Source organism: Panthera uncia, chromosome B4, assembly GCF_023721935.1.
Source record: "Panthera uncia isolate 11264 chromosome B4, Puncia_PCG_1.0, whole genome shotgun sequence".
Lineage (NCBI taxonomy): Eukaryota > Metazoa > Chordata > Mammalia > Carnivora > Felidae > Panthera > Panthera uncia.
This window is the reverse complement of record NC_064809.1, coordinates 90,765,517-90,824,730: the sequence shown is the minus strand read 5'-3', so window position 1 is coordinate 90,824,730 and position 59,214 is coordinate 90,765,517. Positions and strand designations below refer to the sequence as shown.

The following is a 59,214-nucleotide window of genomic DNA, read 5'->3' as shown; positions in this document are numbered from 1 at the left end:
TACTTTTATATATTATACTTTTATATATTATACTTTTATATATTATATTATATTATATTATATTATAAGGTACAGGCTTCCAGTTATGGAATGAACAAATCATGGAGATAAAAGGTACAGCGTAGGGAATATAGTCAATGGTATTGTAACAGCATTGTATGGTGACAGATGGTAGCCAGACTTGTGGTGAGCATAGCGTAACATGTAGATTTGTCGAATTGTTGTTGTGCATCTGAAGCTAATGTAACATTGCACGTCAACTATACTTCAATAAAAAAATAAAGTGATTGTAGCAAATTATACCCCTTCACGTGGCTTACGAGAGTTCCATTTGCTCTAAATGCTTGCCAACAATTGGTAGTCATTCTGGTGGGTGTGTGGTTTTAATTTTGCCTTTCCCTATGCCTCATGAAGTCTTACCCCTTTTAGATGCATATTCTCTTTTGAAAAACATCTGTTCAAGATTTTGTCTTTTTCTTTGTCCCCCCCTCTAGGGTTGTTCTTATTTATTTGCAAGAACTCTTTACATATTCTGGAATTCAGATATGTTACAAATATTTTTTCTGGAATTGTTTTTAACAACTCACACTTGTGGTGGTTCTACTACAAATGTCAGTAGATGTTTATGAAAAGACCCTAAATTAAGAGATATTTCAAAGAAAAAAAAAAAGGACTTAGGACAGCTTGACCATAGTGGATGAAGGAGAAGGGATACTCATGCTAAAATCTGAATTCAAGAACAATGGTGCATTAATTCATTCAACAGACTTGGCCTGTGCAAGGTAAACATCTAGTGAAGTTACTGAACCTCTGTTTCCCAACTCTTGGCTACCTTATGACTATCTCCATTCCTTTCTCCTGGTTGTTTCATATTTCGGATAATAATAATTATTATCAATAACAAATGTTTTCTGAACAAAGTCCAAGCACTTCATACAGATTGTCAAAACTATATGTAGTAGGTGCTATTATTACTCTCTTTTTACAGAACACTTAGGTAATTTAGCTAAGGCTATCCAGTTAGTAAGAGGTAGAGCCAGATTCAAATCTAAGCAGACCGACTAGAGAGACTATACTCTCAATGGTTGCCTTCCTGCTATACGAAGGTGACCTTATGTCAACCATGGGACTTTTGTTGGTTAATTCATATCAAATGTCAGTCTTATTAAATGTATGGCCCAAAGCCATCTTCAGCAATGAACTTGAGGAAACCAGACTGCAGAGAATGGAAAAAGAAAGAGATAGATAGTAAAAACAGTGGCCATTGAATCACAAAACCTGACCTCAAATTCTGGCTTTCCCATGATGACTCTGTGGCTTTGGGTAGGTCACAAACAAATCTTACTCTCCCAGTTGTAAAGGGGGTAAAACTGCTTGTCTTTCCTACATTAGGGTGTCTAGCAGGTGGCTGCAAAGATGAGAAAACAGAAAAGTACTGAGAGTTATTTTCCCAATAAATGTTCATTTGTCCCCTCATCTAAGAGAACAATTATTAAGTGCCCTGCTGGATGCCAGGCACTATTCTAGAAGCTTAATGCATTGAAAAGTCAAAATATAATTATTGCAACAATAATCAGGTCACCTTTGCTTGTAATTCACTCGATCATCTGATTACAATTTATTGAGGAGCTGATCTTATGGTGAAGGAATGAATGACTAAATGAGTGAATAAAGCATATTGCCCCTTTCTCTCTCATCCAGCACCAACCTGGCACCCTGTGAATAGCTCTTTGTTGCAGTTTTATTTCCTGGCAAACATCACCCAGGCATTTCCTCTTATTCTCCTGCGTTTAAGCCGTGTATTCTAACAAATGATCCCACTTATCTATGGCTTTATCATTTATTGTAACTCCTCCCTTTGTCAGCCGATTAAGTGTACCAAGCACAATTTCTATCCAGCTCTTATATTTAATTCCCTCCTTACTCATTCAAGTATCTGTCGATCTTTAATTTTTCTAAAATCAGGTTAATTAACTAACATGAGTACAACTTAAAATGCAGTTCTCTAATCAGTATTTAGGTACATTCAATGTTTTCTCTCAAAAGTAAGCCCACTTCAGATTAATCCTAAGGCTGCTACAACACAATTACTATGTCACCTATTACTGTATTTCTTTGAAGTATTAAACATGAGTCTAAGAACGTCTGTGTGGTAAAATATCGAAACAACAACAAAATAGATATTTATTAAATAGAATGAAATATTATCAGCCTAGTTGATTTGTTTGTATGAATTTGGAAGTGATAGCAAAAGTATACCTCTTTTTTGTTAGGCTTTTTTTTTTTTTTAATGTTTTTTATTTATTTATTTTTGAGAGAGCACAAGCAGAGGAGGGGCAGAGAGAGAGAGGGAGACAGAATCCCAAGCAGGCTCCAGGCTCTGAGCTGTCAGCACAGGGCCCGATGCGGGACTTGAACCCACAAACCGTGAGATCATAACCTGAGCCAAAGTTGAATGCTTAACCAACTGAGCTACCCAGGTGCCCCCAAAATATACCTCTTTAAAAACACATTGTATTTTAGACTTAACATCGATTCAGGGTGACATCTTTTCCAACTAAACTAAATTAGTGATACTTCACTCCATTAATAGCACGTACTAAGCTTTTGAATTAGGATAATGACAAAGAAAAAGGAAAAAGAATATTTTCTCACGATGATGTTTATGAGATTTTAAAACCAAATCTCCTCAGAATTGGAACTGTCTTACTCTCCCCAGCTATGGTTATATGTATTTTAAAACTTTCAACAGGGTGGTGAGAATGTAGGAAATATCTAGTTTATTTGGCCCACAATTTTCCTTCGGAGACTAAGAGAGTCTAGTAAATCTGTACCAAGATACAGTGGTGACTAAGAATTTTAATTTTTAATTTTTTAAATTTTTTATTATTTTTTTGAGAGAGAGAGCGTGAGTGGGGAAATGGCAGAGAAAGAGGGAGACAGAGGATCCGAAGGAGACTCTGTCTGATAGAAGTGGGCTCAACACTGGGCTCGAACTCATGAACTGTGAGATTACGAACAGAGCCAAAGTCAGACACTTAACCAAGTGAGTCACCGAGGTGCTCCCTGAATAAAAATTTTTAAAATTTGTGTTTAAAAATAGTACTCAACCTGTGGAAATGATTGTGAGAAGCATTAATAATTCTAAAATTGATTAGAGAATTGGAATAAGAGATTCACTGATAACAGTTAACTATGAATATCAACATCTGGTGTTACAAGTAAGTGTGAGTTACGATTTTCTAAACTTATTTACTAGTCAAAATAATAAGTAAGCAACTGGGAGAGACCTATAGATTTTAAAAATATTTGACAGTAGAGGAGTCTGGGTGGCTAGTCGGTTGGGCGTCCGACTCTTGATTTCGGCTCAGGTCGTGATCTCACAGTTCATGGATTCGAGCCCTGCATTGGGCTCTGCACTGACAGTGCGGAGCCTGCTTGGGATTGTGTCTCTCTCTCTCTCCGTCTCTCCCCCGCTTGCTCCCTATCTCTCTCTCAAAATAAATAAAAATAAACTTTAAGAAAATGAATTAAAAAAAAACAACATCAATCACAGTAGAGGATAGACATTAGGGAGCTGATGCCGAATTGTTTATATGTGCTGGATTAGTGAGGCGTTTGAATAAATGTTGCTTCCTTCTATCATTTAAATTGATTTCAGTCCTTGGTCCTACTAGAGAGGAAAATATACTCACTTATGTCATGACACATTCCTGGGGGTATAGTCTTCCCCTTTAAGATGAATTCACAAGATTTCATCCTTAGGAAGAAGAGAAAGGTGGCTATGGTTGAAAAGTGCCCTTGGGCTGGGTGTTCACAGGGTGCGGTAGGCAGGGAAGAAAGTTGGCCTAAGTACTGGCAGGGTCAGCTCTGAGCATAATGCGGAAGTAAAATATCTCTAGCTTTGTTGCTGGCTATCTCTAACTCTCCTCTCTGCTGACCGTGAAAAAAAGCAAACGTTCTTCATTTTCCCAGGAGATGAATATCCCAATAATCCAACTTGGTACTCATTCACACCAAGGGGAAAATGATTAATAACACTTTAATATCTTACTTCACCTATAAAGTGACTAGGAGTTAAAAATAATACACAAGGCCTCAATGAAAAAAATGTTGACACACTGTCAAAGGATATGAAGGAAGATCTTAAGTAGTAGAGAACAGGTAAACGCTCTTGGATGGAATGAGTTCATCTTATAAAGTTGCCAATTCTCCTCAAATTAAGTGATAGCCCAACCAAAGTTTCTTCTGAGTCTCCACCCCTCCGGAACTGGACAAATTTATTATAAGATTTATGTAAAAAATATATGAAAGCCCATGAATAACAACATCAGTCTTGAAAAAGAGCAAAGAGAGCAGAATTTCCTTTCCATATATAAAGATATTCCTCAGTAATAAAAATATTATGGAACTGGCTCAAGAATAAATAAATAAATAAGTAAACCAACCAACCAACCAACCAACCAATGGAACAAAACAGAGAGCTCAGAGCTAGCTATTTGTATATGGGAAATACGCACATAATAAAGGACTCGCCATTTAGTGAACTGTGTTAGGATAACTGACTCGCTATGTGGAGGAAAGTAAACTGGATTCTCTACTTTCCATCATCTACAAAAAGCCATTAAAGACCTGATTGTAAAAGGTAAAACCATAAATAGAAGAAAAGACAGAAGAATATCTCTGTGACCTAGAGGTGGAGAGAGACTTTTCAAACAAAGCATTGGAAAGTGCAAACTGTGTAACAAAAAATAATGTCTTAGATTCATCCAAATCAAATTTCTATTCAAAGAAAACCAAACTAATGAAGTTAGTAGAATGCAAGTTGAGAGGAGAGTTTGTTATGCCTACAAGCAAAGGAGACAATGTATGAAATATACAGGGAACGCCCAGAAATCAACAACAAAACCCCAAAGCCCACTAGAACAATGGGCAACAGATGTAAACAATCAATTCAGAGAGGGGGGAAACTCAAGAAGCTCCAAGTGTGTGAAAAAAGAATTACAACAATAATGAGATAGCGTTTTAAACTTCCAAAAGTTGGCAAAATCAAATCTGGATTCAAAATCGAAGAAAACCGAAGAAAACAAACCTTAGTGCTGTCTTTCTGGAGAGCAGTTTGGCAGTATCTAGAAAAAGGCGATGAACTTATCTTTAAGACCAGGTAGACCTACTCCTGGGTAACTATCCCGAAGATGTTCTCAAAAATATACCATTACGTGACTTGGATGAGGTTGCTTAGTGCTGCAGTGTCTGTAGAGTGCAATTGGAGATGGTTTAGGTGCCCACTGAGGGGGGGAAAATAAGTAAAGCATGGATATACACTGCTGAGTGGCATGTTAGAAAAAGGGTCTGCACATAGCAACACGGATAGATTGCAAGACCACAGTGCTGAGTGAAAGATTAAGAAAGAGAACCATTCCTATAAAATAAAAATACCTACGCATGCTCAACAACACTTGACGTTTTACAAGGATTCAGAAATGTGTATAAATACATTAGCCCAATGGCCTATGGCAGGTGTGGAGGTGGTGATGTTGTGTGGTGCGGAAGGAAGGAGGATTAGGAGGGTGAGATCTCTCTCTGTCTGTCTCCGTGTCTCTCTTTCTCACACACACACAGTGGGACAGAGAGAGAGAGAGAGAGAAACTTGCAGGGAACAATGATCCTGTGTGTTACACTGAGGAGTATGACGAATACACGACTTTTTACCAGACACCTGAAGTTCTATTTCTCCTGGAGAGATGTATACTTTATTTTTTTTTAACGTTTTTATTTATTTTTGAGACAGAGAGAGAGCATGAACGGGGGAGGGGCAGAGAGAGAGGGAGACACAGAATCCGAAGCAGGCTCCAGCCTCTGAGCCGTCAGCCCAGAGCCCAACGCGGGGCTCGAACTCAGGGACCGCGAGATCGTGACCTGAGCTGAAGTCGGACGCTTAACCGACTGAGCCACCCAGGCGCCCCAGAGAGATGTATACTTTAAAAGAACGCATTGTGTTGGGGTGCCTGGTTGGCTCAGTTGGTCAAGCATCTGGCTCTTGGTTTTGGCTCAGGTCATGATCTCACAGTTCATGAGTTCTAGCCCTGCACCGGGTTCTGCATTGACAGTGTGGAGCTTGCTTGCGATTCTCTCTCTCTTCCTCTCTCTCTCCCCCCCCACCCCCACCTTGCTCATGCTATGTTTCTCTCAAAATAAATAAATAAACTTAAAAAGAAAAAGAATGCATTGTGGATTTCTGAGCATCAGTCAATGAATTGAGAAATAGTTTCATCATGCAGTGAATATTTATGTGCCAGGCACTATTCTGGGTGCTAGGGAGAGTAGAGTGAGTGAGACAGAGAAGGCTACCTTCTGGTTAGGGATTCTGGTTAGCCCTTTCTGGCATTAGAGCAGGAAAACTGTTGCATAAATCAAAGATGAACAATGGGTATGTCTGTCTGGGTCTGGGAAGCCAGGGTTGCTGTTTATCTAGGGTGACTGCTGGAAGACGCTTGAAAATTCACAAGGGAATAGCTGAAGAGAAGGCCTTTCATGATCTGAAGTTATTTAGCACCCATTTGTCTCCAGTTGTTTTTTTACAGGAGCAGTTTTATACTGTATCCACAACCTCTCCTAATAACAAGGGTTTTTGAGACTTCTTGTTCAGAAATCCTAGAGCAGATTTTCACGTTAGCGGGTTTTGGTCAAGTTCACTGAAGCCTAAGATCTTGGCTCCATTAGCACTTTAATATTTATTTATTTATTTATTTGGAGAGCGAAAGTGGGGGAGGGGCAGAGAGCGGGGGACAGAGGATCTGAAGCGGGTTTTGTGGGCTTTGGGCTGACAGCAGGGAACCTGATGTGGGACTTGAACTCACAAACCACGAGATCATGACCTGAGCTGAAGCCGGGAGCTCAACCCACTGAGCCACCCAGGTGCCCCAATGCTATCTTTTTGATGTTTGTCCCTCAGGACTAGATAGTGAATAATACGGATGTTGCTGCTGTTAAAGACTGGTTTGCCATTTTCTGGCACTCTGTTTTTGTTTCACAGCTATTTATTCCCTATTCAGGGGTAACAATGAAGCTGGCAAGTAGTACTGCACCAACCCCAACTTTAGAAGTACTGTAAAGGCAGCTCCAAATTACCTCCATGAGTGTTCCCAAAGATATTTAGTGGATTATTTAAATTCACAGATCAACGTCTTTTTTTGTTGATTTCTTTTTATGTGTCTGGAGCTGTTTTAAGTATTGGAGATACGAAGATAAAAAAGACTGAGACTCTTCTCTGGGAAGCATATAATTCGATAATGTCAAAATTTATTTTCCCAGAGATCCTGGGTGGCTTAGTCACTTAAATGTCTGACTCTTGGGTTTGGCTCAGGTCATGATCTCATGGTTCGTGGGTTCAAACCCCACATTGGGCTCTACGCTGACAGCATGGAGCCTGCTTGGGATTCTCTCTTTCTCCCTCTCTCTCTCTGCTCATCCCAAGCTCTCTCTCTTTCTCTCAAAATAAATAAACTTAAAAAAACCTTATTTCCCATGGGAACAAAATTATGTATGCTGGTCAGATTCCCAGGCAAGCCAACAAAAGACTATTTAATCCATAATATAGAATAAATCTAGTGCTAACATAATTATACAGAATTTTGGACAAAAATGGCCATATCTCATACAATAAGAAATTGGATGAAAAAGAGTTTCCTCATCTTGGACTCATAAACAACCTCAAACAAACATTTGGAATGGGTCTAGTTTCATGCACTCTCCTGAATCATCCCTTTTGCATCTTTCTCCTAAGGCACACTCCCAAATGCTCAGTGTCCTTATGCTGTTTTAATCCTTCCTGTGGCTCCTCATCTGGGTCGTGCCATTCTACCAATGCTCAAGGTTCAATTACTCGCTTTCCTTCTTCCAGTTCTTCAACATTCCTGATCTTAACTAGTTGGGAGGAGAAAAATCTGAACAAACTAATTTGCACGTTCTTTCCCCTAGCACATGCTCCCCATTCCCACCCTTTGGGAGGGGTTCCAGTTGAGTTTTTAGGTGTTATTTAGAATTCATTGTATTTTTAGGGGTGCCTGGGTGGCTCAGTTGGTTAAGCTTCCTACTCTTGATTTTGGCTTAGGTGATGATCTCACTGTGAGTTTGAGCCCCAAGTCGGGCTCTGCACTGTAGGTGCGGAGCCTCTTTGGGATTCTGTCTCTCTTCTCTTTGCTCCTCCTCTGCTTGTGCTCTGTCTCTCAAAATAATTAAATACACTTAAAAAACTTAAATAAACTTAAAAAAAGAATTCAATGTGTTTTTAATAATTCAAAGTCAACATATAACCACTATATTGCCAGGTTCTCTTCCTTAGACATCCATACACATAATAAAAACTGTTATAAGATTTTTGGAGGGGTGCCTGGGTGGCTCAATGGGTGAGCATCCTACTTCGGCTCAGGTCATGATCTCATGGTTTGTGGGTTCGAGCCCTGCTTCGGGCTCTGTGCTGGTGGCTCAGAGCCTGAAGCCTGCTTCAGATTCTGTGTCTCCCTCTCTCTCTGCCCTCCCCCTCTAATGCTTTTACTCTCAAAAATAAATACATTAAAAAATAAATATTTTTGGAAATATTATTTTGAGACTTGTGTGTTATTTAGAATGAGAACAGGTAAAATTTTAAGATAAACTACAATAACCACTGTATTCTTAAAATATTTGCATGTTAAGAAAAATGGCAATTAGATTGTTTAGCATTAAGGTTTCCAAATTTAAACTGATACTGATTATAATTCAATAAAAAATTGTTTTAAGTAATCTCTACATCCACCATGGGGCTTGAACTCATGACCTCAAGATCAAGAGTCACATGCTCCACTGACTGAGCCAGCCAGGCCCCCTCAATAAAAAATTTTACGATATATTTGCAGTCACCATAATTGTTAATATTTAAAAGTCACAGAATGGGAGGAAAACAATGCTTAGATTAGCCAACACTATTATTTTAAAATTTTAAGTCTTCCTCAGGATTCAGCATATTGAAAAAAGGAGATAAAATTAATTTTAAAAATGTGATTACCTCCAAGCTATCATTATTCTTTATTTTAAAGCAGAGGATATAGGACATGGGTCCTTTATTTCTTATCACCTGTAATGAGATAAGAATCTATGAAGCTGGTAGGAAAATGAGTCCACAACCAAAATGTTTACTCAGCTACTACGGAAGATCAAAAACTAGTATGCTGAATCCGGAATCTGCGAAGACAAAGCAATTGTTTTCTTTGAAAAATAAGTGGGGTTTAGAAAATTTCTGGGATTTATCTGTAAAAACACCTTCTGGGCCCTAATAGTGACGTTTTAGGGAAACACTCACATTTCGGGGTGGGAAAAATAGGAGGTAGCGTTTTGTGGGCTCCTCTGGTGGTTAGGTAGTTCTCAGAAGACAGTACTGGAAATTAGATAATTGCTGATGTCATCTTTTTCACAAAAAAACGTGTTCTGGGGGCTATAAAAGCAGCAGCTTTTCCCTTTCCATCACAAGCAGAATCGTTGAAACAGGTAAGTGTTTCAGCAAACTTGGTTTGATATGATAACTTCTTGATACCTCATTGCTTTCCCTTGTAATCTTGCTTCTTGTTCTCTCCATACCAGGTTCTCCTTTTCTAGTCGCCATTTGTTCAAGTTAGAGGTGTCTGCGATGGCCGCCCTGCAGAAACCTGGGAGCTCTTCCCTTATGGGAACTCTGGCCGCTAGCTGCCTCCTTCTCGTTGCCCTGTGGACGCAGGGAGGATTGGCTGTGCCCATCAGTTCACACTGCAGGCTTGACGGGTCCAACTTCCAGCAGCCCTATATCACCAACCGCACCTTCATGTTGGCTAAGGAGGTACTCATCTCAAACTCTCTCTCTCTCTTTCACATCTATCTACTTGGAACCTGAGAGTTCCAAAAATTGTCTCCAGGACACTACTAAAATCTTTAGGAACCCATCATCTATCCTCACTGGTAGACCAGAAATTATTTTTTATGTCTCGTTAGAGAATTTTTGGAGATTGGGCTTTACCAGAAGACCTTCCACTTTGGCCTTGAGGATATGTATATTGAGCTTTACTCCAAAAAATCCATTTATTAGCCCACCTGACTTTTGTTTTTCCCTTTACTCCTCTGTGCATTATTTTAAACTCATGCACACATCTGAATTCTTTCTTTAGTCTTCCTGGGGCTGCTCTGGGGAACGTGGATAGAATGCATCTCTACTCACAGACTTTTCTCCTATCTCCCTGACGTCCAGGCACTTTGTCTTTTCTTCTCTTCCAGGCTAGTTTGGCAGATAACAACACAGATGTTCGTCTCATTGGGGAGAAACTGTTCTACGAAGTCAATGTAAGTCATAGTCATGATGAGCAAGGCAATGTGTCATCCATGGTTATTTGGATGGTGGTGATGATGGTTTGGATCTTCTGGATGCCCCCTCCCATGACCCCTGCTGTTCCACTTTTGCCTGCAGATGGGAGAGCGCTGCTATCTGATGAAGCAGGTGCTGAACTTTACCCTTGAAGAAGTGCTGCTCCCCCAATCTGATAGGTTCCAGCCCTATATGCAGGAGGTGGTGCCCTTCCTGGCCAGGCTCAGCAACAAACTAAGCCAATGTGTGAGTTCTTCTCCTACCCTAACTCCACCCACTCCTAGCCCCCCCCCCCCCCCCCCCTTCTTCCCTTTAGAGCCTTTCCACGCCAACCCTCACTGCCCCTACCCAGGCTGGCAGCAAGAGGTGCCTCAGCAACACCATTACAGGAGTGATTTGGAGTCAGAGTGGTTTTTTTTGCTTTAATTGAGTCACATTTTGAATTTATGGTGATGAAGGGTATCTGAAAGACAAGAGCACAGAAGGCTCCTCTGTTCCTGGGAAAAAGCAACTTAAGTTATGTGAGAAGAGAAAGGTGTTGGGAGCTGTAGGAAAAAATGCCTAGATGTGGAAACGGTTCCTCTGAGTAGAGATGGAAGGGATGGGAAAGAGAAAGGGTAATGGAAAGATTTAACATTCGGTGCTGGGTGGACAAACACGGTTGCCCTTTGGATGCTGCAAGAAGTGACCGAGTCAGAGGTGTATGACCTTGATGGCTCTGAATATTTAAAATTTTGAAAAAAGATTGGGGTGGACTGGGTGGAGCGACGGGACTCAGTATTTATTAAAGAGGGCCTACTGTTCACCCAAGACATACTTTATGTCCGTTTCTTGTTCTGAGCGTGCATTTTTTGTGAGGGAGAGTTAGGGTTTTATTCTTCACAGAATTTGCATAAACCACTCCACTCTTTCCACACACTTAAACCTCAGTAGGATTTCCCAAAGGTGAAGAGAGGTCCCATGTAAGGGAAATGACTGGATTTTGGTGTCCAAGGGAATTCAAGAGCTGTGCAAATCTAGGTCACTGGTGAAATCTGGGTCATTGTGGGCAAAATTGCTAAGAACTTTAATTCCAGGTGCATTGTAACGCACCTCGGTTAGGGACACTCAAGTTCATAAAGCTAAAATAAGTGTTTCGGTTTTCATTTTGTAGCATATTGACAGTGATGACCAGCATATCCAGAGAAATGTGCAAAACCTGAAGGACACAGTGAAAAAGGTACTACTAATAACTATTAATGCTAAATTATTAAAGAGGAGAGACACGTGTCACTTTCTTTTTCTTCCCTTTGTTTCTTTTTTCCTCCTATGGATAATTTTTTACTTGATTCGCCTACCACTGGGTTGATCATCTAGGTGCATATACATGGATGTGTCTGTATATTTATAAATAAGCTTCCCAATTTTGCAAATCCTAGAATCCTAGAACCGGCTGGGAAATTAGGTCTTCTAATCTCATCACCCCATGTTCTGGGCATGGCCAGTAGCAAAGCCAGGGCTACTAGGCAGATCTCCTGAATACTCTATGCAACACTATTTCCAGCAGCAATTTGTGTTGGTTTTAGTTTTATTAATTCTTCAGGAAATTTGAGATTCCTACTAGCGTGTAATCTGAACAGGCACCTGTTCAAAAAACAGAAAAGCACCTGGGGGAAAATTTATTTGAGGTGATTTTTGAAGCCATTGATTTGATGGTTTAAAACTTGGAGAGAGAAGCCCAGAACAATCATAATAAAAGAGCTGGGCTTATATAGGGGATGAATCTCTGGAATGATTCATGCTTATATTTAATCATCATTGTACAATACCCAACAGCTGTAGATTTTAATTTAAAAGCAAGAGTGAGCCACCCCTAATTTCTTTTATACAGTTTCAAATAGAATGAAATGTTAGTAATGGCTTTCATATAGTGAATGAAAGTCTGAACTGGGAATAATCTTTTCTTCCTCTCTCTTTTCCCCTTCCTTTCTGGTCTCCTCCTTCCCTCAACAAATTCCCAGTGAGCATTTATCTTATGTAGGCTACTGTATATTCGAACAGTGAATGATACTGTCACGTGGCCTATTTGGGGAAAAGAACAATAGTAGAAAGCTGAGACTAGCAGTTGTGACTCATCCAAAAACCAGTGGAATGATTACTAGCAGCGAAAGTGATGCTTTTGCAGACAGGCACAGTTACACCTCAGAAGCACGAAAGCTCTAGCCGATGGAATTTTCACTAACAGGTGTAACCTAAATTTTCTTTTCCTTCCCACCTTGATGTTTCTTAAAAAAAGGATTTCTTCCTGATCATGATTTCACGAATGTGTCTGTTTCTTCCTTGGATAGTGGAAGGCTTTGTAACCTTTCATTGTGAAGATCAATTCTCTTGTCATATATCGGTTACCTCGATGTGGAGGGCTGGATATTAGCATGCCATTGCAAAAAATTGCTTTGCACTTCTGGTCTGAAAAATTCCTGACGTCAGTTTACTTTGTTGGCTTTAGAAAAATGCAGGGTGGGAGAGAAACATCTGACGGTGATCCATGTGGGGAAACAAATTTTAAAGCATTTTTTAAATGCATTTTTTAAAACAAATTTTAATCCATTTTGGGAGAATCAACTCTTGCAATGGTGTGCCACCTAGAAGAGCGGTTATGGTATTTTTGTTTTAACCCTGTAGCTCCAGAGAGCATAGGCAAGAAAGAAGCTCATTACCCAGAGGAAGCTCAACGCCAGAGATAACTGTTCAACACTGGCTGAAATGGGAGGGCGGTCTTGGAGGTGTTATGTCCCTGCCACTGCAGGTACAAGCAGAGAGCAGGCTGTGGTAGAATGGATGATAGACAGTAGGGCAAGCTAACTTCAAACATTCTTTATAGTCTTGGCAGTCTTTGAGATATAAGAAATATCGCTTGGCATTATGTCAAAGGAAGTATGGAAAGGTGGAATGATGGAAGACAAGAGGAAGTGAAAGGAGAACAAAGCAGAGAGGACAATGATGGCTTACGGTTTTCCTTGAAATACTCTAGAGCAAATTTAATAGATTAGATGAATTTTAGAGGAGAATGCTTTGAACTTGAATCCGAGTTCTCTCTCTTAAGGAGTTTGAAAGCCTCATTTACAGCCTACCCGGAAGGAGGAGGAGAGAAGTGGTGTTATAATGTGTATCTGACTTTCTACTAATTAAAGCAACTGGATGGGACTTACTTGGTATTTTCCCTACAAAAGTGAAAACCTGTTGTTGTTTTCCCCCTTTGTTAAGGAGGTGAGAACAGAAGAAGCTCACGTGTATTGGTAAATGTATAGTTTTGGTACAAAAGTGTGTGAGCTGAGCTGTTATAATTAGGTGGTCATAGACTGTAGTGAGGCTATGAGGGAGGGCAGAGCATAGTGGGGGCATTCGGTCCTGCAGATGTCTGCACGGCTCCCATCTGCTTGCTCTGGTTAGGAAGTGGCTTTAAACAGCTTCATTAGTGTAGATACAACTGAGATTTGATGCCCGTTGGTGCCTTTAAAGTTCAGTTAGCCATAATTTTAAGCTCTATGGCAAATCATGTTATATTCTGCTAAAAGGGTATTGCTATTAGTCTTTTACAAAAGGCAAAAACTTGGTTTTTGTCTCCAGCAACCCAACCATCTTTTTCTAATTTGTTCCTCTTTAAAAAGTATGGTATGAATGCTCAAATACTCATGTGTTCTTATTTTTACAGCTTGGAGAGAATGGAGAGATCAAAGTAATTGGAGAACTGGATTTGCTGTTTATGGCCCTGAGAAATGCCTGTAATTGAACAGAGCAAAGCTGGAAAATGGATGACTAACCCTTCTTGCCCCTTAGAAATAACAAGATCCCTTAAAGCTTTCTTTTACCAAAAGGAAAATGGGAAGCCAAACTTTTTAATCATGGGTGGATTCTAAGTAAACCGCTGCTTAGCTTAAAATAGAGAACAATGTCACCTGTGTCCACAGGATCAGAAGGTAGACCTTCCATGCTTAATGAGAATTATTGATAAAATTTTATTGTGGTTGGTGTTTTATACCCAGAAACTTATTTTTTTTAAAACAATTGTCTACTCCCATAAAAAATATTACTTCCCATTCCTTTAGGGAAAAAAAAAATCCCTAAATAACTTCATTTCCAGAATCAATATTTATATTTATGAATTTATTTATTGTTGTAAGTACACATTTTATTTATGTCATTTTAATAATATAGATTTATTTATAGAAATATTACATGATATTGCTACTTAAGTAAAAAGCTAATATTTATGACAATAATTATGGAGCTATGTTTATTTGACCTTAATAAACACTTTGATATCCTAAATCTTGTGGCTTTGTGATTTGTTTCCCTTTAATATCATCATCATCATGTAAACATTCTCATTTGTTAAATGGGCCAAGAACCTCATATACTTTTTCTCGAATCTAAGCCAGTTAGGTAGCTGTTAGTATTATCTCTATTTTAAGGATGAGAAAATTGAATCAGAGACATGTTAAAAAAACATTGGGTAACTTTAGTTGACCTGTATTGAGCTAGGTCTATGGGATTTCTGGGCTTTCTTTTATATTGCCTATGTAGATTTATTATGCTGATTCAGCATGTAATTCTGAAAGGAAAACAGTAAGACACAGAAAAGGATCCATTGGCATCATTACCAGTTTGTGGATAAAAGAATGGGGTGATGTTGCTTGCAGAGAAATACACGTAGCCCCCGGTGCTATGGAGGAACTAGACTGAATCTATTAAGGAAGGCATTCTCCAGTTTTCTTGTAAGTCAGGAAACAAAGTAAAGGGGAAGTGGACTGAGTTCAGGGACTCTCCCGAATTTGTGCAATGGTTCAAAAAAGAGAAAAGAAGTAGAGCTAGTTGGATGAGCTCTATCTAGAAGAATGGACAAATGACACCAGCGTTGAGGAATATACAGTTCTTTCCACCGAAGGTGAAAGCCAGTGGTCAGGAGAGGTCAGTGTGTCAGTGGTCGACTGTTTACAGTATTTCCTCCTCTGAAAAGTCAAGAATCCCAGGTTTATTGTATAGGTCACTCACCAATCATTTGCCAAATTCTTGCAGGGTTAGGTCAAACCTGGTGGTGACTGGTGAGCACATATGTAAATTGTAAGTTCACTCACAGGTTAATTGAAGTTAATATTTTTGGGTGTGGGCTGCAAATACTAAGAGGTACCCCAGCTAAGCTTTTTAATACAATTATAGTTATTTCTGGGATAAGCTGGAGTTTTGGACTTTTTCCTCTCTCCTTCCAAATGAATCTCAGGGTAATAATTTGAGCAAAATTTGGGATTTTACATATTTTTTTTGAGAGAGAGACAGAGACAGAGAGAGACAGAGACAGAGAGAGAGAGAGAATGAATGGGGGGGAAGGGCAGAGAGAGGGGGACAGAGGATCTGAAGTAGGCTCTGTGATGACACAGAGAGCCCGATGTGGAGCTCAAACTCACGAGCCATGAGATCATGACCTGAGCCAAAGTTGGACACTTAACCAACTCAGCCACCCAGGAGCCCGTGATTTTACTTACTTTTGACCAATCTTCTAGGAATTAAACCATAAATGGAAGAATACCCTTAGAATTGGATTCATGAATGCTTCCATCTAGGGCAAGGAGTCTAAAATAAAGAGATTTAAAAAATTCTGAATGCTGATGAACATAAAACAGAAGGTACCAGGATCTTCTTCAGTTCTCAAGGGCGGTTCTGGCAAACTTTGCAGCTGCACGAGATAGTCCAAATTTCCCACAGGGAGTCTTCACATAATCCTTGGTACTTGCTGTAGCAATTCTTTTGCATTTGGCTGGCACTATGAGCACTGCTCTTACTCTTGGCGTTGGCAGAGGCCATGGGTGTTTCCTCCCCCAGCAGCGGATGGCAACACCTGGGTGTTGGGGAGATTCATCTGTGAGGTTGTATGAGACGCAAGCCCCCAGAGACACTAACCAGCATTCAGGACTGATGAGAAGCCACTAGAGAGTTTCAAGTGTGGGAAAAACTTGATATGACTCATAAAGATCGCTCTGGTATTGGATGGAGACTAAGTTTAACCGGGGTAAGACTAGAAACAATGCCAGCACAATAGTTTAGGGAAGAGGTAATGATTGCACTGGAGTGGATGAGAGTAGAGCCAGGGAAACTGGTGTGTGACCCTCTCTGTGACACTTAGTTTGGATTGCTTAGGAAATAAGGGCTATGTGTAGGTCATATACATTCAGAGGAAAAGTGATCTGTTAGTTCTTTTTCTGGCTTTTTATTTATACTATATTATTCGCTAGTATGTAGTTCTCCAGATAGGAATGAAAGTAAAGACAGACAGGTGATTTTGTTCTGAAAAGAGGTCAGGATTTTAAGATTTGAGCGAAGACACATATCAGATGAGAAGCAGTGATACCAAGTGTTGAAAGCCGAGGTCCTCTTGTCTCTGAGGCAACCACAGCTACAGTGACTTTATCTTTAAAATGTACTTTCAGTGAATGCTTATTGTTGATTCCAATTTTCCACTTTCTCTCCAGCTGCTTTTGGGGAGGGGCGATTTTCCCATATTCTCTCCTCTCCTCCCCCCCCCCCCCCCCCCCTCCGTCTTTTCTTTGCCTGCAAAAGCACCTCCTTGACCGTCCCGCTTCTCGCTCCCCAAGTTCACCCCTCTGCGCTGCGTACCTGCTGAATTCTGTGGTTCAGGTTGTGCAGATTGTTGTGTTAATCCTCCAATCAGTTTTCTAGGTGTGCAGGATGGTTTAGTGTTGGTCTGGCTGTATTTCATGGATGCAAGACACAAAAAAACTTCCATGCTGTTCCGCCATCTTGGCTCCTCCCCAGTGAATGCTTATGGTTGAAATAATAGGTGGAGAAAACTGAGATGACGGATCCTTGTCAGTAAGAGAAAATCATACTGCCGTTACACCATGACTGCTGGGTAGACTGTAACTGGACCAAAGGTATGGACTAGATTGTCTTGTCAATTCACTCAGTAGTCTTGTCAATGGAAAACTACATCAACTGGAAAAGACAGGATCCTCAAGAACTTCATTTCCATAGCAATGAGGTTTTAAGTCACTTTACCAAGTGAAGGACCCCATCCAAGGGAGGTGCAGGCAGAGGGTAAAGGAAAAATGGAATGAGTGGTAGAAGAAGGAATTCACAATTATTAACGTAGGTCCTGTGAACAGCTATAAAAATAAGAACTATAGCAGATAAGTTTTCCATTTGTCCTTTTTCCCCCTTTTCCCTTTCCCCCACCTCTTATATGAAGAATACGGTAGAAGTTATTCTAGTTTGCAAGTGGGAAAATAACCACATTGATATTGTCCTGTAACTACACAGTGGTTGATGAGATTCTAAGGGTTTCCTGTGCTGGAGACCTACGTTTTTCACCTCAGCAAATCCAAGAGTGGATGCTGAAGACAAAAGAGATGGGTTGTGCCAATCTGGCCATCCATATCCATCTTCTGGTCTCTTGCACTCTCTGCTCTCTGCTCAGAGAGGCTGACGTATACGACATGCCTCATATATGTGTGTGTTCTCTGGCTTTCGATTGCATGTGGCAAGTGGGAGAAGTTAGCCGGAGATTGAAGAAGGGCGGGATACTTATTCCTCTGGGACTTCCTGCCAGATTTCTACGCAGGTTGGTTGTCTACTTCTACCAAATGCCGTGGTTCCTTGCAGACAGCTCTCTTCCATGTTGCTTTCTTTCCTGGTTTTGGAAATTGCTCTCAACCCTGTTTCCCAATAGGCTTCCAGCTATTTTTAGCTTTAGGGCATTGCACTGCTTCTTACGGAGTTCCTTAAACTCTTTCTACACCTTAGAAAAATTAATCCCTTATGAAACTCTTCTCTATTACCCAGTTTGAATGCAACATGTTTTCTGCTGGGATTCTGATCTATGTATTCCTTTTCTCTCTTCCATTCTCTCCCGAGTCACATAGCAACAAGATGAAGTCTGTTACTTTAGGTATCATCCATGGACAATAAAGAAAGCCAGTTTTTGGCATAGCTGAGTGGTCTGTAAATTTTGACCCTGCAACAAAGCAAAATCAGAAACAATAGTATTTTGAATTCTAAAATCAAAACACTTTATTTAATTAAAAAAAAAATCCTATTTATCCAACAGACTTCTCCATGGGGGGAGAGAGGCACTTGCATCAACATGCAGGAACTAAAGAGCTCTCTCCTTCCCTCTGGGCCAGGAGTGCTCTTGTTCCTTTGGAGTCTTTCTCCTCTCCCCTGCTTTCATGCCAGACAAACAGGGGTATCTTTAAATCAGGCTACTACGCCAGCTAGGGGAAGGGAGAATTATTACACTTGAGTAATTTCCACGGCTCTCAACCTTGTGTTTTGGTTGTCTGTCCTGTGTGCGGCCCCTTCTCTCTCCTCTTTTGATCCAAGATATTCAGGGTGACCCTACACATGCCTATTTTAGTCACAGTCTCTCCTTATTTCTACGGGGTTTAACTGTCTGGCTCATTCTCTGCATCCCATATCTTACTTTAGCGATGCGTGTGCAGGATAAGCTCAATACCATCAAGAAATCGATCTGTTGTGCCCTTACTAGCCTGTGCTGTTTCTCTTTGAAACCTGCATGCTGAGAGATGCTCTGCTGAGCTCTTGTTTCATCTATGACATTTTCCACTTGCCATTGCAGCAGATGCTATTTTTAGGCACAGTGACTGTCCAGGAACTTTATGATTCTTACATTGCTGTTTGACTCAATAACACCCTTAGACGTTTCAATTCAATTTAGTTCCGTAAGCAACTGTTGAGATCATAGGGTAGCAAGATCCTGGACTAGGGACTATGAAAATAGAAGGTTAGATATAATTTGGATGCTGCCCTCAGGGTGCTGACAGCCTCGTGAGGAAGACGAACAAATAACTGCTCAGGCACAAGTAAAGGCAAAATAGTAAATATTTTACGCTTTGGAGGCTACATATTATCTCTGTTGCATGTTTTTTCTTCACTTCCATCTTCCTCCTCCTCCTCTATTCTTTGAAAGTATAAAACCATTTCTTAGCTCCTGGGGTTTATAAAAACAGTCTGTGAGTCAGATTTGGGCTGTAATTTGACAACCCTTGGCTTAGATCATTCATAGTTCATTTTCCAGCATTAGGCACAAAAAAATTCTGCCAGCAAGATTAAAAGGGAATGGTTTCATGGGTAACTAATAAGATCTGCTCTGAGTGACAGGATGGCAAATGAATTCAGCATTGAGTATAAACCAGAGTCAACAAAAATTACACTTAAAATTAAATTTCCCTATCAACTACAAGTTGTTATAGCAAAACCATGAACTGTAATCATTACTATAATAATGTTTTATCTTGCTACCCATTGAAAAAAATAGACTTTATTTTGTTAGAGTTTAGGTTCAGAGCAAAATTGAGAGGAAGGTATAGAAATTTCAAATATAAGCATATATATCCCCTCTCCCCCCCGACATGCATCAACTTCCCCAATATTGACATCCCCAACAGAGTGATACATTTATCACAACGGATGATCTACATTGTTGCTAGCTATTTTTGATAACAATGAATTTTTTTTTTTTTTTACAATGGAAAGTAAATCTTTGTAAACACATCTTATGGGTCATCTCAGATTCTCTTGGTCTCTCTTGTTTTCAGCTGCTACTGCAATGATCATTTCTGGCTCCTTCTGTCTCTTTGAACTCAGAAAAAGTGCTGTGGGGCAGATTATGGTGTCTGCTTCCCCTGAAGTGCTGAAGGGGCCAGAGGCATGAGAAGTTAACTCTCTATTAGGCAAATCTTCAAGAGAGGATGTTGGCATATAATTTTCATCCTCTTCTTCCCTTCCTTTGGTCTGATCCCAGGCATCGTGTTTCTATACAGCCTGTTGGAGCCACCCAACAGACTGGCCCTCTTCATAAAACACTGGCCAGCTTACTAGTGACCACCATGAAGGTGCTGGCCATCCTTGTTGGCCTCATTTTTCTCCCTTCATTTCATTGCTCCTAATAAAGGATCAGCACTCAAGCTTTGCTTCAGGCTCTATTTTCTGGGAAACCTGGGTTAACAAGATTCTTTACTAGAATCTAGGCATCATGATGTTATGGATTTTGGCTTATTCTGTTCACTGCCTACATGTTACCTGGCACATAACATGTGCTCAATATATATAAGGTACTTCTCTCTCTCTCTCTCTCTCTCTCATATATAAGATCTGCTATGAGCAGCAGAATGGCATATACATGTATACATATACGTCATACATGCATATATGTGCCATATATAGTACGTGTGTGTGTGTGTATAATTCTTTCAAGACATGTTTTGAAAGAATGAATGCATTGATTCAGGGCGGAACCTCTGGAAGACACTAGCACAAAAACAAGTTTGTGGGAAGGATAGAGACCTCTTATTAGCTGATTCCTGCCTTCAGAGAGACCCAGGCCTGCAATACAAAAAGCACAGATGTGTTTAACTGCAGGCAAGTGAACAGCTGGTGTGTAGGGAGCAACAAGAAAAGATACAGAACAACAAGGAGTAGCTGGCATCACTCATCACAGAGCTGCATGAGAGGTTCCTGTCCAGCCCAGACGGGCAGCTGGTCTGATATCTTCTGTAGACTTCTGGTTTGGCTTGAAATGCAGAGGAGAGACAGGAAACAATACAGAAGGCAGGGGAGGGGATACCCACTGTGGGCTCTGCAGAGATCTTCTAGACAGCATTAGAAGATAAAGAGCTGCTTGTGGCTGCCCAACATAGCTCAGAAGTGGGTCAAGAAGAAACATTTAGAACGGCCCTCTCAAAGCAGAGTTATTGTGCCAGCACCCAAATCTCTTCCTCCCTCTTCCTTCGAACCCTGACTGCCCTTTGGTCTTTTCTCACCTCCCAGGGAACTCAGTGGTGTTCCCGTTGGGGCGTAGTATTTATTGAACACATACTCTGTGACAGTCACTGTTTAGAACAGGTGTAATAGCAGTGAGCAAGAAGACAAAAATCCCTGCTCTGATAAGAGCATAGACTTTAGTGAAGGAGGTAGTAAACAAAATGCATACATAAAATATGTCATATGTTAGAGAATGATAAGGGCTTTGAAAAAAATAAAACAAAAATGAAATAGAGGAGGGGGGCGTGTGGTTAATTACTCTAATTTCCTGGGGCTGTGGTAACAAAGCACCACAGGCTGACTGGCTTAAATTACAGAAATTTAGGGGCGCCTGGTGGCTTGGTCGGTTGAGCGTCCAACTCTTGATTTCGGCTCAGGTCATGATCTCACAGTTCATGAGTTTGAGCCCCACATCGGGTTCTGTGCTTGACAGTGTGGAGCCTGCTTCGGATTCTCTGTCTCCTTTTCTCTCTGCCCTTACCCCACTCATGCTCTCTCTCTCTCTCTCTCTCTCAAAATAAATAAACATTAAAAACAAAACAAAATAAAGCAAACCAAAAAACCCCAGAAATTTATTTTCTCACAGTTCTAGAGACTGGAAGCCTGACATCAAGGTGTCAGAAAGGCTAGTTTTTCTCGAGGCCTCCTCCTTGGCCTGCAGATGGCCACCTTTCCTCTGTGTATGTTTGTGTCCTAATCTCCCTCTTCTTATGGAGACACCAGTCATATTGGATTAGGGCCTACCCAGAGGACTTCGTTTTAACTAATTACCTCTTTGAAGACCCTATCTCCAAATATGGTCACCCTCTAGGGTAGTGGGGATTAAGATTTCAACGTACGAATTTGGGGGGAACAACATTCAGTCCATAGCAGATATCCTGGGAAAGCCTTGCTGAGAAGGTGGTATTTGAACAAAGTCCTCAAAGATGTGAGAGAGCTGGCCATGCAGGTATGTAGGCGGAAAGCATTGGCCCCGAGACGAATGTGTGCTTCGTGAGTTCCAAGAGCATCAGGGAAGTGTTGTGGCTAGAGCAGGAGAGCAAAGGGACAGCGGGAGGAGAAGAAGCCAGAAATGGAAGGGGAACAGGAAAAATCAGGCAGGCCCTCAGGCCATGGAAAGGACTTTGGCTTTTACTCTGAATGTGAGAGCAAGTCCTGAAGGGGGAAATCATGTTGCTGGTGACCTGTAAGTTCAGGTTCAAATGCATTGCTCAGTCTGAGTAGCTGTCTACTAGGTGTTTATGCTGATTGCCATAGGTCCCCAGGGCTGACGAGGACAGATGATTGATCCATTTTGATGGAAAAGGCACATCTATTTCTGTGACTCTCACAATCATGATTTCTAAACTCTGTCCCCAGTCTTGCTGTTATTACTGCAAACCTTATTTTTAATGCACTTAGAAAATGAGGTACGAAGGCTGTCTTGTGGTCATATGTGCTCTGACAAAACTTTGGAGGATGCTTGGATTTGTGCATCGTGTATCCTTTCTCTCTCTTCTGCTGGTCTGAGCGAAGGGGACAGCTGTGGAGATCAGTTTTCTGTTCTCCTTTGTGGTGGGTTTGTATAATCGGCTTCTGATTTTTTAATTTTTGAAATCGTGGTTAGGGTGTCATATTTTCGGCAGGACTTATGGATGATGTGCCTTTCATTGCCAGAGAATGAATGGCCAATATGTCTGATACCAATGTGTCAAAGCCTACAGAGCTATGAAAAAGATGGCTATATAAAAAGAGCTCTTGGGATGTATGACAATTTTTTAATAGTAGGTTTATTTTTACGTTTCCCATCAGAAGATCTTGGAGTCATACATAAATCATGTTTACTTATAAACCCAGAGGCAAAATGGTCCAGTGGAAATGCCATTGGGTTTGTTTTCCAAAGACCCGGGTCAAACCTAGGTTGGCCACTTCCTGGCTCTGTGCCTTCAAGGAAGTCATTTAACCTCTTTCCATCTCTGCTCTCCCACCTGCAAACTGCAAAAACAAACAAACAAACAAACAAACAAACAAAAAAAAACAAGTCCTCCTTTCCCTCTTACAGAACGTTGGGGAGACCGAGTAAAGGAATACTTTGTGAAGTATAACGTTAGATACCTTTATAATGTATATGTAAGGGCTGTAAAATACCATAAATAATTGTTTTACTGTTCTTGAAGTGTTTTTCTTCTTTTTCCTTTTTCCTTAGGTCACCGTGCCATCTCTTATTTTCTGTAGTGTCCCTCACAACCTCAGATAGTCCCTATGTCCTGCTCTCCAGTGCGGTGGGAGGCCACACGGGCGGTGGGAAGCACATGGGCTTTGGGGTCTTGTGAGCACGGATGGAATCCTCTGCCTTGTTGATCTAAGGATCACCTGGGCATATGATTAAGCTTCCTTGGATTCTGTAAAATGGAGCGGTGCCAGACGCTCTGAAACTACCTAGCCTCCAGCGTAATGAGAAGCTCTCTCTATATTTTCGGGTATGAAAGGGTTCTTCTCCCAACCAGCCCGTGGACTATTAAGTGCTCACATATGACAGTCAAGGCCTGTCTGAATTCCACCGATTCTCGGTGCAGCAGAAAAACAAGTAGCCAGGTCATGATTTCACCTCTTAAAAAAGCATTCAAACAGATCTAAATATGTTTGAAAAGGTGGATGAGGTAGGAGTTTCTTCTTAAAAATGTTTTTCAAGAGCTACTAAAATGTTCACATAGGCAACGTAGTTAAAAAAAACAATTGTCTTGGGGCGCCTGGGTGGCTCAGTCAGTTGAGCGTCCGACTTCGGCTCAGGTCGTGATCTCACAGCTTGTGAGTTCAAGCCCCGTGTTAGGCTCTGTGCTGATGGCTCAGAGCCTGGAGCCTGCTTCGGATTCTGTGTCTCCCTCTCTCTCTGCCCCAACCCACTCGCATTCTGTCTCTGTCTCTCTCAAAAATAAATAAGCATAAAAAAGTAAAAAAAAACAAAAAAATAAAAAACAATTGTCTTCTGGATTAAACAAGAAGGGAAGGGCCAGGCCCTCCCATAAAGCTCAGCAGAGCTATGGCACAGCGGTAGCTTCTTTTCTGCTGCACCAGTGGCCGGGCTCTCCTTACTTCTCTCTCTCTCTCTCTCTCTCTCCCTTTTACCCCTTTTCCTTCTTTCTTTCCTCTCCTTCCCTCCCCTTCCTTTCCTTTCTTTTCCTTTCCTTCCTTCCTTTTTTTTTTTTACCGAGGTGAGATTCACATAATATAAAATTAACTACTTAAACATGAACAATCCATCGGCACTTAGTACATTCGTAGTGTACTAACCCTCACTTCCATCCAGTTCTGAAACATTTTCATCACTTGCAAAGGGAGGCCTGTACCCATTAAGCAGCTACTCCCCCGTTTCCCCTTCTCAGCCCTGGCGACCATGAGGCTGACCTCTGTCTCTGTATTTTCCCATCTGGATGTGTCACAGAAGTGAAATCGTAAATATGTGACCTTTTGCGCTGAAAACAGCATATTGTTTTCCAAGTTCTTCCGTGTTGTAGCATATGTGCATCAGCTATACATTCCTTTTTATCACTAACATTCCACCGTATGGATGTATCACACTTGGTTTATCTGTTTATTTATTTCTGGGTATTTGGTTCCTGTTTCCTTTTTAAAGAACCTAGCTCAGACAATATAGCTCCTTTGTTCAAATATCCCACATGACCAAGGGTGGAAGCTGAGGTCCCACTAATAGCTTTAAAGGCTGTGACTTGGGGACGCCTGGGTGTCTCAGTTGGTTAAGCATGGAGCCTGCTTGGGGTTCTCTCTTTCCTTCTCTCTCTGCCCCTCCCTTGCTTGCATGCTCTCTCTCAAAGTAGATAAACTTAAAAAAGAAATAAAGGCTGTGACTGTGTCCACATTTCCTCTTCTATCTCACATTTTTCTACCCTCCTCCCTTGCTCTAGGTTTGATCACACAGGCTCCCTAGGTGTATGGAACACACTGAGTGTGCACCTTCCCTAAGGACTTTGCATTGACTGTGCCTTTGGACTGAATAAGTACCCCTGTGACTTGCTTATCACTTTATTCTACTGTTGCTTAAATGTTCCATCGAACCTTCTGTGATCATCCTGTTTACAACCTATCCCCATCCAAGCACCAGCACCTCTCCCCCCTTATTCTATTCCATTTTCTCCAAAGCTTCATTTTCCAACTGTACATAACTGGCTTGTAGCTTACATAAGTTATATCTATTATATTTACTTATTGTCTGTCCTCCCCATCCTCTTCTATCACGAGGATGTTTTATAAAATCAATCATTTCTGTTCTGTTTATTGGTGCATACTGAGCCCCAGTAAGCCTGGGAGATAACAAATACTCAAAATACATTTGGTGAATGAATGAATGAATGATGCACGGGGAAGACATACAGAGTATAAGTCACCCAGCATAGAACCGGGAACACAGGCTAAGACGCTCAGAGGGTTTTCATGCACTTTTCCTCTTCATGCTGTTCCATGAATCCAGGTTCCAGATCCACTTTCTTCCCCCTTAAGACCGTTTAGAGCCTTTTTCATTCCTTCTCTAGCCTGTTCTCATCCATCCCTCTGATGATGTAAACATAAGATAAACATGTTTCCTGGGTGGAATTGTCTGACAGAGAGGGACCTACCTCTTCTGAAAGGACAAAACCCAGATATCATTGTATTAAGTATATTTATCAATCTATGACTATTTCTTATCTCTATCTTCTGGCTCTATCCTGGAAAAAAAAATATTGGGTTTCAGGGTTTTTTACAAATAGAATGACTAGTTTAAAGTAGATCCACCTACTTCTTATTTATAGCTATGTAGGGTTTAGGATTTATGATCCTTAGGAATTATGCCAATCACTGAGGTCATTAAACATCATATTTCAACAAATTTAAGATACCATATGATCAAAGCTGCACCATTATTTTATCACTAAGAAAGGAAATCAGTGCTTCTGATTAAGCTATGATGCAGTGCTTGCTTAACATTTAGCACTTGGTTGTCGCCTTGCAAGAAAATATGTAATTTTGGTCATTCTTCCAAAGACAAATACTTGCTTCTCTAATAGCAGATTTGCATCCCACTGCTGTTCTGTGCCTTTCTGTGAACACATTAACTTTCATTTCATTGCTGAATCATGGTGCAATCTTTCTGAAGATATTTGAACAGCAATTCAACTCAACACACGTACTAACAGCCATGCACACAGTCTGAAGTGGGGACATGACTGGCGACTGCACAGGGAAGGACAACTGTGTATGGGCTGACTTGGTGATGTAATTATAAGATGATGGATTATAAAACAGGTTGTGATTTCAGAGATATTAAGATGTGGGGGAAAGAAAAAAGCCAAACCGCAAACGTGTCTTAGAGTCAACTAAATGGTTTAGCGATTGAGGAACCCGAATGGGTGTTGTTTTTTTTCCTCCTATAGAGGAGAGGTCTCAAAGTGAGCTGTGATTCTCTGCATGAAACCCATTTTGCTCATTAGATATGCCTGACCATCAGAGGGCGCTGCTAGCATTCTTTGGGGTGTGTGAGGGTAGAGCTGAATTTTAAGGAAAATGGCCGCCATACCGGCATTTGGGAATTGGGGTAGCCAGCTGTGCTTTGGGGCAGATCAGTTGTTTAAATGTTCTCCTGTACATTATGTAGGAGTAGCAGCCTTAAAATATCCACTTAATGGCCCCGGTCTGCTTTCTGGATGTGTGTGGGGGTGAATTGAATTCCTCATGCCTGCATACTCTTTGAAATATGGTCAGATCATTGTTCATCCTTTACTTTCCTCACTTTCTTCAACCATTTCTCAACACTTTTGAAAGTTTGTGAGAGACTTAAACATTATTCAGAGTATTGCACATGCATTTTGCTGTGGTCTGAATGTTTGTGTCTTAGATTCATATGTTGAACTCTAGACCCCAAGTTGGTGGTATTAGGTGGGACATTTGAGAGGTGGTTAGGTCATGAGGGCAGAGTCCTCATGAATGGGATTTGCGCCTTTATAAAAGAGGCTCCAGAGAGATCCCTTGCCCCTTCCACCATGTGAGGACACAGTGAGTGGCTGGCTGTCTGCAACCCAGAAGAGAGGCTTCACCAGACTGTGACCACACTGACATGTTGATCTGGGACTTCCCGGCCTTCACGTCGGTGAGAAATTAATTTCTGTTGCTTATAAGCTATCTAGTCTGTAGTACTTTGGTATAGTACCTGGACAGATTAAGATACATTTATTATTTGAAAAATAATAATGGAATAGTTACCACTTGCAGGGTGCATCTGTAGCTGCCCTTGTGCTCAGCATTCTATTGATATTATCATATTTTTTGCTCATGACAGCCGTCTGAAGTAGGTACAATTATTGTCCCGTTTTAATGACGACAAAAACTAAAGCTCAGAGAGGATTAGCAACTTCCGCATGGCTATACAACTATTAGGGTAGTTGCATCTGAGTTTCAAAACCAAATCTCCTTGTAACCAATAGCCATTTTTATGTAGTTCTGTATAAGGAACTTATAAAAGTGACATAATAAAAATACATCCAAAATGAGAGAGACTTGTGTTTCAGCTGGTGCCCCAAGGACATCACATACTTATTCTAACGGCTCTTTTGTTACTTGGGGGCACTTTTGGAACCCCCTGTCGGAATTGTCTTTAGGACCTGTGTTTTGAGTCTCCTTTATCACTGGTCATCCTTTGGGGGCCAGATTGGACTGTTTGAAGGACCCTAATGAGGCTGATGTACCAACTAAGATGTAGGATGACTATGGTCCACAGGGAGATACAGTTTTCAGACATAAGGAAATGGCCAGTTTTTTGGAGTTGGTTGTGAATCAAAGCGGAGGCATCCCTGGGATGTTATGATCTTCCTTGGGTCCTGATAGTTTGAGGGACATGAGACATTTATGTAAATGCAACCAGCAGGAGTTAAGAATTCGTCAGAACACATATTCGTTTACCGATATTAGCGATTCGTGTTGCACTTACGTTTTGTTGCCGCACACCAGGGACCCCCAAATTAGCTGCTCAAGGCAGTGTTCAGCTCCTGGAAGTATTTTGTGTGGTCCTTTTAGTGCAACCACACAGTGTGTTTACATGCTGTATAATTAGGCAGATTTTAGGTTTGGTGGCAAGGTAAGCAATTTAGTTCCGGCTGTCCCGTATGTGTTTACCCAGGGTGTTTATGTTAATCCTACACCCTCTGAAAGCATTTGGGCTTTTGATCCCTGGTAGTTCATACTCTTTTCTATAAAGGAATTTTGAATCGTAGGCATCACTCTTCTCAAAAACAAAACAAAACAAAACACAACACAACAAAACAAAACAAAAAAAACCACCACCTTGGGATATTCCATGTCCCAGTTCAAACACCTTTAAGCTCCTCCTAGCTAAAAAAGAATTCTTCCTTTTCCTGAATTTTTGGAAAATTTCAGTGAACCCCCTTTGTGCTCCCAATCAGCTGTCTTCTGCTGCAGCTCTTTGTGAACATTCCCATCTCACCTCAGAGAGTGTGTCTTTCACAGCAGAGCTGGTCCTGTGGACATAAACTTCCGGTGTTGCAAAATCTACCTACTTTTTGAAGCAGCAGGAAATATTACCCAGTGTTTGGACCTCTCACTTCTACTTTCTCTTCGCTCCTTTGCCAGCCTGGTGGTCTTGATTTAGACATTTGTCTTGAATTCTGAAGTCTGTCACTGACTAGTTTTGAGGAATCTCTTGCTCACAACCAGCTTCCAGTTTTGTTTTGCTCAGGTACTACGTTAACTCTGTGCATGCTAGGCTTTGGTGCCTTGTCTTTGCTTCTCCTTATATGATTCTAGGCCACATCCACTTCTTAGCTTGGGGCTACTCCCTCACATGGACCATAACCTGTCACCACTGTCAGAAGAACTGGGGCAGAATTGAGGATGGGATTCCATGGACCATCTGCCTTTATAGTCCCCCTGGTACCTAGCACAGGTCTCTGTATAGGCAGATCCTCGACAGAAATTTGTTGATGGAATAAAAAAACAACACAGTTACAGTAGCATTTTGTGACGTAGAAAGGAAAGCATTTATTCAACGAACATCGGCTGTGCTTCCTTAGATGAGGTGTCATCTGGGTAGGGGCTAAGGATTCAGAGATAGAAAGGTTGGGTCTCTTTCCTTAAGAAATGTGCATGCTACTCGAAGTCTAGAGCTAGAAGCTGGGCAGTCAACTTGGACAGAGATGATAGAGAATTTACTAAACCGTGGGCCTTAACCCCAGGTCCCTATGCCAAACAAATCTTGAGTATGTTAGGGGAGTTACAGTTTCTGAACTGGAAAGATTCTTGAGAAAAATTGGAAAACTCTCTTGGGTCTTAATGCTGGCTGGCTAAAGAAAGGTGGCTCCTGAGAGAAGAGAGGGAGCCTGGTGAAGGACTCTGCAAGGGATATGTGTAAAACCCATAGGAGATCATGAGCAAGTTTCCCGGGGCTCTCCACTCTACCTGTGGTTAATTTTGGGGGGGTGGGGATATTGGCTAAAAAGGAGATTTTATTTTTCATATGGACATTAAAAAAAAAAAAAAATCACACGGCCTCCCGGAGATGAGTCTCCCTTACTGGCATGTCATGAACCTGTTTAAAACAATGCATCTGTTGTGATAGGCAACTGAGGTTCTGACTTGACTTTTTTTTTTTTTTTTTGAAAAGGGGGCCCTAACCTTCCCAGTAAACTTGTGCTTTTTCTTAGTGTCACAGATAGTGCGGTCAAAGCTTTTTCGGTTATGAAGCAAGCTCTAAAAAAAATAGAACAGCTGGAGTGATCTTCCTCTCTGTAAACTGTAAGTTATCTACCACAGGATCTCATTGAAGAGGTGGCCTTGAGGGCTTAAGTAAGTAGGTTATCCGATCATCGAACCAGGGCAAGAAACTGTCTGGCGAGCAACAGGAGCCCAGAGTGGGGTGGAGGGAGATGCAGGCAAATTGCATTTTGAGGTCTGGGTTGCTGTTTGCCACTCTGTCTCTTGTCATCGCCAAGCACAAGCAATCTTCCTCTGCGAAAGGTTGTTACCCAAGGGGCACACTGTCTCAAGCTGTTGACAGACTCTACGTCAAGGCGGCATGGCTCAAAGCAACAATTCCAGTAAGTATTAGGCTCTGCTTAAAATGATGACCTAACGGACATTTGTAATTCTGGATAACACTTATTTCCCTTTGTTTTATTGTAGGAAGACCGCATAAAAAATATACGATTATTAAAAAAGAAAACAAAAAAGCTATTTATGGTGAGCCAGAGGGTTTTTTAAATGTTTTTCATCTTTCTACTTGTTTGATGCTTTCCCTCCTGCATTTTAATTTTTCCAGGTGGTCATTACATAATAATCAGGTGGGGATTGCAGTGACATTTTACAAAAACTATATTCCACGGTTTACTTTATGCGATTTCTCATATCTTATTTATAGAAAAACTGCAGATTCCAAGAACAGCTTCTGTCCTTCTTCATGGACGATGTTTTTGGTCAACTCCAATTACAAGTCTGCAAGGAAAGACACTTTGTGGAAGAATTTCATAGCCTTAGGCAGCAATTGAGCCGCTGTGTAAGTATGCACAGCAAACACAGTGAGTTTGATCCTAGAAACCTACCTAGAAAACAGCATGTAGGGAGCTGTCTCCACAGCAAGGGTGAGTAAAAGGGGCTTTCTAATTGGTGGCTTGTGGTCCAAGTGGAGAGTTTATCATCAGTGAACCAGCACTGAATAACCACGAGTAACTCAAAATGCCAATACTTATTGTTTCTGTTTTTAATATTTATTATTCTTAAGGAGTGGCACATACGACATCTTGGAGATCTAAAATACCACGGAATGATCCTCAATATTTGTTTATTTATTTGTTTGTTTGTTTACTTATTGTTTGCTCTGTATATGAGTCCCAAGTGATTCATTCACTTATTTAATAAATATTTCTTAAGCACCAACATGTGCCACATACTATTCTAGGCTGTTATTTCCTTCTTTTCTTTCTTTCTTTCTTTCTTTCTTTCTTTCTTTCTTTCTTTCCTTGCCATATTGATGAGAGCTTTTAGATTGCTTTTTTCTTATTTACCTAATTTTTTTTATAGCTATACCCTTTTTAAGGCACTGTCTCAGTCCAAACTTTATAAAAACAGGGGTATGTCTTCTTTGGCCCTTAAGTTATTTGATGCTGCAGTATGGCTACTGTCACCACAAGCAATGGGGAATTAATTAAGAAGGTTAAAGTGACCACATTTCTCTATAAACATTCACGGTAAGAAAGACGGGTGCAGAACAATGAAACAAAATAAAGCAAAACAATTAAGCTGGGATCAGTGCAATATTAGTCGACTTGCCTCTGTGGGGGATGGTAAATCTTTTCTATGATCCTGTTTGGGTTCCAAGCATGCTTTCTCAGCCTCTTGTGATTGTACTTTGCAGGCAGTGTGAAGGGGGAGTAGTGATGATTATTGCAGTCCTTGGATTGCTAGATGGAAACGAGTTCTGTACTCTTGGGCATTATGGTCACTGAGACTTCAATTCCGGGCAGTTGCAGGTGGAGTTTTACTTAAGAGTTAAGATGTGTTTTCCTTGGGGTCTGTCAAAGTGTTCAGGATCTCAAATTGCAGACCACAGTACAGAGGCATTATATGTGGGTGACGTGGTCGGTAGGTAAAAAATTCCACTGAATTTATCTTCTCTTTTTCTTTGGTTAGTTTGTGTTTAAGTTATGTCCTTGTTTGAAGCTTGGGTTGCATGGTGTCTTATAAACTCTCCGATCCCATTCATGTATCTGCAACGATAAAAATTACAACCTGGCGCCTCCTTGTAGAAGAGAGAGAATGCCCTGGGCCAATTCCCTTGCCTAAACTAATGGAAAGATCCTCACTTCTCCTTGGCTTTTTTTATACTTTACCTTTGAGGTCATCTTGTTAAGATAGTGAATAATATAAATAGCCTCTTAAATTTAAGTTGAATTATTATGTAGTTTTATATTTCATTCCCCCTCCCGCCAGCCTATTAGGTTATAAGTAAGAGCTTTTTCGCCGCTAAAAGATTTGAGGAGGAGGAGACTACCTCTTGAAGGACTTGATATAGGGGAAATAATGAGACCTAAGGCAGCCACTGTAGGCTGGGGTGGAGTTCAAACGAACAATCGAGCTGCTTCCATTTCGGTGTCTGGAGACCAGGATCCTCTTCAGCCTGTTTTGTTTTGTTTTCTTTTCTTTTCTTTTAAATGCATCCTGTTTCTCTTCCCTTTTTGTTTTAACCCCGATTCCTCGGTGTAGGTGCTATTCATTGCATTGGTCAGTCGATTTCATATCATGTTATTTCAAATGAAGTTGTTAATGGTGGTGAGGCACTAGAATAAATCCTTGCCTGATACTGTAGAGTGTATCTAGACGCCTGGAGCCCCAAAAGGTGTGTCTATTTTCCCATCAGTTGGGTTTCCTCGGCTCAAATAGCTAGAGAACTCAATGATAGCTATAACCAAGACCATGAAACGTTCTAGATGAAAAATACAATTATCTGGGAACTCTGGTTTGCCTGGATTTATTTCTGGAGAAGTTTTTTTTTCCCTAAAGAGACCTGTCAAAAAAGGTACTTCTGCCAACAGAGATGTTTCTTTCAGGGACTTGGGTCACACGGCCTGCGGGAGCAGTGGGGTACCTCCCGCGAGGGCTGTGACTGCGTACCAAAGTGGCTGGCTCCCCCTTGTGGCCAAATACGAGCACACACGTCCACTCAACCTCCCTGAGCGCCACCTAATTCTGGGCTTTCCTTCTTACTTTCTCGCACCTGAAGTCAAGCGCTGCTAGCCCCAGTTAATTTGTCTCACAGACTTTGGAGTTTATGCTGAGAGGTATACCAACCACCTCTGCGAAACTGAAAAAGAAAATCAGAGGATTAGCCTGAGTTTGGAAAGCCTTCGCAGACATTGTGTCGGGGAAATAGGTGCTTGCATCTGGCTTAATCTTTTGGCCAATGATAATTTTGTATTTTTGGTAAAAGAAGCTGGTATCTGTTTAATATAAATTTACTGAGCATCTGCTCTAGTCAGTGAATGATTTCTTCTTATGAATATAGAACTTTCCTGCAAATGGTGTTGTAAAGACAAATGAAAACCCAATCAACTGGAACTAAATGGTTAAAAGAAACAAGTCAGTTTTGTAAACTGAATTTTTGCAAATTGGCTTACAGCAGGTGGCCTACTTCTGTATTTTCCAGGTTCTGTCCTGGGTGAGAAAGACCAGTCTGATCAAGTCCCCAGTCTCTGGTGCTTGTACTCTTCTTACCGGCAGAGAGATGTAAACAAAGAAGGCCAGTGAATCATGAAATGTGACATGTGTGATGCTGAGTTTTCTGTGTGACCCGGTCACTGTGGAAGCACAAAGGGGGAGGTAGTTAATTCTGTCCACCTTGAGGTTTGGAGAGCATGTATTATTGAAGGAGGTGACGACTGCATTCGGTTTCCTGGGGAATGAGGGAGCAGGAATGGCGGGGGGAGAAGCTTGAATAAAGCTTGATGGTGTGAAATGACATATCATATTCAGGAAACAGCAAGTAACTGAGTATGAATGTAGAATGGCTTGGGGAATGTCTAGAGGAGGCTGGTTGTTTAGATTTTAGCCAGGAGATGCTAATAAAGGGCTGGCTAAGAGAGGCATGATAACACCGGCTGAGGATAAGGATTGTCCTGAAGAAAAATGTAAAGCCATCGAAGGGCAGGGCAGGATCACATACTCTTATGTTTCAGAGAAAGCTCTTTGGTGAAGGTAGAGGGATGTAGGTGGGGGGGGTGAGGCTCTAGGGAGAAAAAAGTATATAAAAAGCATTGCAATAATGTGGCTGGAGTGAACACACTCGGGTCATAGGGAAGGGCGAGGAGAGTCTGAGGAAGAGAGGAGAGTCTGGGATGAGCCTAAGGTTCTTACTTGGGGGGCTGAGTGGGAGGGGGTGTCATTCATTAAACATAGAAGGAGAAAGCTTGGAGTAAGGTAAATGAGTTGCTGTCAGACCTGCTAGAAGTTTCAGGAGTCCCACACGTCAGAGTAATCATAAGAGTAGTATGTAAGCTTTCCATATATATTTTGGGTATGTTTAATATTTATGACGTATTTATTAACAGATTTATTGAGATATAATCAACACACGATTAACTGAACATAGTTCAAGTGTGTAATTTGGTAGTTTTGACATGCGTATACCCTTGTGAAGCCATCGCCACAATTAAGATAATAGACATATCCATCACCCCCAAAAGTTTCTTGGTGCCCCTTTGTGATCTGTCTCCGTCCCCAGGGAATCACTGATCTGCCTTTTGTCACTGTAGATTTTTTTGCATTTCCTAGAATTTAATGTAAATGGCCCATATGTTACACTCTTTTATGTCTGACTTTTTCCACCCAGCATAATTATTTTGAGATTCACTCGTGTTACTGAGTGTATTGGTCATTTATTCCTTTTTTATTGCCATGTAGTATTCTATGATAATGATGTAGTACAATTTGTTTGTTTGTTTGCCTACTGATGGTTTTTTTCCCCCCAGCTTTCAGCTATCACAAGTAAAGCTGCTATGAATATTTGTATGCAAGCCTTTGGACAGGTATTTTCATTTCTCTTGGGTGAATACCTAGGAGTGGCATAGTTGGATCATAAGTTAGGTGGATGTTTTGTAAGAGATGGCCAAACTGTTTTCCAAAGTGACTATCCTATTTTAAGTTCTCACCAGTAGTGTGCGAGAGGTCACTACTCACGATCCTTGCTATCGCTTAGTATGGTCAATGTTTACACATGCCAGCCAGTGTAGTTGTGGTATCACATTGTGTTTTCCATTTGCATTTCCCCAGTCATTAATGATGTCGAGTATCTCTTGACTTGCCTATTTATCATCAATATATTTTTGGTGAAGTGTCTGTTTGGATATTTTGCCCATTAGAAAAAAGAGGTTGGTTATTTTCTCACTGGGTTTTGCGTATGTTTGTTTTCAAGTATATTCTGCATGCAAATCTTTTATCAGATATATAATTTGCATATATTTTTCTCTTGGTCTGTGACATCTTTTCATTATCTTAACAGTGTCTTTTGAAGAGAAGACGTTTTACATTTTGATGGTGTCTAACTTATCAATTTTTTTCTTCAATGAATCATGCCTTTTGTGCCACATTTAAGAAATCTTTATTTAACACAAGGTCACAAAGAACTTTTACTGTTTTCATTTACAATTTTTTCTACTTTTAGGTTTCACATGTAGGTCAATGCCTTTTCACCTGTTGAGATGACCATGTGAATTTTATTTTTTAGACGATTGATACCAATTACATTGGTTTTCAAAGTTATGCCAACTTTGCATTTCCGGGATCTACTCTATTTGGTAATAATGCTTTGTCCCTATCATGTATTGTTAGGTCCAACTTGCTAAAATTTTATTAATAAGTTTTGTATCTATGTTTATGAGGGACATTTGTATCCTTTAATATCTTTGTCTCATTTTTGGAATTAGTATAATGCTGATCTCATTCAGTAAGTTGGAAAGTATTCTCCCCTCTTTCATTTTCTGGAAGGGCTTGCATAGAATTGATCCTTTGAAGCCATTTTTTGAAGCCAATGGTCCAGTGAAGCCATTTTTGCCTAGAGTTTTGTGCATGGGAAGATTTTAAACTAAGTATTTTAGTTTTTAATAGCTGCATGGCTATTGATGTTCTTAATTTCTCCTTGAGTGAGCTTTGATAATTTGTGTTTTTCAATTTTATTATTCATTTCATCAAATCTACCAAGTTTTAGCCACAAAATTGTTCATGTTATTTCCTTAGTATCCTTTAAAAATTTTTTTTTCAATTTAATGTTTATTTATTTTGAAAGAGAGAGAGACAGACAGAGTGTGAGCAGGGGAGGGGCAGAGAGAGAAGGAGACACAGAATCTGAAGCAGGCTTCAGGCTCTGAGCTGTCAGCACAGAGCCCGAGAGGAGGCTCAAACTCAAGAGCTGTGAGATCATGACGTGAGCGGAAGTCGGACGCTTAATCGACTGAACCACCCAGGCAACCCATGTTAATATCCTTTTGATGTTTGTAATAGTATGGGATGATGTCATTTCTGTCATTGTGGATATTGGTATTTTTTGTCTTCACCCTTTTTTCCCCTGAAATTTTATCGAAATTCATCAATTTTATTGACTTCTCAAAGAATCAGTTTTTAGTTTGATTTCCTCTATTGATTTTCAGTTTTGATTTCACTGATTTTCATTCTGAGTTTTATTGTTCCTTTCTTCTGTTACATTCGAGTTTACTCTTTTTTTTTTTCTGGTTTCTTAAGTTGAAAGATTGGGTCACTAATTTGAGATCTTTCAGTGTTTTCTTAAGGTGAAAGCTGAAGTTATTAGTTTGAGGTTTTTTTAATCTTTTCAGTATAGGAATTCAGTGTTTTGAATTTCCCTTTTGGTACAAAGTACTTTAGCTACATCCCACAATCTTTGATATGTTGTGCTATTTTCATTTACCTTGAAATACTTTCTAGTTTCCTTTTTGATTTCTTCTTAGATCCATTTGTTATTTGGAAGGGAATCCTTTAGTTTCTGTATATTTGGGGATTTTTCCAGATGCCTTTTTGATTTTGATTCCTAATTTGATTTCATTTTCGTCAAAGAGCATCCTTTATGTGACTCAAATCCTTTTATATTTGTTGAGCCATGTTTTATGGCCCAGAATTTGGTTAATTTTGATAAACGTTGTATGTGTATTTGAAAAGAATTGATATCTTGCTGTTGGGTGGGGTGTTCTATAAATATCACTTAGATCTAGTTGTTACTATTTTCCAATTTTTCTATATCTTTACTGATTTTTTTTTTTTACTTATTTTATCAATTGTGGACATCTCTGGCATTAATTGTGAATTTTTCTATTTCTCTATCAGTATTCATGGTAGAAGCTCATGTATTTTGAAGTTCTGCTATCAGGTGCGTAAATATTTATGACTACAATGTCATCTTGATGAATTGACCCCTTTATTTTATAAAAGTACCCTATGGTCCTTCATAATATTCTTTGATCTGAAATCCACTTTTTCTGACAAAAATAGAACCACTTCAGCTTTCCTTTGATTAGTGTTAGCATGATATATCTTTCTCTGCCCTTTCACTGGTAACTTATTTGTGCCTTTTATTTAAAGTGGATTTCTTTTAGGCAGCATATATTTAGGTTCTGTGTGTTTTTATCCATGTCGACAATCTTTTTATTGGTAGGTTTAGATCATTTACCTTAAATGTGATGGGGGTTTAATATGGTTGGGGTTAAATCTACCACCCTGTTGTTTCTCTTCTATTTATCCAGTTATTCTTTGTTCCATTTTCTTCTTTTTCTGACTTCTTTTCGATTGATTTTTTTAAATGATTCCATTTTATCCCTTTTATTAACTTATTAATTATAACTCTGTGTTTTGCCATTTTTGAGACTCTTCATTCTTTTGCGTAGACCCAGGTTCCTATCTAGTAATATCTTCTTTCTCTTTGAAGGATTTCCTTTAACATATCTTGTGGTACAGTTCTATTAGGGATGAATTCTTTCAGATTTTTTCTTTTCTCCTCTTCTTGTTCTTCTTCCAATTTATTTGTTAAAGATATAGCGTTGTTTGCCTTACAAAGTTTCTCATAGTCTGCAGTTTGAGGATTGAATCTTCATTGTCATTTAATTTGTTTTTCTTTATTTTCCATACATTGGTAATTACACATAGATACTTGATCAGATTCAGCTTGATGTTTTGGCTGAATCACTTCATATGTAGGGTTGTGTACTTTTCATCAGAGACACATAGTATATGGCTTTTGTGTTTATGATATTAGCAGTCGTTAATTATTGTCTAGATATATTTATTCATAAGGCATTGCAAAATGATACTTTAAAAATTCTATTATACCTTCCTTATTTATAAATGGGGGTAATTCCACAAACAGAACCTACCCTTACTACTTGGCTCTCCTGAGAAATTTATCATATAAGAAAGGCAGAACAAATACTTAATTCTTTTTCTTTCTTTACTAGTTTTCAATATAAGGAATTGATTTTCTAACATTCTTCCCAGGTGATCAGTGAGTTGTTATTTTCTCCTAGAGTTATTATTAACTCATGGACTTAAATTATTTTTCATTTCTGAGGACTCTTTCTGGCTTCTACAAGCTTCCTGCCTTCCATTTTTTTAAGTCCACCAAGACTGGCGTGTTATTAAGCTGCTCCTAAGAGACAGAACCATGATAATTATCATGATAAGCTATTTGGTCTGGAATTCTGGTACCACTGTATTTGAATGTCATCTCCTTTTTTTTTTTTTTTTGTAACATTCTAGGTATTTTGCAGCACCTAATAAAATATTATATTTTAAAATTAGTCTGATTTGGGCAATTCGGATCATATAATTATTCAAAGGAAATAAGTTATGGGGAATGTAAACATTTTTATTTCTATAATCTTTGCTAGCCATAGTATTTGGCTAAATGGTATTTGGAAAGCTGACCTATGCATATGTGAAAAAACACATGAAAGATTTTTTTTTAGAAAAAATTTGTTAATGTTTATTTATTTTTTTGAGAGACAGAGAGACAGAGAGAGAAAGAGAGAGAGAATGAGTGGGGAAGGGGCAGAGAGAGACAGAGACAAAGAATCCAAAGCAGGCTCCAGGCTCTGAGCTGTCAGCACAAGAATCCGACACAGGGCTCGAACTCACGAACTGTGAGATCATGACCTGAGCCAAAGTCAGACACTTAACTGACTGAACCACCCAGGTGCCCCTAAAGATTCTCATGGAGCTCAAATACTCTCATACTTAAAAAGGAACTTACGAGTTGCTTAGTTGAATTCATGAAAAATTTGCCTAATCGCTAGTGATCAAAGTTGAAACTGAAACTGAAAAAAAACTCCACTAGTTTTTAAGATTTCATTATCTCCTTTAATTGGCATTCAATTAAATACATTTCTTTATATTTATTATATGTACTTAATTTTAAAGTCTGGTAAGTCTTGGCTAAGAGAATATTTGTGTCTCCACATCTTGTAGCGTATTCAACAGGTAATTTGTGTCATTAATTGCAACTAGCTTATCAACTTACAAAACATGCCTGTTACTTATCCTGGCAGTTTCAATTTGTTTTAATTGCAACCGATTGAACTGATAAAACCAGAAGTAGAAAGTGAGACCAGCCCTGTGTTATTCTCTCATTAAGTGCAAAGTCCAGTCCAAAACCTGTCTTCAGCAATACCAATAATCTCATCTTGTGGTTGTTGGAAGAATTAAATGCACATGCTAGTGTCTATTAGCATATAACGGTGCTGTCAAATTCTTAGTGTCTTTCCTTATTGCTTTCCTTACACACAACACTAATTTTCTTCCAATTACATTTTGGCGACAATTTCCAAAGGAATGGGTCACCTAAACAATAAATTCCTTTTCAGTGCCCATGTTAGTGTTAACTTGCATAATGTGTACAATTTATAGTAGTTCTTTAAACATAAAGAGATCATTTTTGAGTAACCGGTTTAAATCTTGGTGTATATATTTTCTAATGATATTACAGAATCTCTGTTGCCAAATTCGCTCCTTAGTTAGCGGTATATAAGTTCTCTGTCAGAATTATGGGGCACAGCTCTATCTTTCCATGGGCTACGTTATTATGGGGCACAGCTCTATCTTTCCATGGGCTACGTTACATGGAATTATTCTTTTTTTTTTCTTGATATATAATTGGCATACAACATTATATTAGTTTTCAGATGTGCAACATAATGATCCAATATTTGTATCAATTATGAAACGATCACCACAATAAGTCTAGTTAACACGCATGCATGGACTCATTCTAATAAACAGTTACATTGAGAGCGTTTAAGAGTTTGTAGTGAAGGTATTTGGAAACTCTTTCTAGTTTTTTCTATGGAACATGGAGAAATGTTGTGTGAAAAAAAAAGATGGTGCAATCCAGTCTGAAGTCGTATGATGAGGTAAATATAGGGGCTTATGTACGATTTTACATTCCTCCAGTGGTTGTGAAAATGCTGCATTTGTTGATGATAGGATATACGCTAATCAAACTCTTCATAGAAAGAATTTGAGGTCGTTCTTTGGAGAATACACTATGTACAGTTAGTTCTCTGCAGGAACACAGCATGTGTAGCTGTCTAGTCCTTGACCCACGTATTTCATTTCCACAGCATTATCAGTGGAGAGGGATTTTCCATTTGTGTTTTAGCGGTCATACATAATCCAAATTTGTATAATTATTCAAAATGTGAGGAGATTGGGGACACAAAATTACGGATTGTGTTTGTTCATCCCGTTGTTTTTCAGAAACCAAAATGCTCACTGATGCCCGGGACATGCTTCATTATGTTGTTAAACCAGAGGCCCTGTGAACCCCAAAGCTGTAAGCTGGTGCTTGCGTTGTGTTCATTGATCCCTTCACTCAACAGACATTTAGTGAGCATCTAATACTTGCTGAACACTATTCCACATGCTGGAACAACCAAAATTGACATATAATATCTCTGTCCTTTTAAAACTCCTTGAAAACGCTGCCAGCCAGTTTCAGCGGGTCTCAGCTCGGGCTGGGTGCTGTGCAGGGAGCTGGCGGCAGGGGGCGCTGCGGCGGGGCTGGAAGCTGGGGGCCAGACAGCAGCTCGTTGAATCTGGGCGTTTTAGCTGAGACCTGAAGGGTGTCCAGATCATCTCTGCGCTCTTCAGTCTGGAGCACTGAGCTTCCTCTGCCCGCCTGGCCCTTCTCCCTGCCTCTGCGCTCCACCACACTCACCCTTCAAGGTGCAGCTAACCGGAGTTTTTCTTCTGGAAGTCTTATGGAATCCCGCAGTCAGGCTGCCTCTACTGCTTAGAGCAATTGTATTTTTTTTTTAAATCACAGTATTTATCACACAGTGTTGTAATTTTGCGTCACCATTTGTCTGAGCAGACTGTGAGCCATCGCTTGTGTGCCAAGGCCATTTTTCATCTTGCAGGCTACTTTTATTTTGTTTTGTTTTATTTTATTTTACTGTATTTTATTTTTAAAAGTGTATTTATTTATTTTGAGAGAAAGAGAGCGTGCGTGCATGCAAGCAGGGGGAGGGGCAGAGAGAGAGAGGAGAGAGAACGTTCCTTTAAAAAAAAACTTTTTAAATCAAAAAATTGTTTTATTCTCAAGTTAGTTAACATACAGTGTAGTCTTGGCTTCACGAACAGAACCCAGTGATTCATCTCTTACATATGGTACCCAGTGCTTTTCCGGAAAAGTGCCCTCCTTAATGCCCGTCACCCATTTAATACGCCCCTGCAACGCCCATGAACTCTCAGTTTGTTCTCTGTATTTAACAGTGTCCTGTGGTTTGTCTCTCTCTCTCTGTTTTTATCTTCTTTTTCCTTCCCTTCCCCTATGTTCATCTGTGAGTTTCTCAAATTCCACGTATGAGTGAAATCATATGAAATCTGTCTCTCTCTGACTGACTTATTTCAAGAGAGAACATCCTAAGCAGGCTCTGTTGTCAGCACAGAGCCCGAGGAGGGGCTCAGTCTCACGAACGAAACCGTGAGATCATGACCTGGGCTGAACGCAAGAGTTGGACACAACCATCTGAGTCACTCAGGTGCCCCTATCTTGCAGGATACTTTTTTAAAAAACTTCTTTGTTTGTTTGTTTATTTACTTTGAGAGAGAGCAAGCAGGGGAGAGGCAGAGAGAGAGAGAGAGAGAGAGAGAGAGAGAGAATTCCAGGCAGGCTCCATGCTGTCAGCACAGAGCCTGAGGTAAGACTCGAACCCACAAACCATAAGATCATGACCTGAGCTGAAACCAAGAGTCAGACACTCAACCTACTGAGCCACCCAGGTGCCCCTGGCAGGCTACTTTTAAAAATTAAATTAATCAATGTGATATGGGTGGAGGCACTATTGTATGCTTAGTGTATAATAACTATGCAATAAAAATGTATTAACTTAATGATGCATGACTAGGCTGTTGCCTTCTGACATCTCATGCTTTTCTTTGAGCCCTAGTTATTCTAGCTCTACTAACAAATGGCCTCCAGTCTAGATCACATCTGCTTTGGTTGAGTTTGTCAAGTCATGCATCCGTTCCTACAGTAATGTCGCTGACCCTTTGTTGTGCATTGTTTTCAGCAAATGCAACTCTACACGGAAATATAAGGGAGAGGAAATCACTGCATTAGAAATTTCTCTAATTTCATATTAGATGGCAAAGCCATCTGACTTGTGACAGTAAAACCTGGCTGCTCTGCTGGGTCTGTAGACATGTTGACAACAGTGAGGAAAACGAGAACCTACTGCATCAGATCTTTACTAGGAGGCCACGTATAGTGAATGGATCTCAAGGCACCAGAAAGCATCCCATAAACCAGCACGCTCCTGTGGCAACATTGGCACTATTAAGTGTTTCTTGCTATTGCTGTTGGTGGTGGAGGTGGTTCTTGTTGTTGTTTGCCAAACCTTATTTTTCTCCTTTTTTACTCTCCTCGCCCTTCTTAGGTGGAGTGAAGGCAGAAGTCCTTCTTGTCCTTCCCACCCTGCTCTGGGATGTGCTGCGGGCTGGAGTTTTCTGGGCAGAGACACAGTCAGAAGGAATGCCTTAATGATATTTAACTTCCGTAAGGTCCAGAATTTGGTTGGTTTTTTTCGCTTCCCACTTTTGGTGTTAAATCTTTACATCCTAGCACAGGCATACTGGATATTGTGCCGTGTAACTTGGTTCTGTACTTTGTGGTCGATCCTTGCACCTAAGAACTTCGCTACAGTGCCTTGGATTTAGGCAAATGTTGATTCTCTTACGAAGTTCTCTTTCATCCCATTGCAAGATTTGGACCAACTACTTTTCTATTAGATAATTTCAGGTCAGAAAGAATCAGCATCTAATCAAACTGTCTAATGGGCAGACCTGTCTAAATTTCTTTCCATAGCTACTCTCTTGGCTGGACCTAGACTTGGTTATTTCTCGAATTTGCTCTTGTAGTTCCAGTCTGAAAAACAAAATGAACAAAGAAACACACACACACATACACACACGCACGCACACACACACACACACCCCACAGTATTTCTTCTGCTTATTATCACATCGTCCATTTTCACGTAGAAATCTTCTCTGTCTCTGTCTCTGCTGATCAGCTTCGTCCTCTAAAGCCATTTCCAGCATTTCCCTTCTATAATGCAGAACCGAGATCTTTGAACTAATCTCTCTTTGGAACTGGATTTTGAAGGTTTTCAACAGGAGCTTGGCTGAATTGGAATATCTCTTCCAAGTTATGCTGATTTTTTTTTTTTTTTGGTATAATAGAGTGGTTTCAAATACAGACTCTGGAGTCAGAATATTTGGGTTTGGATCTCAGTTCTTCCACTTACTGTGTGAACACAAGCATAATATTGACTTCTGTGCTTCAGCTTATGAATCTGTAAAATGAGGATAACAATAGCACCTACCTCACACGGTTATTGTGAGGACCGAATGCGGTAATATAATCAAAGCCTTCGGATTAGTGCCTGATACATAATACTAACATAATACCTGTTGACTGTTATTATTTTTACCTCGCAATCTTCTCAGTATTTCTGTCTTCGGTTGCAGGGGGATTGAGATAAAGTAGAGAGCTCCTGGAGCTGCTGAATTTTTACCTAATAATATTGATCTGGTGTTTTTTGTTTTTGTTTTTAATTTCCTGTCCGCAGTTCTTTATTTACTCTTTTGGTTCATCATTATGTCTTCAGTGTCCAGCACTGAAGTCGGACACATAGTGAGCGCTTCATCATTTGCATAATGAATGAATGGATTCTTTCTGACTGTACTCTCTGAGATGGCCTACCACTGTTCAGGATCTGTCACACATTGTTTTGGCCTCACTGGATCTGGTCTGGGTTGAAATGTCCTCTTCTTCTAAATATTTATTTAGAGAGAGAGAGAGAGGGAGAGAGAAATCCCAAGCAGGCTCTGTCAAGGAGCCTGACGCAGGGCTCGAACTCACAAACCGTGAGATCACGACCTGAGCCGAAACCAAGAATCAGATGTTCAACTGACTGAGCCACCCAGATGCCCCTGAAATGTCCTCTTCTTAATTCAGGGTTCTTACCACAGGAAAATCCAATGTCGTGGTGTGAGTCCTGTAAACTATACCTTAACCTGAACATTCTGTGTCTGCAAGCTCTTCTGTGCCTAATCGGGGAGGCCCCTTGCACAAGAGGGGTCTCTTCCTTCTACACAGTGTATACCTGAAAGTACAGTCCCCACTTGGGCAGTCATGACACCATCACCACCATTAGGCCCTGTAACAGCATTCAGGATATAACTGTCAAATCATTTCAGCTATTTTTGCTTGGTAAGAAAAGGAGCCTGAATGCTGCCCATTGTCCCCACTTTTCTCTTTGTGTTCTGGCCTAAAGGGACCTGCTGATTGACATTGGCCATGTCTTATTGGTTTCAAAAGTGCTGTCTTTTAGCTGTTTCCATTCATGAGTTTTCTTTTTTTTTAAGTTTTTATTTATTTTTGACAGAGAGAGCGAGCGCAAGCTGGGGAGGGGCAGAAGGAGAGGAAGACACAGAATCTGAAGGAGGCTCCAGGCTGTCAGCACACAGCCCGATGCGGGGCTCAAACTCACAAACCATGAGATCGTGACCTGAGTCAAAGTCGGATGCTTAACCAACTGAGCCACCCAGGAGCCCCTCCATTTCATGAGTTTTAACTGTTACCATTACTGATGTGCCCAGCACGATTTTATCACTAGGACAGGACCTTTGGCAAGCAACTTAACCATTTGGGACTTGGCTTTCTTTTCTGTAAATCGAGAAGAATTGGCCTATACCACCTCCTTGGTCTGTTCTAGCACTGAGTTTCCACAAGTAAAAACTAAAGTCATGGGCAAGCAAAAGACAATGTTAATGACCTCCTACTTGACTACTAAGTGATTTCTGTGCTCAGAAAGGGTTTGAAAATTCACCTCCTCAAAGGAGATTGGCAGTTTCTCCTAGCCTGGTTACAAGCCATCTTCTCAAAACATTGAACGCTCCTTCTCCTGCTTTAGAAACTAATATTTCCTGATGTTTTCTCCTGGCAGTTAGTGCCTGAATACCGTACTGTGCGATGTACATAGTGGACAGGATGATTTTCCAAAAAGGGAATTTGTTCTTGTAAGTTCCCACATCTCCCATGTTTCCTTTGTCTCTCTGATTGGATTGCTCTAGTCTTGTTGTCTTCCTGCCTCTGGGCCTTTACACACCCTCCCCTGTGCCTGAATTATTCTCTCCTGTGCATCTTCCCCAAATGCCCTTTATCCTTTCTTCATGCTCCCATACTACTGGTTCCTTCTCATTTTTCAGATTTTAATTTAAACATCATTCTTCAAAAGAGCCTTCCCTGACCATCCAGTTGAAAGTAGGCCATTCCTGTAAATTCTTATCATAGAGTCCCCGGCATTACAAACACAGATTTACTTGTACCTTGTATTTTGTAACTTAATGTTAGTTTCTTTATTTATCATCTGCGTCTCCTATGGAACTGTAAGCTCTGTGATGACAGAGACCAACTATTATTTATTTGCCAGTGCACATCTATGCCCAGAACATTATACCTGCTCAATAAATGTTTATTGAATGGGTAGAAAAGTATTATTACAGCCTCTTCAATAATATAACCTGTATTTTCTGTTGATTTATTAGATTTCATGTGCTTCATCAGCAAGAGAGATGAAAACGATTACCAGGATGAAAAGAACATTTTATGGGGTAAGTATTTCAAATCATTGTTTTTGAATACTGTACTTTGTTTTTTAAAATGTGAAAATTTCTGCTTTTATATCTCTATTTTATCTGCAGATTGGAAACAAAGGAATCTACAAAGCTGTCAGTGAACTGGATATTCTTCTTTCCTGGATTAAACAATTCCTGGAAAGCATTAAGTAATGCAAGAAGCCAAGTGCATGGATTTGATTGTTATTTTGGAACATAATGAGAACCACTGGAAATAAATTTATAAGACTGTATTGCTTTTAAAAAACTTTTGTACATGGTACTGATACCAAGTTAGATGACTAGGTAAATTTAACATGTTAAAGTTTTGGAGATCCATAAATTATCTCTAATATGTACATTTTCTATATTTTCAAAGAATACTTTCATCCTGAACATGTTTTATTATCCTCAAGTACACTTAATTTAAAGCTGCATAATCAGAATTAACTCATGTAATATTTGTGGAGGAAAAGTGACAGCTTTCTGGAATACAATATAATGTTATCGAGACTTCCATAGATGCTATTCTGATTATTATCTACTTAAGGGTTTTTATGACTTTTAATTATGTCTGGTGTGAACTTAGCTCCCAACAGACCTTTATGTTAATAAGTAAACTGTGATTCTTTCTCCTGGATGGCCTTTCTATGACAGCGTGTTGGAATTTTATTGAGTACAGTGGGTAACAACCAGATCAGATCAGATGGGACAGACATGTAAACTAACTGCTCGGAATGGTTTAACGGGAAGGCCTTTGACAGATAACTCAAGCCTCAAAGACCACAAGCTACCAACCTGAGATGCTGTTGGAGATTGATCATGCTCCTTCCAGGTGCTGTACAGTTAGGAAAGTCGATGGAGGTCAAATAAAAGCCTCAATGCAGCTGAAATTCCTCTCCAGGAAACTTTTCAGGGCTTAAAAGCCTCACTTGCCCAGCTAGCCCTTCAGTTAAATGAATAATATGGCTGGGCCTTTGTTTTTGCATTACATGGACTCGGCTTCTCACCTAGAGGCCTGCAAGACCCGGGCCATTTCAGCGAGCAGTTTGTGCGATGGCCGGTTCACTTCTGCAAAGTGTTCCTCGTGCCGCCGAGGCACACAGACAACACTGTGACTTGGTGTTTTGTGATATGAATAGGCAGGGCCTCCTCCAGGTCCATATGGATTTGGTCCTTGGCCCCTCTTCTCTTTATTGCTTTCCCACCATCCAGTTCTTCTTTTCAATCATATGCTGATTATTCTATTCGCTAGGGACTAGCCTCTCTCGATCTAGCTCATTTTCCAAAATCACTTCTTTGTCCCCTGCCACTCCTTCTCTCTGCTTTCCCCATCCACACCCTGTGGTCCCATGTTTTATCTCTATTAAGACCCCCCAGAGAGGGCAAGTTGTGGAGAGAAGAAGGAAATGGAAAGGGGGAGCCTGGAGGACTCTCTTCATCTTGCGCTGTTGACCTAGGGCTTCCCGTTACCTGTCACCACACAACACTATTACAATACCGTTGGCTATAGGCCCTATGCTGTACCTTTCATTCCTCTGACTTATTTGTTCCATACCTGGAAGCCTGTACCTCCCCACTCCCCTTCCTCCTTTTTGCCCCACCCCACAACCTTGGCAACCATCAGTCTGTACTCTGTATTTAGTTATGGGTCTGTTTTGGGCACCCTACTTTCTTTGAGGAACGTTTGGAAGAGATGGGATCCTGGCGATGAGGAATATGCCCCCTGGCTTTGCCATGGACTTGAGAGGAGGTGGTGTACCCATGGCCTGTCATTACCCCACTTTTAGAAGCTGCCCCTCGTGCCTCAGTTTGACCATGTTGTCCTTCCACAGAGCCCAGGGTCCCCAGTCTTGGTTGCAAACCACGCCTAACCTGCTGCATTGCTTATGGACTCCAGACATCAGTGGGGCTATGAAATATTCATTTGCTGGTCAGCAAACCCGAGGTCCTGAAGGAAACAATTTCACTCGTGCTCCCCAATATTTTTGGTGATTGAATTCAATGTGTTTGTTTATTTCCCAAAATCGTTCATTTACCCAGAATAGTCAAAAGGCTGCTAAACTCAGTCAGAAGCACTCACTATAGGACTCTAAAGGTCATCACCCAGTAAGAAACCAATATCCATGTCTCAATGCCTATTCACAAGCAAACTTTCTCAAATGCTAAGGAAAAAGCATGGTTTTAGTGTGTTTGAGTAGAGACTGGACTATTGAAAAGGCAAGAAGAGAGAAGCTGGTGTCCTGAGGCACAGTGAGAAAAAGGGTTTGGTGGGGCCACTGGGCTTTGGATGAAGCCTTCCCTTCGGTTTATAGGTCCTACTCTGGACTTTATCAGAACCAGAGATGGTTACATTTTGGGAAATGGACACATACCCCCAAACACCCACAAAGTGCTCTGTGAACCCTAAAGCCATTTAGCATTTATAGATGGAGATTCCTTCTGAGAGATCCCTCCTATATTATACCCAGGAAACTAAATTTCCTATGAAAACATTGTGTAGGTCAGCATATCATTAGAACTGAAGGAGCTGAGCCTGCTCTTAGCACAGGTAGAACAGAAGGAGCCCGAAGACCAGTGAACAGCATGGAGTGGTAGGAAGAGGCCACAGTGGGGTTGAGACCTGACTAGTCTTGGGGCACCTGGGTGGCTCAGTTGGTTAAGCATCCGACTTCAGCTCAGGTCATAATCTCTGTGAGTTCAAGCCCTGCGTTGGTCTCTATGCTGACAGATCAGAGCCTAGAGCCTGCTTTGGATTCTGTCTCCTTCTCTCTCTGCCCCTCCCCACTTGTGCTCTCTCTGTCTTCCTTCAGGCCTCTGCCCACATCATCAGAACGTCACTCATACAAAGTATCAACCCCTTCCAGAGCCACCCTTTCACTCCTCATCACCCCACTGACAGACACACTTACATTGACTTGTTTATTGGCTGTCTCCACCATATCAGAATAGTAGCTGTGTGGGGCAAGGTTTTGTCTGTTTTATTCCCTGTAGAATCCCCAGCACCCAGTACAGGGCCCGAATATAGGACGCTACCTAAGCATGTGGTAAATGTATGGACCCAGGAGGGAATAGATTGAGGCTTTGGTCCTGCTGCTCTTAGGATGTGTGGCCAATGTCAGGTCACTCACTGTTGGGCCTCCATTTCTGGATTGGTCCTGATTGAAATTAACTACCACAGGTGATCTATACAGATATTTGCATACTGAGGGGCTGGATTGTCCCTTAGTCCAGGTACACTGCTCTGTCTGGGTTTCACACACCCTCCTCTCTTCCCACCGCCTGCCTTCAGTACCACCTGCGAGCTCGGTTTGCCTGGTTAACTCCTTCTGATCCTTTAAGATTTCATTCAAACATTATTCTACTGTTCATGGTTTCATATATGCTTTACTTCTTCACAGAACCTATCATAATTATAATTCCTCTGTATATTTCATATCTGTTTCACTCATTAGACTATCTCCGGTTCACTGTAGTTCTTCTGCCCAAACCCTAATAAACAGTAAGTGCCCAATAAATATTTGTTGAATGAATAAGTGAATAAAGTATTGAATTGAATTAGATAGTCTCCAAGGTTTCTTCTGGCTCTGGCACATCTCCTGCCGTAATTTTTACTGGTTGGTATGAATCTTGAGGAATGTAATGTAACAGTGGTTCTCCTCTAAGAATACCTATGCTATTATTTGCATAACAATGGATTTAAATCAACATATACGTTTACTTGCTCCCAGTAAAAGGTAACTGTTAATACGTATATGGCTCTTAAAATAGGTTGCTAAACTTAAACAGATAAATTCTTTTTTTTTTTAATTTTTTTTTTAACGTTTATTTATATTTGAGACAGAGAGAGACAGAGCATGAACGGGAGAGGGTCACAGAGAGAGGGAGACACAGAATCTGAAACAGGCTCCAGGCTCTGAGCTGTCAGCACAGAGCCCGACGCGGGGCTCGAACCCACGGACCATGAGATCATGACCTGAGCCGAAGTCGGACGCTTAACCGACCGAGCCACCCAGGTGCCCCTTAAACAGATAAATTCTTAACTAAAACACGTTCATTTGCGTACCACATAGAATCATCTTGCAAACCCTGGGTGGAATGTGTCTTACACATTGGGAAACACTGCATTATAATGAATTTCCACTACCTCATTCTGGTCCAGCTTAGAAAATAGAACTTGATCATTTTAACCTGCCCACAGATAACATGCAAAAAAAAAGTCAAGCCACGATGTTCAGGTTTCAAACTGGTTTCAGAGCGCTTGTCATTGTTTCCAGAGATGAAGGTACGAAAGCACATTCACCCAGTCAGTCATTCCACGGTACTTATGACTGACGCTCTTGACAGAGGATCCTGGGATGGCAGTGTGGCCCTCGTCCTTCCTTCTGCAGCCCTCTGGGAGAGCACTGTCTTCCCAGGTAGGCCATGGTTGATGCAGCTTCCCAGGGAGGAAGGCTATGAGAGTCACTGTCCTTCCTGTTAGGGAGTCTTCTGGAACGGTCAGATGTATACATGATGGTAGTAACAAAAAGTGAAAGTTCAGTCAGGCTGAGCAGAAAGTCTCAAAAGTTGATGTGGAACTGTGCCGCGAATTACTACACATGAGAAGGATTCATAAAAATGGAGTCCTTCACCAGGGCTGTGAGTTACTAGCTAAAATGAAAACCAATCAATTCTATGGATATTGATTGAATGTGTACTATGTGCTTGTCATGCAGTCATGGCTAAGCTAATAATGATAAATAAAACTCACAGTTTCTCTAGCAAGTTAGGACCTAGGAAGGGAGATAGGAAGATAAATATACGGTGAAATGTAAGCAAAATGGAGAAATATACAGAGTGCATGGGGTGGAGGGCAAGACTCACTGCACCGAGGAGGCAATATTTGGGGAGATTTTCTTCGAGACTCAGCTCAGCTGTGTCACCTCTTCCAGAAAGCCTTCCTTGCTTGATTCCCTCTTCCAAGCCCCCATTCCCAGGCTGTGCCCCTTGCACAGCATATTTTCAGAATAGTATTTAGCACATCAGATTGTACTTTTTTGTTTGCTTGCTTATCTCTTTCTTAAAGGCACAGACAGCGTCTTGTTCAGCATTGTGTCCTCAGTGCTTAACATGGTGCTTGTCGTGCAACAGATATTCAGGAAATGTTTTTGGAGTGAAACAACGGGGAAGCAAAATAGTGACAGTGAAGCTGGAAGAGAGGAAATGGATTTGGGAGATATTTAGGAGGTCAAACGGAAAGAACTTGGAGACCAACTGGTTGAGGGGGGAGCAGTATTGAGGAAGCAGTCTAGGATGACTCTGGAGTTTTACACTTTCCACTGATGTGTAGTAAATGTGGCCTCAGAAAAATGCACTGTAATAAACTTCCGTCATCTTATTTTAGCCTAACACAGAAACTCTTTGAAATTTGGACTTCACAGGAACATAGAACCTCCTAACTTGAAAGGACCAATCCAACTGTATTGTCCAATTTTGCATCTTATACCAGAATCTTCTTTATAACACTGCTCTCATACAGCACTTGCACTTAAAAGAGACAAAATACTTCCCAGAAAAGCCCTTTCTATCTCTAATTCTGCCTATTAGAAATTTGTTTGGATCGGCCTGAAATCTATCCTCTTGAAATTCATCATCTGTTTTCCTAGTTCCAAAATTTGAGGTTCAGAGTACTTGTGACACATCCTCCATGGGACAGGTGGATTAGTTGGGAGGCATGTTGGGGAAGAAGAGGCTCTGTCCTTTCCCTTTAAAGGTTCAGGCTGGAAGTTACATGCACCCTGTGTGTGTGCACAGCGCAGGGCCGGAACTTGGTTACAGAGTCACGCCCGGCCCCAAGCAAGGTAGAAAATGCAGTCTGTATTTGGGGAGGCATGCATTCAGTTAAAAATCAAGGGTTCTGTCCTGTGAGAGAGAGGGGGAGAATGGACATTGGGTGACACATCCACATGTTAAACATTTGCAAACAGCAAGCGTTTCACTCATTTCCGTCTCAGCTCCGTCATTTCTTCCCCTCATCTCTCTTCTGGATGAGATGGTTCCACGTTTCCCCGCTTGTTTTCCAAAGGCATGGTTTTGGGTGCTTTCAATGTCAGGGGATTATTCTCTTTCAAATGCATTCCCAACAGTTAGTGAATCCTTGTTGGGCTCTTGGGCCATATTTTCTCACAGTCATTCTTTTGCTTTTCTCTTTTATAATTTATTACTTCAAAAAAAAAATATATATATGTTGCTGTAGAATCAAAATAATATCAAGACATATAAAGAAAATCGTCATCTCTCTCTGTCTCTTTACCTCCCCCTTCCATGAACCAGTGATGATGGTTTGCTAGTTCTTGCCATAATTTTTCTGTTTTTATCAACAACAATAAAAGATATATATACACATATCTTTCTCTTTTTATTAGAGACACAAACAGCATCACATTTATTCTACCTTTCAACTTTACAACTCAACACATCAGGGGCATCTTTCCAAATATATGTATGTTCATTTTAATAGCTGCAAAATAGTCCATGGAATGAGGACAGCATAATTTATTCAACTATTTTAGTTTGTTGTTTTGGTTTTATAGTCCCTGCAAAACAGGCTGTAATAAGTGTATATGTGTGTGTGTGTGTGTGTGTGTGTGTCTCCTCATCTGTGTTTTTATTTTTATAGGGATGTTTTCTAGAAGCAGGATTGTAGGGTCACCAGATGTGCTAAATACTGCCGAATTATTTCTTATAATTCTTATATTGCTAATTTCCCCCAAATTCTTGCTAGCATTAGATATTGTCAATATTTTTCCATTTTGCCAGCCTGATGACCGAAAATGGCATCACATTGTTATAGCTTGCATTTCCCTGGCAACTTGTCAAATTGATCATCTTTTCACATGTATACTCCTTTTACCTTTTCTTCGTCTGAAAGACATACCCTAAAATGTCCTATGGGCCACTTATTTAACAATAAGTTTGAAATCTTAGCCAAGCCTAACTACAAATGGTACACTGTAGTTGATTTTAATGTTTCACATAATTTTAATAGAGAGAAGCATGCCCTGGATAATACATTGTGTTTCTTCTCTACCCACACAAAATCCACTCTGCTCAGCCAGAGATTGCCCAGCAATGGCTTCTCCCTATGTCCCCCGGGATTGGAGGGTGCCACACCCCAGCTCTCTGCTGCTTTGGGTGTAGGAGGGAGAGGGAGAACCCCAGCCATAAACTCAGGTGTTTGCATCTGCTGTGGGGAATAGGGATGAGACTGAGAATTCTCCAGGGGGAAGGAGGCCCCACTTGCCTATTCAGCTCCTACCCAAAGCTTCCTCCAACTCATTTTACTCCCCACCCTTCAAAACTAGACAAGCCATAATTCCAGGATTTAGGATAAGTCATGCTTGGCCCACCTTCCCAAGAATAAACTCTGATCCACAGCCTTTGAGGACCAGGGATGGTCCACTGATGTCCTCTGGACCCCCACTCCTCCCCTTCCATTAAATGTCTTCATGCATCACTGATTTTAAGCTTTTAACTAATCAGGAAAACATTCTCTATACATAAAGATAGTTATGGGGCGCCTGGGTGGCTCAGTCGGTCAAACATCCAACTTCAGCCTAGGTCATGATCTCACCGTTCCCGAGTTCGAGCCCTGCATCAGGCTCTGGGTTGACAGCTCAGAGCCTGGAGCCTGTTTCAGATTCTGTGCCTCCCACTCTCTCTCTGCCCCTTTCCCACTCACACTCTGTCTGTCTCTCTCAAAAATAAACATAAAGAAAAATAATAATAATTTCAAAAAAAAAGATAGTTGGCACAGAAAAATTACTTAAGAGAAGCGGCCATCCTCTTTAAAATTGCACATCTCCTGTCACAGCACTCCACATCCTTTTTTTTTTGCCCTCTCGATAGTATATATCACCCCTAACATACTGTGTAAGTTACTTACATATTATTTTAATTTAGTGTCATCTGTCTCCCTCTATTAGAATTTAAATTTCATGATGGGAGGGGTTTTGTTGGATTCTTTTACTACTCTGTCTCCAGGACCTAACCAGTGCCTTATCCAGTAGGTGCTCAATAAACTGCTGTTGAATGAATAAATGAGTGAATGAATGTCAAGGGGATAAGGAGAAGAGATAAGGGGAAAGGGTCAAAGGACCTCTGTAGCCAAGAATGCTGCAAATTCTAAGCATGGCCGGTTCCTAACCTTACCCTCTATGACAGGATAGAAACTCCTACAAGAGAGTGGGTGAAATGGCTTCCCAATCATGTGGTTACATTTCTCTTAACCAGAACCGTTTTCAGAGCAGTTGATCTGAAACGAAGCTCTGGTGACTTTCTATTTTCCATTTACTTGTACCATTTAGATGAGGCGTAGAGTAGCTGAGACAGAGAAGGCATATTTGGAGCTTAGATATGGACAGCCAGCCATGAGTGCCAGCAGCCTTGGCATGGTAAGTTCATCTTTTGGCTCTTGGATACTGGCGAGAAAGCATTCTCTTCATAGAAATCGTGTCCCTGTATACTTTCTAGCCATGGTGATTTTGAAATTCTGGCGATAATGTCACACAAAGTATAAACAAGAGTGGATGGTGCAGTTCCATATGTTGTGGGTGGGATCCTACACTAGGGCTCCCTAGTCACAGTGATTGGTACAGAATTCTGGAATAAGCCCAAGAAGGTCCAGTCAGAGTGAATTCTAGGATGTTCTCCCTGGGAGGAGAGTCTCTCTCTTCTTTATGAGCCTTAAGCTTGAAAGGATATAAGCTGAACTACTGCAACCCAGCTGCCACCATGAGGACAGAGCCTGGCAGAGAATCAAGCCAACACTTCAATCTCGTAGGTTCTAGAAATCCAGGTTCCTCTGGGGTTCTTTCTACCTCACCTGGATACTGCTTCTCAGACTCTCAAGTGAGTTCCTATCTAAAAATGACAAGCTGAGGGGCGCCTGGGTGGCGCAGTCGGTTAAGCGTCCGACTTCAGCCAGGTCACCATCTCGCGGTCCGTGAGTTCGAGCCCCGCGTCGGGCTCTGGGCTGATGGCTCGGAGCCTGGAGCCTGGAGCCTGTTTCCGATTCTGTGTCTCCCTCTCTCTCTGCCCCTCCCCCGTTCATGCTCTGTCTCTCTCTGTCCCAAAAAAATAAATAAAAAACGTTGAAAAAAAATTAAAAAAAAATAAAAAAATAAAAAAATAAAAATGACAAGCTGGAGGACCCCAGGGCTTGGCTTTGGGCCTCTTCTGAACCTTGTTAGAGATTGCTGTTAGGTATATCCAGTTCAACCCCATGACTCTAAACACTATCTGTCATGTGCCGATGACTCCATCGGTATCTCCAGGCTGACCTAGCCCCTGAATTCCATACTCGCACGTCCAGCTGTGTAGTTGACATTGCCCCACGAGGCGTTGCATACAGAATGTCAAAAGCAAAAGTTTCGTTTCGCCTTCTACGATCAGTTCATCCTCTAGTGTGCAGCAACTTGGAAATACCGGACAGGATGACACCATGGCAAGCACACAGACTCTGGAGCCCGCAGATCCTGGGTTCAAATATTGGCTGGAATTTAAAAGCTGAGTGAGCTTTTTTTTTTGTTTGTTAAGTTTATTTATTTACATTGAGAGAGACAGACAGCATGTGAGCAGGGGAGGGGCAGAGAGAAAGGGAGAGAGAGAATCCCAAGCAGGCTTCACGCTGTCAGTGCAGAGCCTGATGTGGGGCTCAAAACTCATGAAACTGTGAGATCATATCTGAGCCCAAACCAAGAGTCAGATGCTTAACTGACTGAGCCACCCAGGCACCCCAGTAGTTGAGTGAGCTTAATCTTTCCATCCCTCCCTTCCCTTCTCTGTACAATAAGGGTGATGGAAATGGTACCTATTTTGTGGTGGTGTCAGTGGGGATTAAATGAAGTAATATATGTGATGTAGTTAGAGCCATGACAGGGCCATAATAAAAACTATAAAGTGTGAGTTATTATCATTATGTGATAAATCGTCACCTACTCAATTGCTAAAGCCAACAATCTAAGGTTATCCTTGACTTCTTCTCTATCCTCATACCCCAAACCAAATTTATCAGCATGCCCTAAATATACCCTAAATCCTGCTTTAGTATTCCCCAGCCCGTGTCACTGGCATCTCTGCGAAAGCCTCCCATCTGACTAGTCTCATTGCCTCCACTCGCCTCCTGCCTCCAAATCCAGCTTTGTCACAGCTTCCAGAGATAACTTTTTTTTTTTTTACATTTTATTTATTTTTGATAGACAGAGAGAGAGAGAGAGAGCACAAGTGGGGGTGGGGCGGAGAGAGATGGAGATACAGAATCCGAAGCAGGCTCCAGGCTCCGAGCTGTCAGCACAGAGCCCGACGCGGGGCTCGAACCCACGGACTGTGAGATCATGACCTGAGCTGAAGTCGGATGCTTAACCGACTGAGCCCCCCAGGCGTCCCTCCAGTGAGGACTTTAAAAGTGTAAGCGAAAGCATATTCCTTCCTGTGTGATACCTTTCAGTGGTCTCCTTAGAATTGGGAACGAACAGTCTCATCTGGCCTAGAAGTTCTTGCATGAGTTGCTTGGCCTTTCTCAGTGACCTCATCTCTTTGCCGACCTTTCTGTTTCTGAAGCATTCAAGGTCACTCTCTGGGGCCCTTCTTCTTGCTACTTCCTCTCCCTGGAATGTCCTCCTCCTGTTTGCAGAGCTGGCTCCTTCCATTCAGGTCTCAGCTCCAGTGTCCCTTCTTTCCAGATTTGTTCCTATCTCTACAAGATCATAAGTCTTGTCCAAGTAGTTTAGAGCTCTACTTATCTATTCATTGGTGGCCCCTCTCTTATTTTAACCCTCAGTGCAGGCCTAGTGAGATTCCTCCTCTGGATTCTTCTTGCTGCCACGATGCCTGAAAAATGCTTACACTGTGCCACTTAACACACTATATTGTGACCTGTGACTCCTTTGTCCAGCTCTCTCGTCCCACCAAGAGCTCAGCAAGAGCATGGGTTAGAACGGATGACAACAACACAATGAAAACACAAAACAAAACGAAAAGAGTAGGGATTATGCCTCGCTGGTCATTGTACTGCAAACATCTAATGAGAGCCTAGAACATAGTAGGGGCTCAAAAAGTCATAGGAATAAATGAATGAAGCATTATTTATTTAAAAAAATTTTTTTTAATGTTTATTTATTTTTGAGACAGAGAGAGACAGAGCATGAACAGGGGAGGGTCAGAGAGAGAGGGAGACACAGAATCTGAAGCAGGCTCCAGGCTCCGAGCTGTCAGCACAGAGCCTGACGCGGGGCTCGAACTCACGGACCGCGAGATCATGACCTGAGCCGAAGTCGGATGCCTAACCGACTGAGCCACCCAGGTGCCCCAAAGCATTATTTATTACAAAGGGCAAAGGTTTCGACAAGTATGTCAGGATGGAAAGAGGCACGGTCAGTTTTTTGAGGATAAAAGTAATAATTCTCATAGTAAAACAATGTTTTAAGGAAAATGATTCTTGCTGTTAAACCCGTCCGTTGGTGGAGAAGACTGTGCTGAGGATCACAGACGCAGGACATAGGTTTTCTCTGTCTATATTTTCCAAGTAGATGGCGGATCTTTTCTTGGACAGCTATCTATTGTCTTCACTTGTAGTCTGCCACTCAGCGACTTCCAAATGAGGTCACAGAAGAATGTTTTAATAGTTTCAGAGCAGATTATTTTTTCTTTTGGAAGTCTGGGTCCAATTTGGGAAAGACTGTCACTTACTTCTAGTAGTTTCTGTTCGTAAAGTATGAAACAGGTCTGTTTCTTGATGGCACCTGACCTATTTTATGGCTTTTCTCCTTTCCCCACAACCATATTTTCTAAATTCCGACACACTGGTGATCTTCAAAAGTATATTATGTGTGGCCACCTGGTTAGATGCATGGTCTAACATGAAGCTTTCACCAGATCAATCAGCAGCTGGGTAACGATACAGATGTATATCATCGTGGAGCGTAGTGGCTTACAGAACACTCTGAGTGCAGTAGTCTGTTCATCCTGAAACTACCCCATGGCACAGCACGCGCATCTTCCAAATTGTTAGCCTGATATGCAGAGTCCGTCGTCAGGCCCTCTTCGGTCACCGGTCCTGATGCTAAGTCCAGCATACGGCATGTGTTCAACAGGCATTTGTGGAACAGGTGACTGAATGAGTTTACAAACCCATCTCCCGCTAGCCCTTGACATGTACACTTCCCTTGAGATTGGTTCATTTTTCAAAAAAGCCCCCCACATAAGACAAGCTTTTTCTGTTTTCATGATCTTGTATATGCTGTTTTGTCCATCTGCTGTGCCCTCTTTATTCTTCCATTTTCAGCCAAATTCTATGTTTCTTCCTGATCCTCTCTGGCCTACTAAGTCTTCTGCAGGTACATCAGTTCACGGTGACTGTTCTCTACCAGTTAATTTCCCAACGTAATCAATGATTGGCTATATGTATTGACTTTTCATATGTACTTGATTTTATTGATATTATTTCCAATTCTGTCAATTTATTCTAATATCACTTTTCAAGTGTTCACATAAATTTGACTTGGCTGCTTTTTTTTTTCTTTAATTCCTACAAGGATTGATTTGTTTTGCTTGTTAAATGTCAGGTTCTGTTTTATAAATTAAAGAGGTGAAAATACCATCCTAGTTGAGGGGATCTGAACAACAAACAAATAAATAAATATAAAGGTAACTTACAGATTGGGAGAAAATATTTGCCAAGAACATATATGATAAGGGGTTAAAATTGAAAATACATAAAGAATTTACACATCTCAGTAGCAAAAAAAAACGATTAACCGATTTAAAAATTGGCAAAGTGGAAGAGATATTTTTCCAAAGAAGACATACAAGTGGTCAATAAGTACATGAAAAGGTGCTCAACATCAGCAATCATCAGGAAAATGCAAACCAAAACCTCAATGAGATCTGACCTCGCACCTGTGAGGATTGTCATTATATATATATATATATGTATGTATACATACATATATATATATATGTATATACATACATACATATATATGTATGTGTATGTATATATACATATATATGTATGTATGTATATATGTATATATGTGTATATATGTATGTATATATACATGTATGTATATGTATGTATATATGTGTGTATACATACATGTATGTATATATATGTATGTATATATACACATATATATGTATGTGTGTATATATGTATGTATATATATGTATATATACATATATATGTATGTATGTATACATATATATATGTATGTATATATATGTATATATACATATATATGTATGTATATATACATATATAT

The 59,214-nt window shown here is 40.7% G+C and overlaps 2 protein-coding genes across 3 annotated transcripts; both read left to right on the top strand.

Annotated features, from left to right (window-relative positions):
* Nucleotides 1-9,664: 9,664 nt before the first annotated feature.
* Nucleotides 9,665-23,514, top strand: IL22 (interleukin 22). Its single transcript, XM_049626699.1, has 6 exons — nt 9,665-9,850; nt 10,282-10,347; nt 10,472-10,615; nt 11,523-11,588; nt 14,061-14,130; nt 23,417-23,514. Exons 1-6 carry the CDS (start codon nt 9,665-9,667, stop codon nt 23,512-23,514), a joined length of 630 nt encoding a protein of 209 aa, XP_049482656.1.
* Nucleotides 23,515-29,708: 6,194 nt separating this feature from the next.
* IL26 (interleukin 26) lies at nt 29,709-55,085 on the top strand. Of its 2 annotated transcripts, XM_049625932.1 has the most exons (5): nt 29,709-30,279; nt 30,365-30,421; nt 30,600-30,734; nt 45,842-45,907; nt 45,998-55,085. In XM_049625932.1, the coding sequence occupies exons 1-5, from the start codon at nt 30,109-30,111 to the stop codon at nt 46,082-46,084; spliced, it is 516 nt and encodes a 171-aa protein (XP_049481889.1). In that variant the 5' UTR covers nt 29,709-30,108; the 3' UTR covers nt 46,085-55,085. The 2 variants fall into 2 exon arrangements, 1 of the variants encoding a protein (XP_049481889.1); XR_007456723.1 differs by lacking the exons at nt 29,709-30,279; nt 30,365-30,421 and having other exon boundaries at nt 30,645-37,106; nt 40,484-45,907; nt 45,998-46,032.
* The last annotated feature ends 4,129 nt before the right edge of the window (nt 55,086-59,214 follow it).

Excerpts from the sequence above, each read along its gene's own strand:
- IL22 (XM_049626699.1), top strand. The coding sequence starts at position 9,665 with ATGGCCGCCCTGCAGAAACCTGGGAGCTCTTCCCTTATGGGAACTCTG. Across the intron at positions 9,851-10,281 it reads CCTTCATGTTGGCTAAGGAG|GCTAGTTTGGCAGATAACAA; the intron begins GTACTCATCTCA and ends CTTCTCTTCCAG. Across the intron at positions 10,348-10,471 it reads AACTGTTCTACGAAGTCAAT|ATGGGAGAGCGCTGCTATCT; the intron begins GTAAGTCATAGT and ends TTTTGCCTGCAG.
- IL26 (XM_049625932.1), top strand. The coding sequence starts at position 30,109 with ATGCAGGCAAATTGCATTTTGAGGTCTGGGTTGCTGTTTGCCACTCTG. Across the intron at positions 30,422-30,599 it reads AAACAAAAAAGCTATTTATG|AAAAACTGCAGATTCCAAGA; the intron begins GTGAGCCAGAGG and ends TCTTATTTATAG. Across the intron at positions 30,735-45,841 it reads GGCAGCAATTGAGCCGCTGT|ATTTCATGTGCTTCATCAGC; the intron begins GTAAGTATGCAC and ends TTGATTTATTAG.